General features: G+C 44.9%; 1 protein-coding gene across 1 annotated transcript; it reads right to left on the minus strand.

Annotated features, from left to right (window-relative positions):
• Nucleotides 1-38,833: 38,833 nt before the first annotated feature.
• LOC121532948 lies at nt 38,834-40,861 on the minus strand. Its single transcript, XM_045227036.1, has 6 exons — nt 40,841-40,861; nt 40,635-40,776; nt 40,448-40,536; nt 39,769-39,931; nt 39,402-39,466; nt 38,834-39,175 (listed from the first exon to the last, which is right to left on the minus strand). Exons 1-6 carry the CDS (start codon nt 40,859-40,861, stop codon nt 38,834-38,836), a joined length of 822 nt encoding a protein of 273 aa, XP_045082971.1.
• Between the last annotated feature and the right edge of the window lie 24,709 nt (nt 40,862-65,570).

Raw genomic sequence — 65,570 nt, forward strand, 5'->3', positions numbered from 1 at the left:
GGGTGGTTCCCAATCAGAGACAGCTGTAGCTCGTTGTCTCTGATTGGGGACCATACTTAGGCAGCCTTTTGGCATGTATGTTTTGTGGGATCTTGTTCCGGAAGGTTTGTGTTCAACTCAGGACTTCACGTATCGTTTGTTTTGTTGTTTTGGTTTGTGTTGTGTACTGAAATAAAAGAATGTACGCATATCACGCTGCGCCTTGGTCCGCTTCATCTAACGACGATCGTGACAGAAGATCCCACCATAAAAGGACCAAGCAGCATGCCCAGGAGGAGAAGCTGGCGATGGCTCAGGTGGGCGAATGGTGGTCATGGGAGGACATATTCGCGGGCAGAGGGCCCTGGGCAAAGGTACAGGCCCTGGCAAGAGAGGAGAAACGGCACCAACCGTGCCGACGACGGACACGCGAGAGGCAACTCCAATAAAAAAAAGTTGGGGGGGCACACGGCATGGACGACGGGGATGCTGGAGGCAGCTACAGGGCGCATCTGCGATTTAGGAGAGGAGGCCACCAGGTTTGGGGGGCTGGAAGGGTGGTTGGCGGAGCCTAGAGGTAGAGCAGAGCCAACTCACCGTACTCAGGCTAGGCAGCGTGAGACTGGGCAGGTTCCGAGTTATGCAGAGCTACGTACTGTGCCGCGAGTGTTCCGGCACAGTCCTGTACATCCTGTGCTAGCACGACGCACGTGTCGTGCTAAGGTGGGCATGCAGCCAGGATGGAGTGTGCGGGCTCAACGCTTGTGGCCTCCAGTACCCCTCCTCGGTCCCGGATATCCTGCGCCAGTGCCACGTGCTGTAGTGTCAGTACGAGTGCACAGCCCTGTACGTCCTGTGCTGATGCCTCACACAGAGTGTGTGGAAATAGGCATTCAGCCAGGACGGGTTGTGTCAGCTCTCCGTTCCAGACCTCCAGTCCGTCTCCACAGTCCAGCCCGGCCTGTTCCTGTCCCTTGCACAAAGCCTGTGGTGCGCGTCGTCAGCCCGGTCCGGCCCGTTCCTGCTCCCCGCACCAAGCCAGTGGTGCGCGTCGCCAACCCGGTCCGGCCTGTTCCTGCTCCCCGCACTAAGCCAGTGGTGCGCGTCGTCAGCCCGGTCTGGCCCGTTCCTGCTCCCCGCACCAAGCCAGTGGTGCGCGTCGTCAGCCCGGTCCGGCCCGTTCCTGTCCCCCGCACCAAGCCTGTGGTGCGCGTCGCCAGCCCGGTCCGGCCTGTTCCTGCTCCCCGCACCAAGCCAGTGGTGCGCGTCGTCAGCCCGGTCCGGCCTGTTCCTGCTCCCCGCACCAAGCCAGTGGTGCGCGTCGTCAGCCCGGTCTGGCCTGTTCCTGCTCCCCGCACCAAGCCAGTGGTGCGCGTCGTCAGCCCTGTCCGGCCCGTACCTGCTCCCCGCACCATGCCAGTGGTGCACGTCGTCAGTCCGGCACGGCCCGTGCCTGTTCCACCGGTGCCTGGTCCGGCACCGGTCAGCTGCTCCACTCCGGAGCCAGAGCATTCCGCTCCACCGGTGTCCAGTCCAGCTCCGCCCAGCGGGGCCAGACCAGACCAGGGGCACTACGGGGGGGTGGAAAGAGAGTGGTGGTTACGCCCGGAGCCGGATCCGCCGCCGAGACGGAATGCCCACCCGGCCCCTCCCCTGTTGTGTTTGGTTGACGCGGTCGCAGTCCGCGCCTTTGGGGGGGGTACTGTCACGCCCTGGCTCTGGGGACTCTTTAATGTTGAGCCAGGGTGTGTAGGTTTATTGTTTAGTTTTCTATGTGTTTCATTCTAGATCGTTTATTTCTATGTTGGTCAGAGTGGTTCCCAATCAGAGACAGCTGTAGCTCGTTGTCTCTGATTGGGGAACATACTTAGGCAGCCTTTTGGCATGTATGTTTTGTGGGATCTTGTTCCGGAAGGTTTGTGTTCAACCCAGGACTTCACATATCGTTTGTTTTGGTTCGTGTTGTGTACTGAAATAAAAGAATGTACGCATATCACGCTGCGCCTTGGTCCGCTTCATCTAACGACGATCGTGACAGGTAGGCTATACCTCAATAGCTGCATAATGTATTTTCAACTACAACTCAATGAGAAAATGCCAGGAGTGTGCAAAGCTGTCATCAAGGCAAAGGGTGGCTATTTGAAGAATCTCAAATATAAAATATATTTTGATTTGTTTAAGACTTTTTTGGTTACTACATGATTCCATATGTGTTATTTCGTAGTTTTGATGTCTTCACTATTATTCTACACTGTAGAAAATAGTAAAAATAAAGAAAAACCCTTCAATGAGTAGGTGTGTCCAAACCTTTGACTGGTACTGTATATGTAAATATATGTTGCATTCCCCCGTGGATACAGTGCCTTCAGAAACTATTCACACCCCTTGACATTTTCCACATTTTGTTGTGTTACAGCCTAAGTTTAAAATGAATTAAATTGAGATTTGTACACATTTATTATAAATGAAAAGCTGAAATGTCTTGAGTCAATAAGTATTCAACCCCTGTCAGGTGTCAGTGTGCAGCGGTAGGACGGAGTCAGGCGCAGGACACAGAACTGAGTAACAGACGAACTTTACTCAGAAAGAAACAAATACTAATTCCACGCAGGGAAAAACACCAGCTCACAGCAGTCATAAACACCAAACAAAGAACAATCACGCACAAAACCATGAGGGAACCAGAGGGTTAAATAGGGAAAATAATCATAACATGATGGGAACCAGGTGTGTACAATCAAGACAAAACAAATAGAAAACAGAAACGTAGATCGGTGGCAGCTAGAAGACCGGTGACGACGACTGCCGATAGCCGCCCGCACAAGGAGAGGCACCAACTTCAGCGGAAGTCGTGACAACCCCTTGTTATGACAAGCCTAAATAAGTTCAGGAGTAAAAAGTTGTTTGGTGGTATTAAACAAAATGTTTAATACCACCATACAACAATATCACAATGTGTGTGTCACGCCCTGACTTATGGGACTCTAGTATGTTGAGTCAGGGTGTGGAGTTCTATGTTGTTATTTCTATGTTCTTATTCTAGGTGTTGTATTTCTATGTTTGGCCGGGTGTGATTCCCAATCAGAGACAGCTGACGCTCGTTGTCTCTGATTGGGGATCATACTTAGGCAGCCTGTTTGCAATCATTAGTTGTGGGATCTTGTTCCGTGTAGAGGCTTGTATTGTGTTTAGCTTGAGGACTTCACGTTACGTTGTTTTGTTCGTGTGTTTATCGTTATAATAAACATGTATGCATTTCACGCTGCGCCTTGGTCTGTCACGCTCGTTGAAGGACGGGTCAGAGTGCATATGCATGTGTCTGCACCTTTGTGTGTGTCTCTTAAAAGTCCCCATTGTTCCATAAGGTGTATTTTTACCTGTTTTTTAAATCTGATTCTACTGCTTGCATCAGTTATGGGTAAAAATAAAAAAGCAGACGATGAAGTTATTAATTACACGTTGGATGATGTTTCAATAGAATACACCCAGTTACTACAAAGATGCAGGCGTACTTCCTAACTCAGTTGCCAGAGTGGAAGGAAACTGCTCAGGCAATTCACCATAAGGCCAGTTGGGACATTAAAACAGTTACAGAGTTTAATGGCTGTGATAGGAGACAACTGAGGATGGATCAACAACATTGTAGTTACTCCACAATGCTAATGTAATTGACAGGGTGAAAAGAAGGACGTTTGTACAGAATAAACAATATTCCAAAACATGCATCCTATTTGCAACAAGGCACTAAAGTAATACTGCAAAATATGTGGCAAAGTAATTACGTTTTTGCCCTGAATACAAAGTTTGGGGCAAATTGAATCCAATACATCACTTAGTAACTGCCTCCTTATTTTCAAGCATGGTGGTGGCTGCGTCATGGTATGGGTATGCTTGACATTGACAAAGACTGGGGAGTTTTTCAGGATAAAAATAAACGGGATGGAGCTAAGCACAGGAAGATCCTAGAGGAAAACCTGGTTCAGTTTGCTTTACACCAGACACTTGGAGAGGAATTCCCCATTTAGCAGGACAATAACCTACAAGACAACGCCAAATCTACATTGGAGTTGCTTACCAAGAAGACAGTGAATTTTCCTGAGTGGCCAAGTTACAGTTTTGACTTAAATCTGCTTGATAATCTATGGCAAGACTGTCATAGATTACACCCCAACACCTTAACAAAGCTTGAATAATCTTTTAATAATGGGCAAATATTGCACAGTCAAAATGTGCAAAGTTCTGAAGTCTTGTTAACACTGCAGGCAGGCCTTAATGCTCAAATCACTTTAGTTTTTCAAATCCGTTCTGGACTACTGACTGTCCAAACACCAAGTTACAAGTGACCACATCAGATTTGTATGTGTTCAGACAGCAGTCATTTGGTGACAAAGCTATGCTAGTTGTCATAGTAACGAGGGGTGTGTGTGCGGTGGTGTAGGCTGATTGGTGGTGGTGCTCGTGCTTCCTATCACTCAGGCTCTGTCGCAGCCGGCCGCGACCGGGAGACTCATGGGCGGCGCACAATTGGCCCAGTGTCGTCCAGGGTAGGGGAGGGAATGGCCGGCAGGGATGTAGCTCAGTTGATAGAGCATGGCGTTTGCAACGCCAGGGTTGTGGGTTCGATTCCCCTTGGGGGGCCAGTATAAAAAAATATGTATTCACTAACTGTAAGTCGCTCTGGATAAGAGCGTCTGCTAAATGACTAAAATGTAAATGTAAATGTAAGTTATGTAGCAAGCTAAGGTGACAACAATGCCTGCCATGGACATTTCCCAGTTTCTTTGAATGTTAAAAATCGTACAGTAAGAACACTTTTAAAGCCTCAAAGGATAAGATGATTCAACTTTCAAAATGAATCCTTCCTAGGTAGCTGTTTATCTTTCTAGCACATTCACTCATTTGATTGTAAACTATTAACAAGCTAGTTAACTACCACATGTTCTTGTCAAATTGTAAACAGAGTAGCTAGCAAGCAACAAGATGTGCCAAATAACAGTCTAAAAACCACTTGAGGGCAAATAAATCAGATTTGACCATTCAGACACAAGTCACATAGCCAGGTATGATATCTGTGTGTGACTTCAAACCACCTGCAAAGGTGGTTTGAAATGTGGCTTGAAATATCAGATTCCATGTGCTTTTTGGCTGTTCAGACTGCAAGAACTTCAACAGATTCATTTTACATTTTAGTCATTTAGCAGACACACTTATCCAAAGCGACTTACAGTTAGTGAGTGCATACATATCTTTTTTTTTTCATACTGGTCCCCCATGGGAATCGAACACACAACCCTGGCGTTGCAAGTGCCATGCTCTACCAACTGAGCTACACGGGACTAATATGCAAATTAATAGGATTTGAGTCACTTCAAATTGCCAATGTGAACACACCTTTAGAGACTTACCCAAGAAGACTCACAGCTGTAATCGCTGCCAAAGGTGTTTCTAACATGTATTGACTCAGGTGGGTGAACACTTATCTAATCAAGGTATATTAGTGTTTTATTTTTCATTCATCTTTAAAACATGTTATAATTTTTCTTCCACTTTGAATATTTTGTCTAGATCATTTACAAAAACTGGCAAGTGTGGTGCCAAGACAACAATTTATATCTCCTCTAGCTTGTCCAGCTTAATGAATACCTCCCACCATTCAAAGCTTTGTTTGGCGCTCCTCGCTAACCTGTCCCTCCTTAAGTGTATAAAAAAAAACAGGCTCCGCAACGTCTTTTCCCTTCTCATCCCGTATCCATCTTACCTATCTGGACGGACCCCCATCCATCACTACTCCTCAATTAAACCTGAGAATTAAATTTGCGTTTTGTCCCTGCACTCCAAAAAGGCCAATTCTATTGTCAATGAGACAGAGAACAAATGTGTCTCATTCAGGCTACAAGCAGATCATTTTCACTAATTTGAAGAGGACCTAAAGGCAAGGATGGCACAACCTGCTCCTTTTAGCTGTCAGTTTTGGCAGAGAAAGACAGACTCCTCTCCAGGGGAAAAGCGATTTCATTAAACTTGTGTTTATATGTTGGAAGCTGGTTTGCATTCAGCAAACACCAACCCAATGGGCACACCACGTCATTTTAATGGTGGATAATTGGGTAATATTTGGTTGAGACGTTGATCAATGAGATTACAACCTATATTCACCCACTCAAAAAGACAGCCAAAAGTTAGTTGAATTTCCAATTTGTTATCACTATGCTTTCAACTATCTAAAAGTACAACCAAATTCCAATGGAAACAAAATGTCTGATTTTTGGTTTAGTTGTCACTCAAAAGTATTTTACTGTGCTTTCAACCATTTAAAAGCACAGCAAAATTCAAATGGGAATACAATGACAGATATTTTGGTTATTTATACAACAGATTAATGTGTTATCACTATGCTTTATCTAATAGCAGAACCATATGACCTGCATTGCAGTTGAGATTACATTAAAGGAAATGGTGCAAGTTATCAATGCTGTTCGAGATTCTCCGAAGATTATTACAGTTGTGAAGGTCTCCACAGACATACGATGACCTATAAATGCTGTCTTGCACATACACGCTTTATATGATTACATAAGAAGACATTCATAGTTACAGTAACCTCAATGTGGCTATGAACGTGTTACTCATTTTAAGGTTGATTGTTACTTTACAGGTTTACTACAGCAGGAAAATAATCCTGCAGCAAATGGAAATGTGAATTATTATGTGGATTATAATTAATCTTTGTACATTTTTCATAAGGGAAAATAAAGTCTGAAACTTCAAAGTGGAAATAAGAAACTTAATTAGCCATTAAAAGCCTTCAATACACTGTACGTTTTCTCCTGCAACAGGGGGATCAAATGCTTGATAATGCACAGTTGAAGTCGGAAGTTTACATACACTTAGGTTGGAGTCATTAAAACTTGTTTTTCAACCACTCACAAATTTCTTGTTAACAAACTATAGTTTTGGCAAGTTGGTTAGGACATCTACTTTGTGCATGACACAAGTAATTTTTCCAACAATGGTTTATAGACAGATTATTTCACTTATAATTCACTGTCTCAAAATTCCAGTGGGTGAGAAGTTGACTGTGCCTTTAAACAGCTTGGAAAATTCCAGAAAATGATGTCATGGCTTTAGAAGCTTTTGATAGGCTAATTGACATCATTTGAGTCAATTGGAGGTGTACCTGTGAATGTATTTCAAGGCCTACCTTCAAACTCAGTGCCTCTTTGCTTGACATCATGGGAAAATCAAAAGAAATCAGCCAAGACCTCCACAAGTCTGGTTCATCCTTGGGAGCAATTTCCAAACGCCCAAAGGTACCACGTTCATCTGTACAAACAATAGTACGCAAGTATAAACACCAAGGGACCACGCGGCCGTCATACCACTCAGGAAGGAGATGCGTTCTGTCTCCTAGAGATGAACGTACTTTGGTGCAAAAAGTGTAAATCAATCCCAGAACAACAGCAAAGGACCTTGTGAAGATGCTGGAGGAAACAGGTACAAAAGTATCTATATCCACAGTAAAACTAGTCCAATATCGACATAACCTGAAAGGCCGCTCAGCAAGGAAGAAGCCACTGCTCCAAAACCACCATAAAAAAGCCAGACTACGGTTTGCAACTGCACATGGGGACAAATATCTTACTTTTTGGAGAAATGTCCTTTTGGTCTTGATGAAACAAAAATAGAACTGTTTGGCCATAATGACCATTGTTATGTTTGGAGGGAAAAGGGGGCGGCTTGCAAGCCGAAGAACACCATCCCAACCGTGGAGCACGGGGGTGGCAGCATCATGCTGTGGGAGTGCTTTGCTGCAGGAGGGATTGGTGCACTTCACAAAATAGATGGAATCATGAGGAAGGAAAATTATGTGGATATATTTTAGCAACATCTCAAGACATCAGTCAGGAAGTTAAAGCTTGGTCGCTAATGGGTATTCCAAATGGACAATGACCCCAAGCATACTTCCAAAGTTGTGCCAAAATGGCTTAAGGACAACAAAGTCAAGGTATTGGAGTGGCCATCACAAACCCCTGACCTCAATCCTATAGAAAATGTGTGGGCAGAACTGAAAAAGCATGTGCGAGCAAGGTGGCCTACAAACCTGACTCATATACACCAGCTCTGTCAGGAGGAATGGGCCAAAACTCACCCAACTTATTGTGGGAAGCTTGTGGAAGGCTACCCGAAATGTTTGACCCAAGTTAAACAATTTAAAGGCAATGTTACCAAATACTAATTGAGTATATGTAAACTTCTGTCCTACTGGGAATGTGATGAAAGAAATAAAAGCTGAAATAAATCATTCTCTCTACTATTATTCTGACATCTCATATTCTTAAAATAAAGTGGTGATCATAACTGACCTAAGACAGGGAATTTTTACTAGGATTAAATGTCAGGAATTGTGAAAGACTGAGTTGAAATGTATTTGGCTAAGGTGTATGTAAACTTCTGACTTCAACTGTATGTGATATCAACAAAGAGGTATTTTTTCTGGGTGATTTAAATATTGTCTGGCTTTCATCAGGCTACCCACTCAAGAGAAAGCTTCAAACTGTAACTAGTGCCTGCAACCTGGTTCAGGTTATCAGTCAACCTACCAGGGTAGTTACAAAGAGCACCGGAATTAAATCATCAACATGTATTGATCATATCTTTACTAATGCTGCAGAAATTTGCTTTAAAGCAGTATCCGAATCCATCGGATGTAGTGATCACAATATAGTAGCCATATCTAGGGAAACCAAAGTTCCAAAGGCTTGGCCTAATATAGTGTATACGAGGTCATACAATAAGTTTTGAAGTGATTCCTATGTTGTTAATGTAAACAATATGTGTTGGTTTGTGGTGTGTAATGGTGAGCAACCAGATGCTGAAAATGACTGTAAAAACTGTTAAATCCCCATGGATTGATGAGGAATTGAAACATTGTATGGTTGAGAGGGATGAGGCAAAAGGAATGGCAAATAAGTCTGGCTGCACAACTAATTGGCAAACATACTGCAAATTGAGAAATCACTATGGGAGGCGCTCAGTAATGCATAGAGCCATGACTTCATGGAACTCTATTCATGGAAACAGTAGAATCTGATTTTTTAAAAAACAGATAAAAATACACCTTATGGAACAGCGGGGACTGTGAAGAGACACACACACAGGTATATACACACGCATACATTCCAACACTCAGACATAATTTACAAACGAAGCATGTGTGTTTTGTGGGTCCGTCAGATCAGAGGCGGTAGGGATGCCCAGGGATGTTCTCTTGATAAGTGCGTGAATTGGACCATTTTCCTGTCCTGCTAAGCATTCTAAATGTATAATACTTTTGTGTGTCAGGGAAAATGTATGGAGTAAAAAATACATTATTTTCTGTAGGAATGTAGTGAAGTAAAAGTAAAAGTTGTCAAAAATATGAATAGCAAAGTAAAGTACAGATAACCAAAAAAACTACTTAAGTAGTACTAAAGTATTTTTACTTAAGTACTTTACATCCCTGATCCTCAATAAAGAAAGAAAGAAAGAAAGAAAGAAAGAAAGAAAGAAAGAAAGAAAGAAAGAAAGAAAGAAAGAAAGAAAGAAAGAAAGAAAGAAAGAAAGAAAGAAAGAAAGAAAGAAAGAAAGAAAGAAAGAAAAGGAGAGAATAGTTTACTCATTCATCTGTTCATTAATGTGTGGGACAGGATGACCACAGAAGGTTAGAGACCTCACTCAATATCCAGATATCCAAAAGTATGGCTAACCTACAGGCTGGTACCAGAAATCTTGTGCAGTGTCATTTTCTTCTACAAGTTTACCACTACTGGACAGCCACTCCTAAGCTATTTGGTTGTGGAATTCAAGGTATTTTAGCTTCAACCATGGTGAGGATGGGATACGTCAACACACCGACCTACCATTCTTTCTGCTCACCTCGCACCTTCCCCCAATTACTCCATTACACCCAGGCCTGAGCTGCAAATTCAATCAGGACAGTGAGGCATAGGGGGAAGTGTCTGGGGGTACGGAAATTGAAATAGTTTTTTCTCATTCTGCAGATGGGAGCTGAGAGGTACCCTCCTCGCCCCTACTAGTGAGCAAGTGCCTTTCAATTTGCCAGATTAGCGCCCCTAGCACGCCACCATGTTTTAGAACTGAATGACGGAGTGCCCTCCCTCCTCCCTCCCATCCCTCACTCCTCGACCACTCCATGTCTCCCAATCTTATTAAGTAATTAAATCTTTCTATCTCCAACAATTTTACGCCATCTCATTTCTCTACTTCCCTCTGTCCCGCCATGCACCCTCTAATCAGGTTTAAGGTTAGCCAAATGCCCTCCTCCTTCCCGCCATGTTGGGGACCACGGACAGAATGGAAGCAGAGATAAGTTTCCTATATTTCATGTTATGAGTGTATTTCAATGGTGTTCCTTACCCTGAATGAAAAACAACAAAAAATCAAAGCCAGGGCGAAAAGTGAAATATTCAGTTTCCTTGGAAATGTCGTATCTAAGTTGTGCCACTAAGCGGCATGCTATCCATAAGGAGGTGTTGTGTATTTCCAATAACATAAAGGTTTCCATCATAAAAAAAGTAATCGATGACATACCGCATTTGTGGGTCTGGGAGAATTATTATTTAGTAAATTAAGCTTACTGTCAAAAGCCTCTCCAAAAACAGCAGTACACCTTATCGGATGACAATGCAGTCAGTGTGTAAGAAAAACACAATCTGATCCACTGCTTGGCTAGGGAGGGACTGTTTTTGTTTTTGTAATGGACTAGACATCATACCTCAACAGTTACTGTATTGTTTATTTTTGGAAAATGGAACAGCCCTCATTATAGCAGCAAGGATAGGCCCAGGGTTGCATACAAGCCTGTCTAAACAGTTCATCTATCTATCATTCCACATACCGCAGATTACTATGTGAAATATGAAATAAGCAGACATACAACACCTTTAATCTCCCCGCTATCACTGTTTATATGGGCATTTTAAATATAGGGACAAGTGCAATCCACTTGAGGGCATTTCAGGGAAAATATTTTGTCAGGGAAGAGGACATACCTTTTCCCCTTCTGAGGGGGTGGCGGATGAACAGCGTGACGCAGGACATCAAATCAAATCAAATTGTATTTGTCACATGCGCCGAATACAACAGGTGTAGACCTTACCGTGAAATGCTTACTTACAAGCCCTTTGTCACATCTGCTCCTACAACGTCCTCTACTGCTCATCCTGTGTCTCCTTGACCTGCCGCCACTCCCCCAGTACTCTCTCCCTCTCCCTCTCTCTCTCTCTCTGTGTGTGTGTGATTGTGTGGGCAGAGACAGGTGTGCTGGAGTCAGAGCAGATCCCAACCAGCTGCAACCTGTTCCATAATCAAGACCTCTACAAATACTCAGTACTGCCACTTCCACACTGCCAGATCGTAATCTCTGCTCAGTCAGTCTACGGTTCTAGCCGTTTGTTACTATTCAGATCCTGTTATCCTGTTGTGCCTGTTTTCCTTGCCTGACGCTGTTTTCCTCTCCGCTATAGTTCTGCCTGCTCTGACTGTGGTCCCTGTCTCCAGTCCCACGTCTTGTCATCCTGCTACTCTGTCCTGGATTCCCCACTCTACTACTCCCTTGGATTCCCCTCCGGACCTGCTCACCCTATCTCAACCTCCATCGCTCCAGCCGTAGCCTCCGCACCTGGTTTCCATCTCTCCCCTGTGTTTCAATAAATACCTTGGTTACTTCATCCCAGTCTCCTCGTCTGAGTCTGCTCTTGGGTTCCCCTGTTCCAGTCCACGTAACAGTACGATCTGGCCCAAAGAGATGAACCCAGCAGACACTGCTACTCTCCACCAAACCCTCTTCGGCCAAGGCGCCCTGCTCGGGCAACATGACCAAGCCCTGAAGACCCTTCTGGAGCACATCAAGGAGTTTTCACAGAGCCTGTCTGACCTACAGGGCCGACCCTTCGCCCAGCGCTCACAACCAGTTCCAAGTCCTTCTCCTCCGCTCCGGGAGCCGTTGGTTCCGACTCCCGACCGTTACGATGGCAACCTCGGAGCCTGCAGAGCTTTTTTGGTACAATGTTCACTAGTATTTTTTTAATTTATTTTTTATTATATTTATGGGGGTAGATCAGCTTAATATTGCAGATAGATTGTAACTTCCATCAATGTAATTGTCTGCATCACTTCCAATCCCCCATGTTTTTAAAATATATATACATATATACATACATACACACACACACATACACATACATATCCTTTTTTAAAATATATATATTCCCCTTAATTACATTTCAACCCCACCACCCTTTCCCCACTTGGAGTAAACTAGTGAACAACAACGCCTAGGCCTCTACTTCCAGCCCCTACCCACTATCAAAATGTTATGGACACAGTCAATTTTACAGTAATTATATTTTGTTTGTTCTTTCTCCTGAATTTCTTCTACTCTCAACCTCTCCGATCATTTTCATGATGTCCATCCGGTTTGCTTCTATATGCCATATCTTTCTAACTGTGCTCCTTCACAAAAGCTGTTATTAGTCCCATCCTTCAATTCCATTCAACACCTCCCATCTATCTTTCAACACCATCCATATTTTAAAGTTTTGGTGCCAACGAGAATGAGATAAGAAAGAATCAAGATGACTAGCTTGATTGTTCACTAGTATGCTAGAGAACGGGCCAAGATTTCCTTTCTGATTGGCTGCCTCCGTGGAGCAGCGCTTTCCTTGGCCACAGCAATTTGGGAAAGACAGTCCTCCATCTGCTTCTCCTACTCCAGATTCACGAAGGAGATTAAGAAAGTCTTCGACCACCCGTTCTGCGGTAAGGATGCCGCTAAACGACTCCTGTCCCTCCGTCAAGGCCCCCATAATGTTGCTGAGATGGCATGTGAGTTCCACACCCTCGCCACTGAGAGCGGCTGGAATGAGGAGGCCCTTCAGGGAGCATTCCAGAACGCGCTCACTGAGACCCTCAAGGACGATTTGGTGTCCAGGGATGAGTCTGATGGACTTGATGAACTCATCTCTCTCGCTATCCGCATCGACAACCGTCATCCTGCATCTCCCTGGAAATCACCAGGAAAATATCAGTTTCCACATAATCGACTGTCCTTACTCTCCCCTGGTTCTTGGCCATCTATGGTTAAAGCTACACAACCCACAGATTGACTGGACCGCTGGAAAGGTAATCACTTGGAGTTCATTTTGTCACTCTAATTGTTACATTCTGCCCTTCCCCCTGCCTTGTCTGTGCCCCAGTTCATTCCAGATCCTCTGGAACTGTCATCAGTTCCTCCCGAGTATTACGATCTAGCTTCTGTGTTCAGCAAGCACCACGCCCTGTCGCTGCCTCCTCATCGGCCGTACGACTGCGCCATTGACCTCCAGCCTGGAGCTCCTCTACCCAGTAGCTGGTTGTTTAACCTCTGTCGTCCCGAGCAAGAGGCTATGGAGAGGTACATCCAGGATTCTCTGGCTGCAGGACTTATCAAGCCATCTTCCTCCCGGTGGGTGCTGGGTTTTTCTTTGTGAAGAAGAAGGATGGGTCACTGAGGCCGTGCATAGACTTCCGTTGGCTGAATAATATCACTGTTAAGAACAAGTACCCCTTGCCACTCATCAGCTTTGCTTTTGCCCCCCTCCATGGTGCCACGGTGTTTACCAAACTCGACCTTCGGAATGCCTACCACCTTGTCTGCATAAGAGAGGGGGACGAGTGGAAGACTGCGTTCAACACAGCACTTGGTCACTTTGAGTATTTGGTCATGCCTTTTGGTATTACTAACGCCCCTGCTGTTTTCCAGAACCTAGTCAATGACGTGCTGAGGGATGTGATTGGACGCTTCGTTTTTGTCTACTGAGATGACATCCTGATTTTTTCCAAGGACCCTGAGGCTCACCAGCAACACATTTGCCAAGTTCTTCAATGGCTGTTGGAGAATAAGCTTTTTGTTAAAGCTGAAAAATGTGAGTTTCATGCTGCCACAGTGTATTTCCTGGGTTATATTATTGCACAGGGACAGTTATGTATGGACCCCCGCCAAGGTCATGGCAGTCACAGAGTGGCCTGCGCCCTCCAACCTGAAGCAGCTACAGCGTTTCCTGGGGTTTGCAAATTTTTACAGACGTTCAATCCGCCACTACAGCCGTCTGGCAACACCTCTCACCACTCTCACCTCCACCTCCACTCCGTTTGATGTGTATTTTTTAATGAATTAGGAGATAGAACTGGGTTAATCACGAACATTGAGTTAGAATTATTTGTTACTGGGCCAGGAATTTAATTGGGGCATTTCACTGTGTGTGTGGGGAAGTAGAGAGGAAATCTGCCCTAGGGTCAAATTGCTTGCTCTTACTTCAATCCATAGCTGTCTTATCTGATGAGAGACTGAAACTAGCTTGTGGCCTTTTGTCTCTCTCTTCAAACACCATGAAGGGAGCGGCACCAGGGTTGAATGGAGTTTGGGCGCCTCTGACACCGGGGTAGGTGCTGTCCTGTCTCAATGTTCCCCCTCTGATCAGAAGGTCCACCCATGTGCATTCTTTTCCCGTAAGCTCTCACCTGCAGACAGGAATTTTGACATCGGAAACCGGGAACTCCTGGCAGTTAAGCTGGCTCTGGTGGAATGGCGTCACTGGCTGAAGGGCTCTGTAACCCCCTTCATTGTGTGGACTGATCATAAAAACCTGTCCTACATCCAGACCGCCAAACTTCTAAACTCCCGGCAAGCCAGGTGGGCCTTGTTCTTTGGTAGATTCAATTTCACACTCACTTATCGCCCCGGTTCAAAGAATACCAAGCCTGATGCCCTCTCTCGCCAGTTCACCGCCGACAACACGGGTACCGAACCAGAAGCCATCCACCTGCATCGTTGCCGCCATCACCTGGGAGATCGAGTCCCGTATCCGCCAGGCTCAGCAGAACCAGCCTGATCCGGGTAACGGTCCTAGTAATGATCTGTTTGTTCCAGATTGTGTTCGCTCTGATATTCTTCAGTGGGGCCATTCTACCCACCTCACCGGTCACCCTGGTATGAACCGGACCATCGCCTTCCTGCGTCAGCGCTTTTGGTGGCCCACCATGGATGGAGATGTCCGGGAGTTTGTCTCAGCCTGTTCGGTTTGTGCCCGGAACAAAGCCTCCACTAAACCCACTTCCGGTCTGCTCCACCCTCTTCCCATACCCAGTCGCCCCTGGTCACACATAGCTCTGGACTTCGTCACTGGCCTTCCCCCATCTAACGGTAACTCCATCATCCTCACCATTATTGACAGGTTTTCCAAAATGGCTCACTTCATTCCCCTCTCCAACCTCCCGTCCTCCAGGGAGACTGCAGACCTGTTAGTATCCCATGTATTTCGTCTGCATGGCATCCCCACTGACATCGTTTCCGACAGAGGACCCCAGTTTACCTCCCAGGTATGGAGATCCTTCTGTTCAGCTCTTGGTATCAATGTCAGTCTTTCTTCTGGCTATCACCCACAGACCAACGGCCAGACCAAACGGGCCAACCAAGAGATGGAGACTGCCCTACGCTGCGTGACCTCTCCCAACCCTTCCTCCTGGAGCGCTCAGCTACCCTGGGTGAATATGCCCACAACACCCTCACCAACGCCTCGTCAGGTATGTCACCCTTCAAGTGTGCTCTGGGTTACCAACCGCCCTTGTTCCCCGCCCAAGACGTTCAGGTTGCGGTTCCCTCTGTCCAGGCCCATCTGCGCCATTGTCACCGTACCTGGAGGAAGGCACGGGCTGCCCTTCTTCATGCCTCTGACAGGACCCAGTCCCAAGCCAACTGTCGCTGGGCCTCAGCCCCAGTCTACACACCGGGTCAAAAAGTATGGCTCTCATCGAAGGACCTGCCATTGAAGGTGGCATCGAAGAAACCTTCCCCCCGATTCATTTGTCCCTTTGAAATTGACTGTGTCATTAACCCCTCTGCGGTGGGCCTGAAACTCCCAGCCTCTCTCAGGATCCATCCTACCTTCCACGTATCCCTGATTAAACCTGTCTGCTCCAGTGCCATGTCTCCTCCTGCAGCTGCTCCTCCACACCCCCGGCTCATCGATGACCACCCTGCCTATACCGTCCGGCAGCTTCTGGACGTGCGCCGTTGGGGTCGTGGCTGGCAGTACCTGGTGGACTGGGAGGGATACGGGCCTGAGGAGCGCTGCTGGGTGCCCCACTGTCACATTCTGGACCCCTCCCTCTTACGGGATTTCTATACCTCACACCCAGATAAGCCTGGGGGGTATTGTCACATCTGCTCCTGCAACGCCCTCTACTGCTCATCCTGTGTCTCCTTGACCTGCCGCCACTCCCCCAGTACTCTCTCCCTCTCCCTCTCTGTGTGTGTGTGTGTGTGTGTGTGTGTGTGTGTGTGATTGTGTGGGCGGAGACAGGTGTGCTGGAGTCAGAGCAGATCCCAACCAGCTGCAACCTGTTCCATAATCAAGACCTCTACAAATACTCAGTCCTGCCACTTCCACACTGCCAGATCGTAATCTCTGCTGAGTCAGTCTACGGTTCTAGTTTGTTACTATTCAGATCCTGTTGTGCCTGTTTTCCTTGCCTGACACTGTTTTCCTCTCTGCTACAGTTCTGCCCGCTCTGACTCTTGTCCCTGTCTCCAGTCCCAGGTCTTGTCATCATGCTACTCTGTCCTGGAATCCCACTCTACTACTCCCTTGGATTCCCCTCTGGACCTGCTCACCCTGTCTCAACCTCCTTCGCTCCAGCCACAGCCTCCACACCTGGTTTCCAGCAGTTTCCACTGACCTGCACTCCATCTCCCCCCTGTGTTTCAATAAATACCTTGGTTACATCATCCCAGTCTCCTCATCTGAGTCTGCTCTTGGGTTCCCCTGTTCCACTCCGCATAACACCCTTAACCAACAATGCAGTTAAGAAAATATTTACTGAATAAACTAAAGTTACAAAATAACACAATAAAATAACAATAACGAGGCTATATACAGGGGGTACAGGTACCGAGTCAATGTGCGGGGGTACAGGTTAGTCGAGGTAATTTGTACATGTAGGTTGGGGTAAAATGACTATGCATAGATAATAAACAGCGAGTAGCAGCAGTGTAAATGCAAATAGTCCGGGTGGCCATTTGATTAATTGTTCAGCAGTCTTATGGCTTGGGGGTAGAAGCTGTTAAGGAGCCTTTTGGACCTTGACTTGGCGCTCCGGTACCACTTGCCGTGCGGTAGCAGAGAGAACAGTCTATGACTTGGTTGACTGGAGTCTTTGACAATTTTTTGGGCCATATGCACTACCCTCTGTAGTGCCTTGCGGTCGGAGACCAAGCAGTTGCCATACCAGGCGGTGATGCAGCCTGTCAGGATGCTCTCGATGGTGCAGCTGTAGAACTATTTGAGGATCTGAGGACCCATGCCAAATCTTTTCAGTCTCCTGAGGGGAATAGGCTTTGTCATGCCCTCTTCACGACTGTCTTGGTGTGTTTGGACCATGATAGTTTGTTGGTGACGTGGACACCAAGGGACAGGAAGCTCTCAACATGTTCCACTACAGCCCCGTCGATGAGAATGGGGGCGTGCTCAGTCCTCTTTTTTTCCTGTAGTCCACAATCATCTCCTTTGTCTTGATCATGTTGAGGGAGAGGTTGAGGGAGAGGTTGTTATGTCTATGTCATGGAAAAAGCAGGTGTTCCTAATATTTTGTACACTCAGTGTATATTGTTTCTTTTAAGCCCCCAACAAGAGACATTGGTTGCCAGTGTGAACCGGCACCTGTCACAAACAACGTGGGTTGCCAGACTGACCCCCCTCCACTGACGTTATGGAGAACTGTTGGCATGCAGCTGTCCATAGGAACCGTGGACCACGTCCATGTAATGATCCAAGATATGTAGCTAGCTAGCTTGATAACTATCTCAGATTTTTTGCCATTTATCTAATCGTATAACAATGTTCTAGAATTAATGCTATTTTTTCTTCTGTGTATACATACACTGCAGTTTATACGTTTTTTCTGAAATCTCAGACCTAGGGCAACAGTTTCCTGGAACATTATTTTCATTGTGGGAGGCAACCAGTCTGCCTAGGAAGACTAGTTCATTAGCTACTACTGCATAAAAGTCTAATGGAGGACTACCCCAACTTTCTTGGAGAGCCAAACCTTGTAGACTTTCACTCCTATGGAGCAAACATTCCGGTAGGCTAGTAAGGTGTTTCTTAGCAACTAAGTAGTACTATCATGTGTGCTAATGTAACGCAGTAAGTTACATGAGAGTATATCCACCAGTCTTATTATCAGATAATTTACATAGGTTCCAAAGTAAGTGTTACCACTGAGAGTGTTGGTGTTGGCAGTGCCACTGTCAACCGGTTAACTGAACCCCCATCTCTCTCCTCAACACCTCCACCCTCCAAACGGCCCCATCTGGAGTTTGATGACAACTGTTTTGAGGTCCCTGACTCGGATGACTCAACCTACCATCCTGGTGACACTACCATCTCTGATTCATAAACTCTATCATAAGTTCTTTATTATGTAAGACAGGTATACTAAATAGTGGCAACATGCTGGGACCCGTCTTTTCCAGTCTTTCTAATGTTTACATTTGGGTTCCTGATAACTGTTTTAATGTCACCACATTCAATAAGTCAAATGGTGTTGTGTAAGAAGGCACAAAATATTCAGTGTAAATAATTTGAATTGTGTCTAGCAAATGATGGTATGGATATGAATGTGATTTAGATGTATTGCATCTCATATTTTGTTTGTCTGTCCATTTTGTTCTGCAGACACGCCCCAAAACCTATCCAGGATGTTTCAAAGTACATTATGTATGAGGACTGTCTTCTGGAGCTATTTGAGAAGTGCCCAATGTGTGGATGGGGTGTGTGAGGTACTGACCAGTGTGAGGGGGACGTTCCTGGTCATTGACCAGCAGTGTTGTCCGTTGCCTGTACAGCCGGAAGTGGAGGAGCCAACCCCTCATAAGCAGTACTCCATCAGGGAACCTCCAGCTTTCAGCCGCCATCTACTTCACTGGATCATCCTTCATACCAACTAAGAATGTAATTGAATAGTTGATAGTATTTTCTACATTTTGAATATGTGTGTATTTGTATGTAATCAATGGCTTTTTCTAATACATGTGTTTTTACATCTTAGTGTCACGGATTCTGCCGAGGCTGCTCCTCCTCCTTGCTCGGGCAGGCTTCGGCGTTCATCGTCCCCGGAGTACTAGCTGCTGCCGATCGATGTTTCGGTGTTTGTCTTGTTTAGTGTTGAGTGTTTACACCTGTTCGCTATTATGTTTGATTGTAGTCCCTATATTTACCCCTGTCTCTCATTTGGTAAATTATGTGTTATTGTTTTGTTTCCCGGAAGGTCGGCATTGCTGTGTCGTATGCGTGTCTTTGTTTCCTCCCTGTTAGGAGGTTTTGTTTTGTATGTTCTTTTACTGGTTAGTAAATTACGTCTGCCAGTAGCTCTGTGTCCTGCGCTTGACTTCGCTCACCGCATACACGTCGCCTTTGACAGAATAACACACCACACATGGAGTCAGCAGGATCGGCGGTGCCAACGGGATCACTGGAGGAGCGCGTTATCCAACAAGCGGCCATGATCCAGAATCTTGGCACCGCCATGGAAGGGGTGATGGACACCTTGAGGCGATGGGAAAGAGGAGGTTTGCCCACACCTCCTCCAACGATACCACCACCATCAGCCATTCCCGTCGTTTCACCTCCGGAGTCCAGTGGGATTCGGCTCTCGCTCCCGAGGGCTTATGATGGCACCGCGGCCGGGTGTCAGGGTTTCCTGCTCCAAGTGGAACTCTACCTGGCAACCATCCACCCGGCGCCCTCGGGATACGAGAGCGTTTCCGCCCTCATCTCCTGTCTGTCCGGCAAGGCACTGGAGTGGGCCAACGCCGAGTGGAGGGGAATAGACGCCGCTACAGTCAGCTATGCGGAGTTCTCTCGCCGCTTCAGGGCGGTTTTCGGTCATCCCCCAGAGGGGAAAGCGGCGGGTGAGCTTCTGTTCTACCTCAGACAGGGGAAGAGGAGCGCGCAGGAGTTCGCACTGGACTTCCGGACTCTGGCTGCCAATGCGGGATGGAATGAGAGGGCCCTCATCGACCACTACAGGTGCAGCCTAAGGGAGGATGTTCGCCGAGAGTTGGCCAGCAGGGACACCAACCTAAGTTTCGATCAGCTGGTGGACATGTCGATTCGTCTAGATACCCTGTTGGCTACCCGCGGACGTCCGGAGTTGGGGCCGTCCATTCCATTCCCCAGCACCTCCGAGCCGAGCCCTATGGAGCTCGGGGGTGCTGGTGCTAGAGAGAAGAAGAGAGAGACCAGGAGAGAGGCCGTTCCCTGCACCAACTGTGGCCGCAGAGGACACACTGCGGTTCGGTGCTGGGTAGGGTCTCCTAGGGATCGAGGCGGTAGGCCACGCACTGATGAGTCATTCCAGGTGAGTAATCACCCAACTCACCCAGAGCTCTCTGTTGTACATATGTGTATTAAAGTTGTGTTTCCCGAGGTGTCTTCTCACTCCCAGCATAAGGCGCTAGTCGATTCAGGCGCAGCTGGGAATTTTATCGATCTCTGTTTCTCGTATAAGTTAGGGATTCCTCTTATACCAGTTGATGTGCCCTTTCCCATCCATGCCCTAGACAGCCGCCTTTTGGGGTCGGGATTGATTAGGGAGGTCACAGCGCCACTTAAGATGAAGACGCAGGGGGGTCATTAGGAGATTATACAGTTGTATTTGATTGACTCTCCTGCGTTTCCTGTGGTGTTGGGGCTTCCCTGGTTAATATCTCATGATCCCAACGTTTCATGGCAACAGAGGGCTCTCAAGGGATGGTCTGACCAGTGTGTCGGGCGGTGTATAGGTGTTTCCGTAGGGGCAACGACAGTGGAAAGTCCGAACCAAATGCCAGCAATGCACATTCCTCCTGAGTATGCAGACTTGGCACTCGCCTTCTGTAAGAAGAAGGCGACTCAATTACCACCTCATAGACAGGGGGATTGTGCGATAGACCTCCAGGTAGGCGCTGCACTTCCTCGTAGTCATGTGTATCCTCTGTCTCAGGAGGAGACGGCAGCTATGGAGACATACGTCACCGAATCTCTGAGACAGGGATACATACGGCCGTCCACTTCCCCTGCGTCCTCGAGTTTCTTTTTTGTGAAGAAGAAGGATGGGGTTTTACGCCCGTGTATTGATTACCGTGGTCTCAATCAGATTACCATTAAATACAGCTATCCTCTCCCTCTGATTGCTAGTATGACGGAGTCATTACACAGGGCGCGATTCTTCACAAAATTGGATCTCAGGAGCGCTTTCAACCTGGTGCGCATTAGGGAAGGAGATGAATGGAAGACAGCATTCAGTACCACCTCAGGTCACTATGAGTATCTCGTCATGCCATACGGTTTAATGAATGCTCCTTCAGTCTTCCAATCATTTGTGAACGAGATTTTCCAGGATTTGCATGGACAGGGTGTAGTGGTGTATATTGATGACATTCTAATATACTCCGCTACACGAGCCGAGCATGTGTCCCTGGTGCGTCGGGTGCTGGGTAGACTGTTGGAGCATGACCTGTATGTGAAGGCGGAGAAATGCCTGTTTTTCCAGGAGTCCATCTCCTTCCTGGGACATCGGTTGTCCGCGTCAGGGGTGGAGATGGAGATTGACCGAGTTTCAGCCGTGCGTAACTGGCAGACTCCCACGACGGTTAAGGAGGTGCAGCGGTTTTTGGGTTTTGCCAATTACTACCGGAGGTTTATCCGGGGTTTTGGACAGGTAGCAGCTCCCATCACCTCCCTGCTAAAGGGGGGCCCGGTGCGTTTGCAGTGGTCGGCTGAGGCGGACAGGGCGTTTAGACATCTGAAGGACCTGTTCACCTCGGTTCCGGTGCTGGCACATCCGGACCCCTCTTTGGCGTTCCAAGTTGAGGTGGATGCGTCCGAGGCGGGGATCGGTGCTGTACTGTCTCAACGCTCGGGCACGCCTCCAAAACTCCGCCCCTGTTCTTTTTATTCCAAGAAGCTCAGTCCGGCGGAACGCAATTATGACGTGGGGGACAGGGAGCTGCTAGCGGTGGTTCAAGCACTGAAGGTGTGGAGGCATTGGCTTGAGGAGGCTAAACACCCTTTCCTCATTCTGACTGACCATCGTAACCTGGAGTACATCCGGGCAGCGAGGAGACTGAACCCTCGTCAGGCTAGGTGGGCCATGTTTCTTGCCCGGTTTGTATTTAAGCTCACGTATATACCAGGGTCACAGAACGCTAAGGCAGACGCCCTGTCCCGGCGATATGACACAGAGGAGAGGTCCATTGAGCCCACTCCCATACTTTCGGAGTGTTGTCTTGTGGCACCGGTGGTGTGGGAGGTCGATGCGGAAATCGAGCGTGCGTTACGTACCGACCCTACTCCCCCAGAGTGTCCAGAGAGGCGAAGGTACGTGCCGCTCGAGGTCCGTGATCGACTGATATATTGGGCTCACACGTCACCCTCCTCTGGTCATCCGGGTATTGGTCGAATGGTGCACTGCCTTAGCGGGAAGTACTGGTGGCCCACCTTGGCTAAGGACGTGAGGGTTTACGTTTCTTCCTGCTTGGTGTGCGCTCAGTGTAAGGCGCCTAGACACCTGCCCAGAGGAAAGTTACAACCTCTACCCATTCCACAACGGCCGTGGTCTCACCTATCGGTGGATTTTGTCACGGACCTTCCCCCCTCCCAGTGGAATACCACGATCTTGGTCGTTGTGGATCGGTTTTCTATGCCTGCCGTCTCATTCTGATGCCAGGTCTCCCTACAGCCCTACAAACGGCCGACGCCCTGTTTACTCACGTCTTCCGGCACTACGGGGTGCCTGAGGATATAGTGTCTGTTCGGGGTCCCCAGTTCACCTCTAGAGTCTGGAGGGCGTTTATGGAACGTTTGGGGGTCTCGATTAGCCTTACCTCAGGTTTTCACCCTGAGAGTAATGGGCAGGTGGAGAGAGTAAACCAGGATGTGGGTAGGTTTCTGAGGTCCTATTGCCAGGACCGGCAGGAGGAGTGGTCGGGTTATATCCCCTGGGAAGAGATAGCCCAAAACTAACTTTGCCACTCTTCCACTAATCTTACACCTTTTCAGTGTGTGTTGGGTTATCAACCGGTCCTGGCACCCTGGCATCAGAGCCAGATCGAGGCTCCTGCAGTGGATGAGTGGTTTCGGCGCTCGGAGGAAACATGGAACGTTGCGCATGTCCATCTGCAGCGGGCTATCAGAAGGCAAAAGGCGAGCGCTGATCGCCACCGCAGTGAGGGTCCGGATTATGCACCGGGAGATCGGGTCTGGCTCTCGACCCGAAACCTGCCCCTTCGCCTGCCCTGCCGGAAGCTGGGTCGGCGGTTTTTGGGGCCATTTAAAGTCCTGAGGAGATAGAACGAGGTATGTTATAGGTTACAACTGCCCATAAATTACCACATTAACCCCTCGTTCCATGTGTCTCTCCTCAGGCCGGTGGTAGCTGGTCCACTCCAGGAGAATGAGATACGAGAGGCTCCTCCGCCCCCACTAGACATTGAAGGGGCTCTGGCGTACTCAGTCCGTTCCATCGTGGATTCGAGGCGTCGGATGGGGGGTCTGCAGTATCTCGTGGAGTGGGAGGGGTACGGTCCGGAGGAACGGTGCTGGGTCCCTAGGAGGGACATCCTAGATCCCTCCCTGTTGAGGGATTTCCACCGGAGTCATCCGACTCGCCCTGCTCCGCGTCCGGGGAGCAGGCCGGGGTCGGCGCACGGCTGGGACCGCGCGTCAAGGGGGGGTACTGTCACGGATTCTGCCGAGGCTGCTCCTCCTCCTTGCTCGGGCAGGCTTCGGCGTTCGTCGTCCCCGGAGTACTAGCTGCTGCCAATCGATGTTTCGGTGTTTGTCTTGTTTAGTGTTGAGTGTTTACACCTGTTCGCTATTATGTTTGATTGTAGTCCCTATATTTACCCCTGTCTCTCGTTTGGTAAATTGTGTGTTATTGTTTTGTTTCCCGTAAGGTCGGCATTGCTGTGTCGTATGCGTGTCTTTGTTTCCTCCCTGTTAGGAGGTTTTGTTTTGTATGTTCTTTTACTGGTTAGTAAATTACGTCTGCCAGTAGCTCTGTGTCCTGCGCTTGACTTCGCTCACTACATACACGTCACCTTTGACACTTAGGCTCTTACTGCATTGTGGGTCCACACCATCTCCATCTCCAGCTCCAACTACCATAACCATGTCCGGTCTTAAGAGGGAGAGCTCGGTTTGTTGTTTTGGAGAGTTTGTTGTTTTGAAAGAGTATTGGAAAGTTTCTTAGTAGCTAGCTAACTTTTGAGTTTGGTTCCCTTGACGCAGTTGGCATAAGTTGCTGGGACTGCTACTCTATGTCCAGTGATCCTGCCGACCAAGGCCGGGCCTAACTGCTAGCTAGCTGCCTATCAAGCTAGTGGTGTTTTCTTGAGGGCTTTTACGCAGGCCGCGATGCGGTTAGCCATTGTGGTTGGGGCTGTGGATTGTCCCGTGTTTGTAACTATCTAGATCCCTGCTGTTTGTTGTTGTTTTCAATCTTACCTGTGACCTGCCCTGTCTGGAACTGCGAGGAGTAACAGCGTAACCACCGTTGCTAGCTACCATGACAAAGACCAAAGCCGGCGGGGGTACTGTTGAGGACAGTGGTGTCTCTCTATCACAGGTGAAGGATATTTTAAATGAACAAGCAGTTGTTACAACAACAAGAAAATAGCTTCAAGTGTTTTGTCCAAATACTGGTGGATTCAACTAATAAAATAAAGGACGACCTGACCAGAGAGGTCAAGGACCTGAAGAACAGTTTGCAGTTCTCCCAGGGTCAGCTCCATGAGTTGAAACAGGTGAACGGCAAGATGACATTGAGAGAGGACATCAGTTCTGTGTGTGAATCCATGATAACAATGATGGAGGAATATCGCGGGACAATCAAAGCGGAACAACATGGTTGAGAACGGAATTGCAGAATATCCACATGAGACCTGGACGGAGTCTGACGACAAAGTGACGGAAATTATCTCTGAGAAGTTGAAGATGGACCACAGGAGGTTTGAGGTGGAGTGCGCCCACAGGACTGTAAAACCCACCACCGGCCCAGGTGACAGGCCCTGGCCGATAGTGGTCAAGTACCTGAGGTTCAAGGGAAAGGTAGCTGTTTTGGAAAGAGCCAATAACTTGAGAGTAACGTATATCTTCCTCAACGAGGACTATCCTGAAGCTGTGCGCCAGAAGAGGAAATAACTTATCCCCGCCATGAAAGCTGCCAGAGTGCGTGGGGACATTACTTGCATCCGCTATGACAGGTTCATTGTCCACCCTCCCTCGCAGAACCCTGGAAGGGATGAGAGAGCCAAGCCCATGGGTTCGTAGCTTCAACCCCGCAGCACACACACACACACACACACCAATTGATTAATGGACTGCTGAATGTATATTTTTTAATATTTAATATATTATTTTTATTTTTATTTTTTATTTTTACACATACACATACACACATACATACACATATACATATACATATACACACATACACACACATGCACACCCACATACATACATATCCTTTAAAAAAATATATATATTCCCCTTTATTACTTTCCAACCCCGCCACCCTTTCCCCACTTGCTTTGTTTGCTCTTTTCCATATTATGTCTATCGCTGATAAGCTACCCAGGAAAGGGCTGAAAATAGCCCATATTAATATATGTAGCCTTAGAAATAAGGCTCATGAAATCAATAACTTGCTAACATCAGATAACATTAATATATTAGCCATTTCTGAGACTCACTTAGATAATTCATTTGATGATACAGCAGTAGCAATACAATGATATAACATCTATAGAAGAGACACACATGCTTTTGGGGGAGGTATTGCTGTATATATTCAGAGCCATATCCCTGTAACGCTTAGAGAATATCTTATGTCAAGTCTTATTGAAGTGTTGTGGTTGCTGGTTCACTTGGCACATCTAAAGCCTTTTCTTTTGGGGTGTTGCTATAGGCCACCAATTGCGAACAGTCAGTATCTAAATCATATGTGTGAAATGCTTGATAGTATATGTGATGTAAACAGAGAGGTCTACTTTCTTGGGGACCTGAATATTGACTGTTTTTCATTAAGCTTTCCGCTCAAGTGCCTGTAATCTGGTTCAGGTTATTAATCAACCTACCAGGGTGTTTACAAACACTACAGGAACAAGATCATCCACATGTATCAATCACATTTTTACTAATACTATAGAACTTTGTTCTAAAGCTGTATCCGTACCCATTGGATGAAGTGATCATAATATAGTGGCTATATCCAGGAAAGCCAAAGTTCCAAAAGATGGGCCTAAAATAGTGTACAAGAGATCATACAAAATATTTTGCTGTGACTCTTATGCGGATGATGTTAAAAATATTTGTTGGTCTGATGTGATTAATAAGGACCATCCAGACGCTGCACTTGATAAATTAATGAATTTCTTCTTCCAATTATTGATAAACATGCACCTGTTAAGAAACTGACTGTTAGAACTGTTAAGGCTCCATGGATTGATGAGGAATTGAAAAACTGTATGGTTGAAAGAGATGGGGCAAAAGGAGTGGCTAATAAGTCTGGCTGCACATCTGACTGGCTGACTTACTGCAAATTGAGAAATTGTGTGACTAAACTCAACAAAAAGAAGAAGAAACTGTATTATGAAGCCAATATCTATGATATAAAGAATGAAGGGAAAAAACGCAATCTTTCATTCAATCAAATGGCTTATTCATCACAAAACCATTTAATGTTGCCAATTATTTTAATGATTACTTCATTGACAAAGTGGGCAAACTTAGGCAGGAAATGCCTAAATTGAATTTTGTAAAGTTAGTGTGGGAGAGGTGGAAAAAGTATTGTTATTGATCAATAATGCCTCCTGGCATTGACAACTTAGATGGAAAGCTACTGAGGATGGTAGCTTACTCTATAGCCACTCCTATATGTCATATCTTTAATCTGAGCCTAGAGGAAAGTATTTGTCCTCAGTCCTGGAGGGAAGCCAAAGTAATTCCGCTACCCAAGAGTGGTAAAGCGGCCTTTACTTGTTCCAACAGCAGACCTATAAGCTTGCTGCCAGCTCTTAGCAAACTGTTGGAAAAAATGGTGTTTGACCAAATACAATGCTATTTCTTTGTAAACAAATTAACAACAGACTTTCAGAATGCTTATAGAGAAGGGCACTCAACATGTACTGCACTGACACAAATTACTGATGATTTGTTGAAAGAAATTGATAATAAGAAGATTGTGGGAGCTGTAATGTTAGATTTCAGTGCAGCCTTTGATATTATTGACCATAACCTGTTGTTGAAAAAAACTGATTTGCTATGGCTTTTCAACCTCTGCCATATTGTGGATTCAGAGCTATCTATCTAATATAACTCAAAGGGTTTTCTTTAATGGAAGCTTCTCTAATGTCAAACATGTAAAGTGTGGTGTACTGCAGGGCAGCTCTCTAGGCCTTCTACTCTTTTCATTTTTACCAATGACCTGCCACCTGCTTTAAACAGCATGTGTTTCCATGAATGCTGATGATTCAACCATATACTCATCAGCAACCACAGCTAATGAAGTCACTGAAACGCTTAACAAAGAGTTGCAGTCTGTTTTGGAATGGGTGGCCAGTAATAAACTGGTCCTGAACAACATTCCATAAGTCAAAACTTTTGAAGTATTTATGAAAAAATTGCAAGTATTTTTTACATGTTCATGCTCTGTGATCTATCCAATCCTGATTGATACTATCACAAAATATCTCTATATTTATCTGGCCATGCATGTAAAAACTAAAAGTGCATAGCAATGTAATAAGGGGCATTATTTAGATTGTATAGGTTACATAACATATAAAGTGCAACATTTCAAATATAAAAAAGTTCATATGTCGTTTGTATAACATCTATCAAGTCAAACTAGGCTATGTTGATGGGCTGATGGATCTGCTCTTCAACAAGGTGATCCAGTGCCATACGTTGGGGAGGCGAATAAGATCCCCTTCCCAGAAGACCTCTGTGCCCAGTTTGACAGGCCTGAGATGGAGGATGCCATAGTATATGTAAGATAAATGTGGACTGTACACCAATGACAGAACCGTTTCATGTATTACATTCAGAAGATGTTGTTTATGGCCATAAATCTTATGTATCCCGCTTCAGTCGAGGTGAGGCCTGAAGCCAGTATATACACCCTGGGCATCTGGGAACTCCTGGTGGATGCGAAGTACTACGCATGCTGGCAGCACCAATCTGTTCCTACGGCCCAGATAGCTCCAGCACCAGCTGACAAAGCTCATACTGACGAGTAGCCCCGATTCATTGATAATACCTACTAAGTCTGTCATAGGGCATGGTTTAGACTCAACCATCCTCCTGGAGATCTACTCTCCTGTAGACTTTCACTCCAACCATTACATATCACAACAAATTCCGCCAAACAAGTTATTGGTGCGAAGTTAAGTATAATTTTGTGGGTGCAAAAAGTGTGCAATACTGCTACAACACCCTTCTTACTTTCACCATGATCTGTTTTCCTCTCATAGGAACATATTCCAGAGCTTTAAAAGATACATTAACTTGAAAGGTTACTTGTATGCCATGATTGTGACTTTCATTATAACCATGTTTACGATCTGTTTATTCTATTATGTAAATGACTGATGAGAATTTATGAAGAATGACAACTACAGTGGGGAGAACAAGTATTTGATACACTGCCGATTTTGCAGGTTTTCCTACTTACAAAGCATGTAGAGGTCTGTAATTTTTATCATAGGTACACTTCAACTGTGAGAGACGGAATCTAAAACAAAAATCCAGAAAATCACATTGTATGATTTTTAAGTAATTAATTTGCATTTTATTGCATATTAATGTTACTGTATCATTTTGGTAAGGTAGAGAACAGTGGAGGCCGCTGAGGGGAGGACGGCTCATAATAATGGCTGGAAAGGAGTCAATGGAATGGTATCAAACATGTGGTTTCCATGTGGTTGATACCATTCCATTGACTCCATTCCAGGCATTAGTCTGAGCCGTCCTCCCCTCAGCAGCCTCCACTGGTAGAGAAATTCAGATATGGGCAGATAGCTTGCTGATCAGTAAGTACAGACTGGTCATTCTTTTAACAATAATTTACTGGATGGGTTCTCTAGTGGAGGTAGCTAACGTTAGTTTAGTTCAGCGGCAGAAATGGATTAGAACAGTTACACAGCAAGGAGCTGTGTAGAACACGGAATGATGAGGAATAGACTTAATTGGAAGAGCAGCTGACAGAAGCTGCATTGTCAATAGGGTGGGAAATCCCTGCCTGCCTGGACCTCCGTCTGGTCTAGTAGCGGGAGACACGTCAGACTGTCTGCCCACAGTATGTGTTTCTTGGGGGTTCCCATTCATGCATCATACCATGGGAGCTGAGGTTTATCTGTGGGCGCCGGTGCCCAACCGATCTGCCACGCCCCGCCAGCCACTACTGATGCTCTCATAGGTTAACGGAGCGCTAAGCTAATGTGGTTTGTCGCAGCACTGTGGCCCAGTGGTTAAGGAGATGGCTTAGTGGCAATGAAACAGATGGTGAGATCGTCTAAGGGACACAGACAGCTGTAGAGAAAGGCATGTCTCCAAAATTTTAAATATACAGCTGTATGAATGCAGGGTGTGTGCAATTGTGATAACTGTGTTGGTTAAGTAATTGTAATACCTAAGTTATCATTTGATGTGGTTGAAGTGCAACCACTTAAAAGTACTTTCATGAAGCAGATTAACGATTTTCATGTCTCCTTCAATACACAGCTAAACTTCAGAACCAAAAATCTCACTCAAGTAAGTAACCACAGCACATATTAATTTTTAGCAGGAAATATGTTAAACTAACTCCCAGCCTTGAAAATAGCTGTGGACTTGACCTGTTAAAACCTTACCTCAAGTGAGCCTACTTTTTCAGCTTATTTTGGGCTGGGGTCGCCTCGCCCTATCTCGAACTCCATGACACATTTTGCAATAACAGTTAATTAATCAGTTTGCATATTACATCGTTCAGAGGTGGGACAGTATCTTGCCTGGAGCTGGCCATCTCGTCTCAGGCGAATAGACACCTGTGCGCCAGCGAATGTGTTTGTTTCATCGAGTGTAGAATTCAATTTGCTGATTTACTTTAATCTAGAGCACCTTTGCCCCTAGCGCTGGGGAGGAGGCTGCTGAGGTTCCAATTTGGTTGAGGATTTTTTATGAAAAGAATTAGAGAAAAACGGGCAAGAGGAGAGAGAGAGAGAGAGGTGGGTTGATAGAGGAGGGAGGGAGGGAGCAGAGGTTGTGTGTGACCTTGGTAACTCACTGCAGTGCTCTGCCAGGTTTTGCAGTCAGCACCCTTGGGAAACGAGAACACGTTCACACGTGCACGCAGCATTTATGTTCAAAACAAATGGCAGAAAAAAGATAGAAAGTACAGACAAGCAAAAAATATATAGCTGTACTGTTGTTGTCATAAAAAAAACAGAATGACGGACGGCAGGTAGCTTAGTGGTTAAGAGCGTTGTGCCAGTAACCGAAAGGTAGCTGGTTCTAATCCCTGAGCTGACTAGGTGAAAAATCTGTCAATGTGCCCTTGAGCAAGGCACTTAACCCTAATTGCTCCTGTAAGTCGCTCTGGATAAGAGCGTCTGCTAAATGACGTAAATGTAAAAAATGTTATCAGCATTTCTCTACTTGGCAACTCATGGTTTTGTAGTCTTTTCTGTTCGAGTGCTTCTCACGCTTGTCTTTTGAGTTGTTTTTGTTCCCTATTGGGTTCAAGCTGTCCAGCATATTGGGATTCACTACATAGATTCCATTACTATCCTTGTGGGTACCGGAAATCCCCAAAAGTCCCCACAAGAATAGTAAAACAAGGAACATTCTCCCTTGTGGGGACAGGGTTAAGGTTATGGTAATGGTTAGGGTTAGGGTTAGGGTTAGGGGTTAGGGAAAATAAATTGGTGTGTGTGCATGGCATCAGTATGCGTGTGTGTGTATTATGTGTGTTTCCCTTACACTGTGCTTTTGTTATTTTGAGGAAGGTTACAGAGACTACCTTGTATTCTTGTATATCTCCTTAATAAAACTATTTGAACCGATCTGTGTAATCCGACCAACTTGTTTTGTACTGTATTTACACCAGGGTAGTCCATCCGTCTTTCTGGATATCTACCCACCTGTGGGGAAGTGTAAAGCATCAAGAGCATAGCTATCCAGGAAAAGAGAACAGTTTAGTAAATCATTATAAAACCATTCCAAAAGTACAATAATGATGACTATATGCTAGATATGAAATGCGCAAGTATTGTTTCTCACACAAGTTTATTGTTGCCCACACAAACTTTATTTATTCATGTCACGTCCGTTGTGTAAAGGATTGGACCAAGGTGCAGTGTGGTATGCATACATGTTTAATGTTAATAATAAGCACTCGACAAAATAACAAAGCAACTGAACATGAAGTTCTAAAGGCTATACATCAAACAAGCCAAACACACAAAAACAAGATCCCACAACTAAAGGTAGGCAAAATGGCTACCTAAGTATGTTCCCCAATCAGAGACAACGATCGACAGCTGCCTCTGATTGGGAACCACACCCGGCCAACATAGAAATACATAACATAGAATTCACACCCTGACCAAACCAACTAGAGAAAACCGGGCTCTCAAGGTCAGGGCATGACAATTTATATGATTTATACAGTATGTTTGGTTGTAGGCCCACCTCTTTCAACAACAATTCTGAGTGCGCCAGTTTTCATGCAAAGTTGGAATTGATAAAAACTGAACTTGACCTGAGAATGTGCTTATCCTCCATGCGTACGCACAGTTTCTAGTGGTTGTAGTATTGCATTGCAAGAAAGCAAAAGTAGCCTAGTAGTAGCATAGCTTTGTGCAGGAATATATGATTACACTCTTATTCATAACAAAACAACAGGTAGCTAAATATAATAACAAAATGCAATAATTGACTGTTAGTGAATTAATCACCTTTTCTGGCCATGATGAGTTCATATTCCCGAAGTAGCCATACAACAACTTTCCATGTGCTCTCTCATTGTGCCTATTAGATATTATAATTTCAAGTTTTTGCAGTTGAAAGCTAATACGGATTATAACATACAGTCAAATTTAACAGGTGAAAAGGCAGTTGATCTTTTGCATTAAAGTGTGTAAGCTACCACTTTAAGTAGGCCTACTGTAGGCTATTTAAAAACAAATTTGAGTAGACAATGTTTCAGAATTCGCGGGCAGTGCAGCATATTTAGATTCGGGAAAAAAAATGCAAAACATTGTTGAATTCAAACAATCTGTTTACAGGTCCACAACAATGTGCAATTGTTTTTGTCTGTCAGACAAGGTCAGATACAGCAAATGTCACTGCAAAACAAAACATTCTGCCAACCCCTCCAAAGACATTTGATCAAGTTCGTCATGCGTTGCTATTTCCTTAGATACCGTCTTGGCCTAATTTCAATATTCCCAAAGTATACAGCAAATAAGGGTGTTGTTGTCACCATAAAAGGTGAATGATGGACGTTTTTCAGGTGGAGATATAATGCTCGTTCACGCGCACACAGTTTCACGATAGGTCTGATTTATTACGGGAAACATGCGTATGTACACTACATGACCAAGAGTATGTGGACACTTCCTTGTTGACCATCTCATTCCATAATCATGCGCATTAATATGGAGTTGGTCCCCCCTTTGCTGCTATAACAGCCTCCACTCTTCTGGGAAAGCTTTCCACTAGATGTTGGAACATTGCTGAGGGGACTTGCTTCCAATCAGCCACAAGAGCATTAGTGAGGTCAGGCACTAACATTGGGCGATTAGGCCTTGCTCACAGTCGGCGTTACAATTAATCCCAATGATGTATCAATGGGGTTGAGGTCAGGGCTCTGTGCAGGCAAAGTCAAGCTCTTCCACACCGATCTTGACAAACCATTTCTGTATGGACCTCGCTTTGTGCACAGGGCATTGTCATGATGAAACAGGAAAGGGCCTTCCCCAAACTGTTGCCACAAAGTTGGAAGCACAGAATTGTCTAGAATATCATTGTTTTCTGTAGCGTTAAAATTTCCCTTCACTGGAACTAAGGGGCCTAGCCCGAACCATGAAAAACAGCCCCAGACCATTATTCCTCATCCACCAAACTTTACAGTTGGCACTATGCATTGGGGCAGGTAAAATTTGTGAAGCATCATTCATCACTCCAGAGAATGCATTTCCACTTCTCCAGAGTCCAATGGCGGCAAACTTTACACCACTCCAGCCAACGCTTGGCATTGAGCATGGTGATCTTAGGCTTGTGTGTGGCTGCTCGACCATGGAAAGCCATTTCATGAAGCTCCCGACAAGAAGGTCTTGTGTTGTCGTTGCTTCCAGAGGCAGTTTGGAACTTGGTAGTGAGTGTTGCATCAGAGGACAGACGATTTTTACGCGCTTCAGCGGTCCCGTTCTGTGGCCTACCACTTCTCGGCAGAGCCGTTGTTGCTCCTAGACATTTCCACTTCACAATAACAGCACTTACAGTTGACCGGGGCAGCTTTAGCAGGGCAGAAATCTGACAAACTGACTTGTTGGAAAGGTGGCATCCTATGACAGTGCCATGTTGAAACATTTACATTTTAGTCATTTAGCAGACGCTCTTATCCAGAGCATTTAGGGTTAAGTGCCTTGCTTAAGGGCACATCGACAGATTTTTCACCTAGTCGGCCCGGGGATTAGAACCAGCGACCTTTCGGTTACTGGCACAACGCTCTTAACCACTAAGCTACCTGCCACCCTTGAAAGTCACTGAGCTCTTCAGTAAGGCCATTCTACTGCCAATGTTTGTCCATAGAGATTGCATGGCTGTGTGCTCGATGTTCTATACCTGTCAGAAACAGGTGTGGCTGAAATAGCCGAATCCACTAATTTAAAGGGGTGTCCACATACTTTTGTATATATAGTGGATGGCGTGTGCTAAGTTTATACATCTCAATGTTTTTGTGCGTGTGCAGTCTTTTCCGATATGACACACCCAGATATTTAGTGTAAATTTACGCAACGGTTATAAATGAGGCCCCTCGTCCTTCCCAGCTCAAAGGTGTGCTTACTGCACACTGTGTTGCGTGGTGACGTCTCCTTCTAGAAGCTCTGCCGTTGTTGATCTCAGGATCATTCTCCTTGGTAGCCCCAATTGAGACCCCAGTCTTCTCAACACTGCTCTCTGAAGTTCTGGGATGTTCGTGTAGTCCGTTGACGTTTTCAATGCGTATAAACTTCACCTTCGAGACTTGTTATTGTAGAGACTCCTTTAGCTGAAAGATATAATAATATTTGGTGAGTATTTTATTTATACACAGCAAAAAGTCCAGTGTTGAATTAACTCCCACAGAGTTGATTTCAACACTTTTTGAGGGTCTACATAGGTCCACACTCTACAGAGTTAAATTAACACTTTCAAAATAGTTAAACATTTAACACTCTGCCAGAGTTCCTTTTTTAACTCGCAAAACAGAGTTAAAGTAACACTAAGGGATTAGACAACTAACACTGCTCCGAGTTAATTTTTTAAAACTATTTGTGTAGTGTTAATTTCACTCCCTAAAGTGTCAATTATCTACACTGAATTTTTTTTTAAATTAATTGTTAATTTATTCAATATTATTTATTAATTAATTTAATATATACTTATATTAATAAGAATTCATCACAATAAACAATCATTGTCAAAAACATTTATTTGTGCCTTTTCTCCCTTGCAGTCAGTTGAATTATAACATTGTGAATGAAGGTATACTGTACATACTTTCAACTGAAACATTGTATGAGCTTTGAATATCAAACGGTTTATGAAATTTAAGCTCAGACATTTTTAGTAGACATCTTTCCGCACTTCGTAATACTCTGAATGCATGATGATGGTCATCAAAATTCTCTGTAAATAGCTAGTTTGTCAAAAAACTAGTACATCACTTATTTGACAAAAGACTGGCATGTCTTCTTCCATTGCACTGCAAATAACTTGTCCAGCTTTATACTCTACACCATCAACTTTAACCCAACTAGTTGAGAAAACATATTTTGACAAGATCGTTTCAAGCATTTCATTGTTGACGATATTTAATTGGCCCATACTCATTTTGTGGGAGGGTGAAGGTTTCCCAGTGATAAGCAATGGCCATATGATGCTTTTTAGCCAGCGATTTGGTTATGTTTTTGAAAAATTTAAAACAATCTTTAAACAGCTTGTGTTTGGCCTCAAACCTCATACACCACGTATATAATAAGGGGCCAATTTTCCTTATAGAATATGGGTAATGGATCATAAAATGATGCTTAGGTATCAAGTTTCTATGTGGATAAAAGTGCTAAAAATAGTTTGTGGTGGTCAACAATCAAATGCTTTAAATATATTGTCATACCTAGAGTGAGAGAAGGTGAAAAAACTATGTTAATTTTTTGAAGTAACAACAGTAACAAATTCCAGTTTTTGTTTCCTGCAGGAATAATGTCACCAAACAACAGTGGGATGTTTTTCACAAGACACAATGTCTGAATAGAATTCAAACCAATGCCATTGCCAACACTCTCCAAAATCATCTTTGTAGGACGATTTTTTCGTTCTAAAAATCCATAATCAAAACCATAAATCTTGGAAAGCAAGTCCTGTTCTGACATAAAGTGTTGTGTGAGATATCCAAAAAGCAATTTGATCTCATACTGAACCACACCCTCAAGAAGATCATGCATGATATCAAATGAATAGTTATTACAAACATGGAAATACTTCAATGAATTAAGTGTAGATCTTTTTTTCAAACCATAAAGCGACTTCAATTGTGGGTTTTCCTGGAGAGACTGGCAATGCATTTCAAACATATCTTTTCCACGAAGGATCACCTTAGGATCATCCTCACTGTATACCGTTTGACAATCATTCTTCTCAATCAAACAAAGGCGACAGAAATGACGGTTACTGAATGACTCATTAAAACCAAGAATTGTGTGCATCCCTAGATTATCTCCAGTGATCTGACAGATTGTACCATATACAGTGGGGGGAAAAAGTATTTAGTCAGCCACCAATTGTGCATGTTCTCCCACTTAAAAAGATGAGAGAGGCCTGTAATTTTCATCATAGGTACACGTCAACTATGACAGACAAAATTAGAAAAAAAAATCCATAAAATCACATTGTAGGATTTTTTATGAATTTATTTGCAAATTATGGTGGAAAATAAGTATTTGGTCAATAACAAAAGTTTCTCAATACTTTGTTATATACCCTTTGTTGGCAAGGACACAGGTCAAACTTTTTCTGTAAGTCTTCACAAGGTTTTCACACACTGTTGCTGGTATTTTGGCCCATTCCTCCATGCAGATCTCTTCTAGAGCAGTGATGTTTTGGGGCTGTCGCTGGGCAACACGGACTTTCAACTCCCTCCAAAGATTTTCTATGGGGTTGAGATCTGGAGACTGGCTAGGCCACTCCAGGACCTTGAAATGCTTCTTACGGAGCCACTCCTTCGTTGCCCGGGTGGTGTGTTTGGGATCATTGTCATGCTGAAAGACCCAGCCACGTTTCATCTTCAATGCCCTTGCTGATGGAAGGAGGTTTTCACTCAAAATCTCACGATACATGGCCCCATTCATTCTTTCCTTTACACGGATCAGTCATCCTGATCCCTTTGCAGAAAAACAGCCCCAAAGCATGATGTTTCCACCCCCATGCTTCACAGTAGGTATGGTGTTCTTTGGATGCAACTCAGCATTCTTTGTCCTCCAAACACGACGAGTTGAGTTTTTACCAAAAGTTCTATTTTGGTTTCATCTGACCATATGACATTCTCCCAATCCTCTTCTGGATCATCCAAATGCACTCTAGCAAACTTCAGACGGGCCTGGACATGTACTGGCTTAAGCAGGGGGACACGTCTGGCACTGCAGGATTTGAGTCCCTGGCGGCGTAGTGTGTTACTGATGGTAGGCTTTGTTACTTTGGTCCCAGCTCTCTGCAGGTCATTCACTAGGTCCCCCGTGTGGTTCTGGGATTTTTGCTCACCGTTCTTGTGATCATTTTGACCCCACGGGGTGAGATCTTGCGTGGAGCCCCAGATCGAGGGAGATTATCAGTGGTCTTGTATGTCTTCCATTTCCTAATAATTGCTCCCACAGTTGATTTCTTCAAACCAAGCTGCTTACCTATTGCAGATTTAGTCTTCCCAGCCTGGTGCAGGTCTACAATTTTGTTTCTGGTGTCCTTTGACAGCTCTTTGGTCTTGGCCATAGTGGAGTTTGGAGAGTGACTGTTTGAGGTTGTGGACAGGTGTCTTTTATACTGATAACAAGTTCAAACAGGTGCCATTAATACAGGTAATGAGTGGAGGACAGAGGAGCCTCTTAAAGAAGAAGTTACAGGTCTGTGAGAGCCAGAAATATTGCTTGTTTGTAGGTGACCAAATACTTATTCCCACCATAATTTGCAAATAAATTCATTAAAAATCCTACAATGTGATTTTCTGGAATTTCTTTTCTCATTTTGTCTGTCATAGTTGACGTGTACCTATGATGAAAATTACAGGCCTCTCTCATCTTTTTAAGTGGGAGAACTTGCACAATTGGTGGCTGACTAAATACTTTTTTCCCGACTGTACCTACTCATCTGAAAATGGAAGTCTTAGCCCTTGGCTTTCTAGTTTTTGAAAATCATTTATCAACGGTTCTAGTATAACATCAAAACCATACTTGTGCAGATCTTGTGTGTGAAAAAGTGTTACCAAATGAATGTTCATCAAAACCGAATTAAAATTTTTGGGAAAGTTTCTTACAACAAAATAAAGAGAGACAATTTGGTGAATTCCACGTTTGGAGCCAAGGGGATTGGCTGTTTCAAAATCATCATAGTATAGTTGGATTTGTAATGCATGTCTATTAGCTGTAAACAAAGGGTGGGTTTTAAAATAACTTCCATCAAAAAAGTCAGTATAAGTGTCAGGATCTGATCTACACTCTTTCTTTAGCAAAACATAAATGTCTGGATTTCTGCACATATATAAAAGTATCCTTCACAGGTACTTGACCATAAGTACCGGATTTCTGATTTCGCCTGTTGTCATATCTCACTCCCAGTTTTATTTCTACTGGCTCGACAACTCCCCATTTTTGGTAGAAGTATTTATTTATTTTCCATTTTGTATTTAGATTTGTGAACGGGTTTTCATAATCTTCAAAAGACTCATTTATCACAGATATGTTGGGGTCAGTTATAGGTAAAGCAGAAATAGCTGTATGCTTTGCTTGTGAGCGAATCTCACTTCTTAGTTCTTCCAAATCTCCTACAATTGAGGATACCAAACTGTTGGAAATCCCACTCCCCTGTAATTTGGCCACGATAGATGCACACATTTCTTTAGTTGGATCTTTAGTAAGTCCTGAATCATTGCTCTCAGAATAAACACTGGAAGAGCTACATTGATTTTGTGGATTAAATGTGTCCTCCAAAGCATGTGCCTGAGATGAAGTTGCAACTGGCTCACTAGATGAACATGCAACAGTTGAAGTTTGAGCAATTTGCTGAACATTACTATGAACACTATTAAGGTGTTTCCGAAAACCTGTATATGTTAGGAACTGATGCCTACAGCCTTGCTGAGAACAAAACAATTTGAACTTGGGTCCAGGATAGTAACCATGTTCAACTCTTAAATGTGAAATCAACTGTTGACTGCTGAGATAATATTTCTGACACATGAAACAGGTCAACATTGTTATAGCTTCTTACTCACAGGGTGAGAGTGCTACTGGCTGGTTAAGCAGTCTCGCTCTCAAGTCTTTAACTCTGGGTGACTCATTCATTTTCCCCACATCAATGTTATACACTGTTGTCTGCAGGAATGTGTAAAAATTCACAAGTGCCACATCGTAAGACAAATTAAACACAAAATGTGCTTTGAAAAGTTCATCACATGCCCCGAGGGAGCGGTTTGCCTTGCATGGGATGAGACGCTTATCCATTGTGATGTAGAAGCTCTCAATCTTGCTCTTCAGACGCCCAACAGCGAGGAGGTACGGCTGCCGACCCTGCTGGTTGCGGAGATGCTCCTCCAAACTGCAGCATGACTAGGGTTGAGATCAGAAAACTGAAAATAAGACACAAGAATTATGTGCAGCCACAGAGAAAACTACATTATAGAAGTGATTATTCAAACATCTTTTCATTGGCTAGTGCAAGATGTGAATGAAGACTTAATTACAATTCCATCCACTTTTTAACAACCCTCATTTACATATGTGGCTAAGAAGGTGACGTGACAAATTATTATAATCACCTTAATAATATAATTACCTTATGAAAGACAAAAAGTCTCTCAACTGCATCACATGCACTAATTGTTGGAGACTTCAGTCCCCCTGGAGGTGGTGGAAGGAGATGTAACAGCAACAACAGGGAAGCCATTTCTGTCACAAGAATTAATTGAAAACTCTTCAAATGTAATACTTTTCAAGTTTGAATGAGAACAGGGAAGCATTATGAGAACGTTTTAAACCGTCATCCATCTATTAGTCACATTTATCGCAAAAATTAGATCAACGTTCAGAGATACACAGAATACATTTTTTAAATTATTGCAGTTATAGTTTAACTGCAATTATTGCAAATTTATTAAAATAAAAAAATAAAAACAACTCACTTGTTGCCTCATCAAGATCACTTCCTGGGGGACTTTCTGCTGACTGCACCAAGCGACGCAACTCTGGTGTTGAGGTGAGCCGCTTAGCCTCTTTTATGACATTTGGCTTGAAGAACAAATCCCATTTCTGAAGAAGCCTGGAGGATGTGTCGTCATCAAATAGGAGAGTGAAGTCTTGGTCCACCTTTAAGAAAGAAGATATTAATCTACTACTACTACTACTACTACTACTACTACTTCAGGAAATACTTTCAAATTTCAAGCCATTCTAAACATCTCATCCCAAACTTACCAATCCTTTTGTATCCAGGAATCTTGGGAAGCTGGAGAGGATCTCAACACTTCTGCCTGGGTCATTAACGAGCTTCTGACGGTGCTGAAAGGTCTCTCTCATCTTCTGGAAAATCAGGGAATTGTCTGTGGTATGGTTGAGCAAAAACATGGCCTCTTGGCAAGCATCACCATCAAGCTGCCTTTCAACATTAACAGTCCTTTGGAAATTTGGGCCCCCTGGAGAAAAGTCAATTGGGCTATTTGGTGGCAGTGCAGATCCTCGTGTTCCTGAAATGAAAAAGAGAAAAGAAATGCGTTGTCATACCAGGCTCATGAGAAATCTCACGGAATTCAAATATCAATGTCGTCCACACAGTTTTGTGTCACAACATGACATGAAAGAGTTAACAATAATAATGCAGATTACATAGCCCTTCTTGGAGTATGGATCCTTGAGGGAAGGGAACAACATCACTATCCCACGTGCATAATCTTCTTTAGTGGGGCGGTGCCTGAGAGGAGATATTAAATTAGTACATTCATGCAATGGCCATGCAGTTATTTGGCACAAATAAAAACAATGTGAAACAAATGTGAATGTGAAACAAATCATGCATGGCCATGATTGTCAGTCATGTGAGCCACCAGGATGTTAACCATTTTTCTTCTTGCAGCATCTGTTAGGGTTTCTGTTGTTTGGTACTCCTGTAGTACTTCTTCACCCCCAGACTTGCCTCTTAGCACAGCTTCAATCAACTAATAAAAAACAAAAACATTAGAATACAAAACATGGTGATAAATAGCTTTTCTAGAGACTCACAGTGAAAACATTTGAAAGCATTAAGAAACCTGTTCAGCAGACACAGCATCACGTGTATCCTCAATTCTTTGTCTCTTGCTAGGGACATCATCTAGGATTATAGTTGATGCACTTGAGCTGAAGCTTGAGTCAGACGTCTCAGAAGCAGAAGACAAGGAGAAATCAGAGAATTCTAAAGGAATAGAAAAAATGCAAATAATTATATTATGTAAGGTGTAAAGTGCTTTATTATACCTGCCTTGATATCTCACCCTGATCTGAGAATACTGTCAGCACCACATTCCCTTGTCCAACGAGGTCGCTGAATATTTCTGCATCAACTTCTGTCCCTGTTGCATCCTTGTATATAACTTTTGCATCAGGTGGCAGGCAAAATCTCTCGATGACTGGAAAAGATAGTAAGGTCAAACTGAATGTGCCTTTGAAGTCAGCACTGTTTCTTGCCTCACAGCCAATAACTGTTCACATTAAATACATACATCCACCACTGAATAATCCTTAAATAGACCTAGAGCATTTTCCCTCACATAACCCATTCCCTCTTAAGTCCAAATTTAAAAAATTATGATTGGCTTTTTTTATTGACTGTTTTGGTGTATTTTAATACTTTACACTCTATGAAGCACACATTACAGAACTGAAAATGATTAGCAATTTAACCCCATTTACCGTATAAAAGAGTCTGATAAAGGCATGTAAAGAAATCAGAATCGACAACATTAAGGAGCTTGCACAATGAGCTTTTAAAAGAACATGGGTGTGGTTTAAAACCTTTTTCCTAAGCCATGCTAACCGTTTTCATGGAATTGCATAAAGTCAAACCGTCCTTCATCCTCATCCAGCTTCACATATTTCTGCTGTTGGCTGTACTTCACCTGGACCAGCATTTTGACTGAGACATGCAAGGAAGTTTGACAAAGTAAATAAACATTTAAAGGAAGAACGGTAAAGATTAAAGCTAAGTCGACAGTGTTACACCATTTTTGGTGACCCATCAGATTCTGTGACCTGCACTGTTGGAAAAAGTACTAATTTTCAGAAAATCACGCTGTGACTGAGATATTAAAATGCTGCTTATGCATTGACTCATCAGTATTTAATGATACACTTAAATGTTTAATAAATGTTTAATATATCAGTCACAGCCCGATTTTCTGCTAATTTTGTACTTTAGCTTTAACTTAGTAATTTCAGTACAATTAACTGGTAATACTTATATACTTTTACTTAAGTAAATGATCTGAGTACTTTTTCCAACACTGCAGGTCATAGAATCTGATGGGTCACCAAATACAGTGGTACGCTAGTCACACAGACAACTAAACACGTGAAACACCTGCATGTTGGGACATGTTTTTTGCGGCCCCTTTGATGTTCAAAGTGAAGGAGGGAAAAAAGACGTTAGCTCCAGCCTCAAACAAGATTTTATACAGTAAAAAAACATAACGCTTTGTTTTTCCTTTATTAAATCATCATTGATAAAGTTGGAGATGGTTTAAGTAACAAACTGTTAGCTAGCTTACCATACACTTCTAGCTAGCTAATCACCAGGACAAATTTGCTGCTCAGTCCTGGCAACAAACACGGTTTTGTTAGGCATATATTCTCTGTAGATGTTTCATTGTTCATACTGAAATGCTCAGCATCAATTTATAATTGTTTCAGTAAGTTTGAGTTAATTGCACTTACGGTGTAGTACTGCATGGGAGGGAGAAAATGGCGCCGACTTGTCTCCTCTGTCTCCAACCGAAGAAGTGAAATGCATGGGCGGAGCTTAATTACATCTCTGCGGAGTTGGGTTAACACTGACCGGATCAACTCTGTCAAATAACTCCAACACTGAACACCATTTAAATCAGAATGTGTTAAAATTACACTCTGGGAGTGAAAATCAACTCGGAAATGTTTAACCCTGAAATTTCAACACTCCAATTTTTGCTGTGTAGAATTAACTATCACACCTGATTATCACACCTGATTAAACTAATTGCATTATAAACTGAATACCATGATTAGTTGATTATTGGAGTCATGTGTTAGCTGGTGCTCTGGCAAAAGTGTTACCAATCAAGCCCCCAAGGTCTGTTGGCTACACTAGTTCATTTAGCAGACAATATTTGATTAGAATTCCGTGGCATTTTATTTTATATAATTTTATAGTATGAAGAATACAATTGAACATAGCTGAATAAAATAGAAAGGATGTTTTCGCCAAATGATTTCTGAGGCAGTGCACACATGCAGCATTCTGTGTTGAGCAGTTAACAAAGAAACAGTTCCTCCTATATGCTTAATTTAGAGTTATTTATACAACTTTAGTTGTGATACAAACGTTGGGCTATACGTTTAGATTTGTAATACATTCTAAGGCTGCAACTCTAATGATGATTTGAAAAAAGTATCATGAAAGGCATGAGCTCTGCTTTGTTTCTTGCACAGGCTGTACACACTTCATCAGTCTCACATTCACAATTTGACAAGCACTTGATAATGCCTCAAATTTCCCGGCGGCATCCCCCTAATGCTGGCGTAATGCCCCCTAAAGAAATATATGCCTTTTGCGGCCAGTGGCTGTTGTGCCCTTGGGCTGAATATAATAATAATAATTCCATTCTCCCGTCTGCGTTCTCCGAAGCACCTCTCACTTCTTATTAGCCAATGGCCGTCAAGTGATTGGGGTCTTCTCACAGGCATCTATCTCAGCTCCGAAGTAGGCTACAAGTGAAGCCAGACACATCTGGGATGCAACTGCGCATGTCCTTCTTATGGAATTGCGAGGTGCATATTGAAGATGTTAGAAGAACTGTCCACATTTACTTTTTGTCAGCCAACAATGATGAATGCACTAACTGCAAGTCGCTCTGTATACGAGCGTCTGCTAAATGACTAAAATGTAATATAAATGTAAACAAGATGAGTAGGCCTAAAGAACAGCAAAAGCATTAGCCTATGTCAATCTACTGTCCCCCATAGTACAAAAGTTGACCTATTCTATTGGTCAACTTGTCCTTCTGTGCGAGAAAGAAATATTCCAAACATAGACTGGGACAGTTGTGGGATGCGATAGATCCCATATTAATAAAACCACTCGCATCAAATAACCTTTTAAAAGCAATGAGGCTGATGCAACAGATCAGAATATGTAGCTTAAAATGTTGATAAGCTATTAGGCTATTTCTTCATATTATAAGCGCAGCAATGCTCACACGGCAGTAGTTTATAAGCGTGAATGTTCCAAAATTCAATCAATTAGCGGGAAAACACCATTATCAATAGTGACCAAAAATACGATTATGCATGTAATGCTTTATTATAAAGGTGCATTTTTATGGTGAAAATTATCTTCCCCAAACTCACGCGCCGCCTATTAGGCTCTACACCGGTTGTAAAGCGGATTAATTTACTTTTTATTTTATTTTATATATATTTGTATTTTATTTCCCTAAAAAGAAAGTAATGCGCTGTTTCTTGCCTCATGCTCGGCATCATCAAGTGATAATATGTCACCAATCAGAGTATTCTTGATTTAATCTTGTCTTTACTAAATAATATAATTTATTTGTGAAATTAGTTTTGATTTAGAATGGACCATTATCATGCAACTGTCTCGGAACAGGGACAGGGAAAAAATACATGTCATCTAGCGAATGGAGGACGCTTTTCCCGTGGTTAATTTTCATGCCAGCCAGGTAGGCTATACTCCTGTTTTAAAGCGAAGCCTATAGAAAGCTGATGGGATCCTCCTCTTTTTAATAGAGGCCATCAAAACTGTTTTCTCACGTAATTGCATAGCCTATAGAAATGTTGCCCAACATGAGTTCATGAAGTGTTTGATTTGATTTCCGATTACATTTGCATTGATGTCAGTGATTAGAGGGACAATAGAGTGCTGAGTACCAGGCAGTCAGCAAGTTTGGTAGGCTACTAATGACCATCAGCAGCATCAGAGCTTGGAGAAGCCTAGTTACGTGACTAAACAGTCACATGGAATTTGACTGCGGTCATGACTTGTGACTGCCAGTGTGGCGGCAATATGGTCAACATAACAGCCCTAGTCGCGGGTTGCAGGTTTTTGGGATACTTCTAAATTGCACTTCGGCCGCCATGGCATTTCTCTTTCTTTCAAAAAAACATATTTCACTTTGACCTGCTGCTGCTGACTATCAGGCAGTGAGCAGACTGTTACTGAGTGAGTGAGAGAGTGAGTGGTGGGGAGGGGGCGAGCCGCGGTGTGTTTGTGTTGAGAGAGCACTGCAGCAGGCAGCTGAGTCAAGGAGACAGAGCAGCACTTTTGCACATCTGTAGGTAGGCTATTTAGATTGGTCATTATGGAGACACCTATTTCCAACCCTTTTTCCATAAAACATATTAATGGGCTAGAACTGATATAAAAGCGACAAAGCACTGGAAAATGACTTTAGGCACATTAGAGCACTTTAGATAAATTAGCTCAGAGGTGGTTTAGTCAACTGCATTCTAATGTTGACTTTTCTTATGGAAAACCGTATCAAGCGAAGGGTTTTAGCATGCTCAGTTCTTGGGTCTCGAGCGCTGCGCAAGTGGAAATTTGAAAGGGAAGTTATGGAACTCCCTCACATGTTTGTTATTGGGAAAAGTCCACAATGAATCTGACATTAAATGTGGAAAATGATACATTTGCATCTGTTGGCCATCAAGTAGGCTGTTAATTTCGATGCCATTGTAGGCTACTGTAGCCTACCATTTTATACAATAAATATGTTGAAATTACGATATCACTGGAGTCATTGCAAATCAATTTGTAGACTTTTCCCTGAAATTAGATGTTGGCCTATCAGGTGCTTTAGGCTACCTGCATCTAGCTCAGCAAACCATGGCAAAGTTTAATTGCAATTATAAACCCAGATTTGAGTCAGTAGCCTATTCCTATTGAGTCAATCTCGCAAATAGGCCATTTATAACGGTTTGTAGTCTTAACATCTGGCACATAATAACGGCACAATTGCCAGAAAATAGCCTATAATTTGTTTTTTTGAAGTGTGTCCAAGTGTTTCTTGCACTTTCGAGATCCTCTGGCCAACTTTCATCACTCAAACTCACCTGTCGAATTTATCTATAGTTATGCACATGCACAAATGGGATTTATTAACAATTATAAACTGTATGGTTTGAGCCCTGAATGCTGATTGGTTGAGAGCCGTTGTACAGTGCCTTGCAAAAGTATTCATCCCCCTTGGCGTTTTTTCTATTTTGTTGAATTACAACCTGTAATTTCAATGGATTTTTATTTGGATTTCATGTAATGGACATACACAAAATAGTCCAAATTGGTGAAGTGAAATGAAAAAAATAACTTTTCCATAACGGAAAAGTGGTGCGTGCATATGTATTCACCCCCTTGGCTATGAAGCCCCTAAATAAGATCTGGTGCAACCAATTACCTTCAGAAGTCACATAATTAGTTCAATAAAGTCCACCTGTGTGCAATCTAAGTGTCACATGATCTGTCACATGATCTCAGTAAATATACACCTGTTCTGAAAGGCCCCATAGTCTGCAACACCACTAAGCAAGGGGCACCACCAAGCAAGCAGCACCATGAAGACCAAGGAGCTCTCCAAACAGGTCAGGGACAAAGTTGTGGAGAAGTACAGATCAGGGTTGGGTTATAAAAAAATATTAAAACTTTGAACATCCCCCCACGGAGCACCATTAAATCCATTTTTTAAAAATGGAAAGAATATAGCACCACAACAAACCTGCCAAGAGAGGGCCCCGCACCAAAACTCACAGACTAGGTAAGGAGGGCATTAATTAGAGAGGCAACAAAGAGACCAAAGATAACCCTGAAGGAGCTGCAAAGCTCCACAGCGGAGATTGGAGTATCCATCCATAGGACCACTTGAAGCCGTACACTCCACAGAGCTGAGCTTTACGGAAGAGTGGCCAGAAAAAAGCCATTGCTTAAAGAAAACAATAAGCAAACACGTTTGGTGTTCGCCAAAAGGCATGTGGGATACTCCCCAAACATGGAAGAAGGTACTCTGGTCAGATGAGACTAAAATTGAGCTTTTTGGCCTTCAAGGAAAACGCTATGTCTGGCGCAAACCCAACACCTCTAATCACCCCGAGAACACTATCCCTACAGTGAAGCATGGTGGTGGTAGCATCATGCTGTGGGGATGTTTTTCATCGGCAGGGACTGGGAAACTGGTCAAAATTGAAGGAATGATGGATGGCACTAAATACAGGGAAATTCTTGAGGGAAACCTGTTTCCGTCTTCCAGAGATTTGAGACTGGGACGGAGGTTCACCTTCCAGCAGGACAATGACTCTAAGCATACTGCTAAAGCAACACTTGAGTGGTTTAAGGGAAACATTTTAATGTCTTGGAATGGCCTAGTCAAAGCCCAGACCTCAATTCAATTGAAAATATGTGGTATGACTTAAAGATTGCTGTACACCAGTGGAACCCATCCAACTTGAAGGAGCTTGAGCAGTTTTGCCTTGAAGAATGGGCAAAAATCCTAGTGGCTAGATGTGCCAAGCTTATAGAGACTTGCAGCTGTAATTGCTGCAAAAGGTGGCTCTACAAAGTATTGACTTTAGGGGGTGTGAATAGTTATGCACTCTCAAGTTTTCTGTTTTTTTTTGTGTTATTTCTTGTTTGTTTCACAATAAAACATATTTTGCATCTTCAAAGTGGTAGGCATGTTGTGTAAATCAAATGATACAAATCAATTTTAATTCCAGGTTGTAAGGCAACAAAATAGGAAAAATGCCAAGGGGGGTGAATACTTTCGCATACCACAGGTATGACTATTACTTTTTACTCTTGTAATTACGTTGGTAACCAGTTAATCATAGCAATACGGCACCTCAGGGGTTTGTGGTACACATTTACATTTTAGTCATTTAGCAGACATTCTTATCCAGAGCGACTTACAGTTAATGAGTGCATACATTTTTCATACTGGCCCCCCGTGGGAATCGAACCCACAACCCTGGCGTTGCAAGTGCCATGCTCTACCAACTGAGCTACAGGAGGCCTATATTCCATGGCTAAGGGCTGGGTCCTAAGAACAGTCCTTAGTTGTGGTATATTGGCCATATACCACACCTCCTCGGGCCTTATTGCTTAAGGCGCTCGTCGGCCCCGTTCGTGCGGGGTCTCCGGCGGGTCGCCTCGGCCGGCGCCTAGCAGCTGACTTAGAACTGGTGCGGACCAGGGGAATCCGACTGTTTAATTAAAACAAAGCATCGCGATGGCCCGAGGTGGGTGTTGACGCGATGTGATTTCTGCCCAGTGCTCTGAATGTCAAAGTGAAGAAATTCAATGAAGCGCGGGGAGAAAGCGCAAGTCGTAGAGTGGAATAGATGGGAACATATATTAAGAAATAGCCTACTACACGGACAAGGCTAGAGGCCTAACAAGGCAGCAATTCCAGCAAGGGGTTAGTAAGTGGGAAGGGGCCCAATAGAAGAAGTAAACCACAATGGGGAAAATACATAAAGGCAGAAACAACAAACGCACTTATAAAGGAGAACACTTAGACAGCCACATAGGCTAGATGGAAAACGCGAGCGTACCACCTTTGCCTGGGATGTGCCCGACCGGCGCCTTCCCCCCTCTCCCTAAAAGACACGGCCACAGGGGGCACCTGTGGGCAGGTGACCAGGCAGTGTCTCGAAAGGATTGGGGGAAGCCGGTGAACCGGGTCTTCCCAACACGGTCTCACAAATCAAGCGAGTGGTCGTGCCCACGACTCATTCGCGGCGCCAGGTACCTTGCAAACCACTCTGCGCCCCGGCGTAGGTGGAGGTATAATGTCTCCCCTCCCGTTGCATTGGCGGCGGTGGTGGCGGAGCGCCCGGTTGATTCAACTTATATAAAACCTTTCTGCGAGCAAATGACCAACACCTTGGGGAAGGGCTGACAGGGGGAAGAAGGGCTGCCTTCCAAACCCTGCGCAACCCCCAGCCTCGGTGGAAACTAGTGAATGTCTACTGACAGGATCAACCAGGTAATGGATAATAATCCATTACCGTGTCAGGGCGACCAACCCGGGTTATCAAAACTGGCACCAACGGCGGGCTTTTCCGGACGCCTTGAGGTCACGCGACCAGGAACTTCCACAGTCCTATACTCTGGGGACTCGTGGAGAAAAAGCTACGGAGCTTCCACAGTCCTATGTACCGGGGGCTCGGGGAGAAAAAGCTACGGTCCTTCCACAGTCCTATATTCCGGGGACTCTGGGAGAAAAAGATACGGAAACTCGAACGAACCCCGGCTTAGCCAGCCGAGTAAACGTCGTTGTCTTACGAACTCTCAGACCGCAAGCCAGGATCCCCCCAGACAGCCGGAAGCGGGGGGGGGACTTTGTCATTGCGGCGCCTCAGGGGGAGAGCGAACCAGCCACTCCGTCCAAAACACCAAACATCGGAGGAAAGAAGGCTGCGTTGCCTCCCCAGTCAGCTTGGTTCGAACCATGCCCGGCTCCCTTCACTCCTAGAATCAAGTCCCCAACCGCGGATACCATGACCATCTCAATCCCGGTACACGACCTGAGCTGCGGGTTATGTGGGGAAAAACTCAAAAAGGTGGGCAGCGTCATCAGGCACTTTAAGATCTGCCATAACCTGATAAAAGTTGTCTACAAATGCAACTCGTGCGGGCTTTCCGACCCCAATAGCCACGCAATCTCCTGCCATGTCCCCAAGTGCAAGGGCATGACAGAGACCCGGGTTGCGTCAGCGGCAGCATTTGAGTGCGAACACTGCAAAAAAGGCTTTGGATCTGGGGTCGGCCTCTCCCAGCATAAGAGGCACGTCAACCTAGCCCTTTATTGCCAGGAAAAGTCAGAGGCGGCGAGAACAACCAGGGAGAAGCGGAAAGGAAAAGATAATAAAAATGACGGCTGGTCGGTGTGGGAGGAACAGGAGATGGAAAACCGGTACAAACAGTTCGAGGGCCACAACTACATCCATAGTATGGTCGCCAGGGGCTTACCGGGGAGGAACCGCGAGCAGGTGAGAGACAAACGAAGATGCCTGAGAAAGGCAGCGACCAAGAATAAAGGACCTGAGGAGACCCCCGCGGCGTACAAAGAGATTAGGGGGCTGTCCCACCCAGGCATACCACCATCCCCAATACACGGCGTGTGCGACAAACTTAGAGTGGCGATCAAGAACTCCCGGGGTTGGGAGGGTGAGCACCAAATCGGGTCCACCACAATTTCCTTGAGGGGTGCAGATCAGGATAGTACACTGATCGAATCTTCGGCACTCGAACTACGAAAGTTGTTGGGCAAAGGGGCCGGAATTGACAGTGGCAGCAATAGGAATGGAAAGAAGCCTATGAGCGGCATCAAAAGAGGGAAGGTCAAGAGCGCGGTCTATCGACAACAGCAGATGTTGGTCGACAAAGACCAGTCCAAACTGGCGGCTCTAATCCTTGACGGTGAAATGAACGGCTCGTGCGCCATCCCCATACCAGAACTCACTCTGGCTTTTGCCAACAGGTGGCGGGCCACGGAGCTGTTTAACGGGCTGGGCCAATTTAGAACAGAAAGAGGTGCTGACAATGACGAATTCGGTCACCTGATCTCAACAACGGAGGTATGCGAAAACCTCAAGGGAATGAAAAAGGGAACGGCAGCGGGACCAGACGGAGTGACCAGAGAAAGTCTGGTCAGTTGGGACCCGAAGGGAGAGAAGTTGTCCAGCTTGTTTTCGATGTGGCTGGTGGAAGGGGCCCTACCCTCAACCTTCAAAGAGTGCCGCACTACTTTAATACCAAAGACGGCCGACCGAATGGAGCGGATGCAAATCGGAGGATGGAGGCCTATCACTATCGGGTCAGTAGTGGCAAGGCTCTTCTCTAGGATTATTACAGCAAGGCTAGCAAGAGCCTGCCCGATAAATCCGCGACAACGCGGCTTCATATCCACCCCAGGGTGCTCTGAAAACTTGATGTTACTACAGGGGCTCATCAAGCAGAGCAAGAAACAGCGAACTCCCCTAGCAGTGGTATTTGTGGACTTTGCGAAGGCTTTCGACTCAGTCTCACACGAGCACATCCGTCAAGCTCTGGGGCAAAGGGGCCTCGACCACCACATCATGGAGCTGATCGGAAGCACCTATGAAAAAAGCTCAACTAGGGTCATCATCGGCGGAGCAAAATCCCCGAAGATTGACATGTCGGTCGGTGTTAAGCAAGGTGATCCGATGTCACCGTTGCTGTTTAATCTGGCACTGGATCCGCTGATCCAGACTCTCGAACGCTACGGCTCTGGGGTTGGGTCAGAAGGCAGCCAGACCACAACGCTAGCGTTTGCCGATGACTTGGTGTTGTTGAGCAACTCGGTGAAGGGCATGGGGAAAAACATCGAAATTCTGGAACAATTCTGCCTACTAACGGGGCTAACGGTGCAACCTTCCAAGTGCCACAGTTTTTTGATTGAAAAGGGGGGCAACGGTAAGGGCGAGTCCTCGTTCAAGGTGAATGACTGTTCAGCCTGGAAACTGAACGGAGAGGACGTGCACATGATTGGGCCGGAGGAATCAGAAAGATACCTCGGCATGCAAATAAACCCCTGGGCAGGTATTGTCAAGCCAGAACTGATCGGGCTACTCCGTGAGTGGATATGCAAGATTGGGCGGGCGGCGCTAAAACCTCCACAAAAGGTGAAGATGTTGAACTCCTTCACTGTACCGAAGCTGATCTACAAAGCTGACCACGGCAACCTAAAGTTGGCTGACCTAACAAAACTCGATGGAACGATAAGAAGGGCAATAAAGGAATGGCTACACCTCCCCCGAGCACCTGTAATGGGCTGCTGTACTCAAAACACCGAGATGGGGGGCTGGATATCGTGAAATTGGCACGCCAGATTCCATCGATCCAGGCCAGAAGGATCCACTGGCTGTGGCACTCTGCGGACGAGTGCACGCGGAGGATAACTCGCAGTACAGTGGAAGAGTCAGAGTTTAAGGGACTATGGTTGAGAGCCGGAGGAATCGAGAAAGAGATGCCAACCCTCGAAAATAAACCAACCGGCTCTGTGACGCCGCGGTGCCCAATCCCAAGTGATTGGAGGCAGGAGGAAATGCGGAAATGGATTAGCCTGGAATGCCAAGGCATAGGGACGTTGGCATTTGGCAATGACAAGACCAGCAATACGTGGTTGGCAAATCCCTCAACAGTGGGATTCAAGCAAGGCCAGTACATCGATGGTCTTAAGTTGAGAGCAAACGTTTATCCCACGCGTGAGATGCTCGCGAGAGGAAGGCCGGAGATGGACTCCTCTTGCAGACGCTGCCCAGCTCCGTACGAATCTTGCTCCCACATCCTGGGCCAATGCCAATCGATCCAAGGAGCGCGCATAAATAGGCACAACAAGGTGTGTGACCTATTGGTATCGGAAGCCGAAAGCTGCGGATGGAACGTTATCAAGGAGATGCGCATCTTTTCCAAAAAAGGGAAACTGAGGAAACCAGACTTGATATTCGTGAAAAAAGATACAGCTTTGGTGGTGGATGTTACCGTGCGATACGAGGCCGCCTTTGACACCCTCGAGGTGGCCAGATCTCAAAAGATCGCGCACTATCTCCCGACCGCTCCAATGATTCTTAAAATGCTGCCTGAGGTAAAGAAGATCACCTTTCACGGATTCCCTATGGGGGCCAGGGGCAAGTGGCCAACACGGAATAACGAGGTGCTGCGAGCAATGGGAGTATCACAGTCACGAATAACAACATTCGCTAAGCTGATGAGCCGGAGAGTCCTGCTCTACTCAATAGACCTGCTGAGAGAATTCTTCCGTGCTGACCGGCTAGAGGAAGAGGCCCCGAGTGATGAGGGTGAAAACGCCACCCGGGACCGCATCGGGTAAGATGGGCCCGATATTCCTGGATACTCCTAACAACGAAAACCCCAACCATTACTGGGAGACCATCACGGCCGTCGCCGAACTAAAAGGGAGGACGGCGACGGTGCAGGCCGAAGGGAGGAGACAAGGGAGGACACGGTAATGAAGGTGCCCTTCAAAAACAAAATCAAAAGGTCAGCCATACTGGCAGTTACACACGTACATGGTGAGGCGCGAGGGGCAGGAACGGTAACATGTATCACATACGCGCAAACCAACAGAAAATCATAATAACATCTTCATACAAACGGCCGAGGGCGTTGCCTTTGACGAACGGTGAAATAATCCCTCATGTTATATTCCCCTCAGGTTTCCCGCAGTGGCAGACGGAGTCAAGCAGTTGGAAACGAACGCCCTTCCTAGCTGAAGGACGCCAGATACAGTAGCGCTAGTCCTTGGCGATCTCAATCCGGTAAGTAGTGCGCAGCACATAGATGATCGCCCCCGAAGACTGACGGCCAGTACGTAAGCCGGAAAAGGGTCAATTCCCGCCAAGCGGATCGACCGAATGTCAAATGGCTGATGTTCAAAGGAGACGAGCCCTGCTTGACAGAGGCTCTTCATGTCAAAGTGAAGAAATTCGACGGACCATGGGTAAATGGCGGGAGTAACTATGACTCTCCTAAGGTAGCCAAATGCCTCGTCATCTAATTAGTGACGCGCATGAATGGATTAATCATAGCAGTCAAAACAAGTTAAATCAAAATCCATTGATGGAAAATGATCTGGCGAGTTTAATATGGGCAAATTATATGTTCTCTCGCGACATATTCTTAATCTCGCAATAATTATTTTTTTGATGGAAAACCACATTTTGCTTCTTAGCCTCGTTACAAATTACGGCGATATTCCTTCTTAATCCGCTCAATAACGTTATGAATTTTTTTAAATTATTGGATAAATGTGGCAACTCTTGGGCTAGTTTTCAGGCCTTGTGGGCAGGTTTTAAGAGGTCATTGGGATAGACATTTTTGCTAGACCTGGCAACTGGACATTCTAAAACTAGACCGTTCAGGTCAAACAAACCATCACGTCGTGTCTCATCTTATGTATCTGAAATGGGCTTTGTGGCTATTCCCTGCCAGTACACTTGTGTATATAGCTAGCCAATATCAGTGTGGTTTTCAGACCACAGACATAAGAAATGTAACACAAGGTCAAGTAACGTTATACACATAAGTTGGCTAGTTATGACTAACTAGTGAAGTGACATTTTATATTTAAATGATACAAACCAATGCCGCAGTCTGCTAACAAGCTACTAGCTAACGTTAGCTAGCTAGCTAATACGAACTATTGGACACGTGGCTTGAAAACAATCAATCCAAAATATTACTTGCATACAAATTTACTGCTAAACATTTCACTTTATATCTAGCAAGATATATTATCTAGCTAGCTATGTCTTAGCTTTTCAGCAGAAAAAAATACAAATTCTGGGTCCATTTTGAATCCCTTCAACTCCCTTATTTCTGTCCACTGTGTGAACGTAAATCCAAGGTTTATTCTCATCTTGGCCTGGGTTCTATCGCTTTCCGTTTTTGCCTGTCTATTCTCCAAATTTCTCTGTTTTTTTGGCTTAGATGGAGGAGTAGTTGCTGCTGGGTCAGGTCGTTTGCCCCTCGCGTCTGCCATGACTGTAAGATAGCCATATCCGCTAGCCATTAGCTAAGTGTTGGCCATGGGCTCAGCTAGCTAGCTATCATACCGCCTCCTCACTGACGGAAAACACATCACTCATTGTGCACGCCACAAAATCTGGCAGGAAAATCCGACCGACTGGGAAAATGACTACCAGTCAATACAGCGATTCTCAGGCAGGCTAGGGGCGCACTATTGCTACTGTTGCATTGAATTGGATGACCACTGGCAACTTATTGGAGGTTTTGAACATAAAATAAAAATACAAAAAGTTACGTATTGCAGCTTTAATTTGGCAGGAACAGATGCACAACAATACATGTTCTGTGTTTGCTTTGAGACTGAACACATGCTGAAATGATTGACAAATCAATTTCCCCTCTGGGAAATTATCATATCTTAACCTGATGCAGTCCCTGGGCAGGCTTAAACAGGTATACATCAACACAGCATTAACAATGACATCCGTTTTCATTCAACCACACAACAAATGGTTGAGGGCACATACTCTCTGTAGACTTACCATGGTCTCAACATGTTCTCTGTAGACTTCCTATGGTCTCTGTAGACTCACAATGGTCTCAGCATGGTCTCTGTAGACTCACCATGCTCTCTAGACTTACCATGGTCTCTGTAGACTCATCATGACCTCAGCATTGTCTCTGTAGACACAGCACGGTCTCTGTAGACTCAGCATGGTCTCAGAATGGTATCTGTAGACTCACCATGGTCTCTGTAGACTCATCATGGTCTCTGTAGACTCGCCATGCTATCTGTAGACTCACCATGGTTGCTGTAGACTCATCATGGTCTGTAGACTGACCATGGTATCTGCAGACTCACCATGGTCACTGTAGATTCACAATGGTCTCTGTAGACTCACCATAGTATCTGTAGACTCACCATGGTCTCTGTAGACTCATCATGGTCTCTGTAGACTCACCATGCTATGTGTAGACTCACCATGGTCGCTGTAGACTCACCATGTTCACTGTAGACTCAGCATGCTCTTAGCAGACACACAAGCTCTCTGTATAGACTCACCATGGTATTTGTAGACTCACCATGGTCTCTGTAGACTCACCATGATAATAACAATGTAAAACAATGTGACAGAGGGTCCCCTGACAAACACCACAACCTTATCCAAGCCCTGAGTAATCCTCCAGCATATACAATTACAGAGGATGCCAGACTAAACATTAGGCCAGGTGAGAAAGATAAACAGGAGGGGGAGTTAGAGAATACATAATGCCAGAAAAATGCAGTCCAGCTCATCCCCCTCCAGTCTTGAAAAAAATGTCAGAGCCACTTTGAAATACCAGGTGCTCATTTGGCAAATCCAGGTGACCAGGCGACAAGCGACTAAGAGGGGAGAAAGTCCAGATGCCCTTTGAGGCATCAGTCACGTCGCCCCGGGTGCCAGCACCAGGGGGGATTGTGTGTGTGTGTGTGTGTGTGTGTGTGTGTGTGTGTGTGTGTGTGTGTGTGTGTGTGTGTGTGTGTGTGTGTGTGTGTGTGTGTGTGTGTGCGCATGCGTGCATGCGTGTGTGTGTCAGGGATTGGGGATGGGCCATTGTAAGGGACAGAGAAGGACAAAACCCTAAAAGCGCCCAGCAACGTCTTATTTAAAACAATGCTCAAATTGACCGCACATGTTTATTTTCTCTCTCTCTCTCTCTCTCTCCCTCTCTTTCTCTCTCTCTCGCTCTCTCACTACCAACCACTCAATAACTGAATAATAGTCTACTGTCTCCTCTCTTGCTCTGCGGGCCTTTTACTTATGTTTCCAATCAATTTGCTCCCCATAAATCTACACTGTCTTCATAAAACATTGCCTGTCAATTTTTTCCCCAGCACCTGCTCATAACAAATCACAGAGCCATTCTTCTGACTGATTGCTTCTTGGCAGCGAGAGTTTTAGTGTTGTCTGTTTATCTCAGTATGGTACAAGGCTGTGTGTGTGTGTGTGTGTGTGTGTGTGTGTGTGTGTGTGTGTATTGTGACTGGATTACCTCCTCCACCACGAGTCTTGCCCTGGTTTCCATGTCGTAACACACATCAGTGTGATATACAGGCCACACATTGTAACATTAAAATTAACTCCATCTTCACTCTCACCTACTGGGACCACACAAGGGGCTTTTTAACCCATTTACTCTATGTTCTATGTTTGTGTAAAAAAAAAAAAAAACTTTACTTTTTTACTTTTTTTGTTGAAAATGCACATTAATCATAATTTTTGTCAATGTGTCAGATTTAACTAGCCAACTAATTTTTAGGTATTAAGACGGTATTTTAAGTTATAACAAAGTTATTACTATCATAGTTAACTGATATGATAACACATGATATGATATTGATTATGGTTGCTCTCTTTTCTGATACCAGAGGTTATGTTGTACTACATGTCTGTATTCATAGCAACAGATACATGTTGTCGTAAATCATGGATGTTGACGATGTTGGTGAGAGATTGTGTGTATAGCCTCCAGCAGCACTAGTTTCCCTCCCACACCCAAATATTGATGATATCATCAATGATGACACTGTAGGTGTAGGTTCATTTTGGATCTTTTAAACAAAGCACAACTTTGTCTGAAAACAACATGAGTCTTTCTTTCAAACGCTCCAGATTTATCCTGATGTATTTCGGCTGTGCACTTGCACCATTATATTAAGAGGTACTATCTTTAATAGGTACTATTAGGGAAAAATCTGGTAACTTTCCCACAATTCCCAGAAGATTCCCGGAATCAGGAGGAAATAAACCAGGATTTATGTAAAATTTTGCAACGCTAGGTACTATTCATTCATCATATACTATTCACCCGTTCAGGCTCACTTCCCGTCCAATGGTATAACACAAACATAGTGAATGGGCTTCCCTTGTACTTATGACTGGCTTTACCTGTAGCTGTGTGTCGGTGCTAAACCTGATGACTACTCCTTAGGGAGTTCTGTATATCCTGTCTGGTGGGCTAAGGTGATTAGGACACACCCTCATGCAAACACACATCTTTCCCGATATTTCCAGGTGTCCGAACAGTTTCACTGCTGACCACATAACACATGATTGATGACATCCAGCCAACTGAAGGCTGAAGCCTAAAGCAAAGCTCTATTACATTGCAGGTCCTGTTTGGCTTGCAGATCAGTTAACAGAACCCTCTCCAGTAAAAGAGAGCCATAATAAATACTTGCGTTACCCAGGAAAGTGGTAATGTTCTTTTCCTATACCCTTTTCACACTGCCGTGCAGACCCGGACCAAACTCCACCAAACTTTTAAAAAAAACTTTTCACATTGTCTTTCTCAGCACGATTCCAGCAACTATGGTGGATGCGTAACCAAGCCAGCTCAGAACAGAATGTTTTAGGTTTGGTCAGTTCGGCTCATTAGTGTAAAAAGCCCTATATGGTGTCCAGAGAAGGTCGAGGTCTGGGTTTCCCATTATGTGTAACACTGGGTCAGGGTATGGGTGGTTTGATCATATACAGAGGGCAACAGCAGGGAAGCCATGTTGAGAAAGTAGCTCAGCTCAAATTCAAACCATGTACTTTTGTGGTTTGGTGCGTCGTTGTGACTACTGTAGGGGTTCTACAGTATTGAGGTAATTCTGAAAAACCTTTGATGACTCCCATCACCCCTTGACCTAGCTAATAACACCCAGACATAGAAAATCACACAACACACCTCAATTCAATGCACTCAATGCCCTTTAACTGCCGATACACTTATCGACCACAATGACTTCACTTTCACTTTGCGGTAATGCAGTAATAATGGAGTGATAACCATACCATCACAATTCCTTTGATGCGTTTCGAAATGGAATAGAATTCCCTCCGGCCTCCTTAAGAAGCTATTTCCCCAGTGGGATGAGAGCGTTGTTGACATTGACCTCCCGTCACCTACAGTAGAGAGAGCATTGTCACCGTGCCGCGGCTACCACGTTCACTCGGGGGTAAAAGACCGCTGTGAGATTGTGTCTGCAGCTGGACATATGGCGGTCAAGGGAGGTCACATGTGGAGGTCAAAGGTCAGCCGAGGAGTCTGGGTAAAGTGAAGTGGAGAGGATTGTGAGGGAGAGATGCTCTGTTTACATTTTGTTGGGACACTTTGGAGCTGCTGCCAAACCTGCCCAGCAACCAGTTGGAATTTCATCTCAGAAATCTTCGACAGTGTTACAGTATTTTCCAAGAAACAGTGGTTATGGTTATTAAGTTGAGATGAGATGAGACGTTTTTCTCAGGTGTTTGATTTTGTGTGAAGTAATAGACTTGCGAATGATGGAAACATTGAAGGATATTTATATATCAAGAAACGATTGTGTTGGGACCGGGCAAAGGTTAGATATTTCAAACGCAGTCAAGGATGTTAATCCGGAATATAAATCTGAAAGTAAAGGCAGGCAGGCAGGCAGGCATACCTCGGGAGCAGGGAGTAGATCATACTTTGAGAGACCATGCATTTACAATGCCAACTTCACAGAAGCACCCCATCAGTTTAAAGGGGCAGTGCAGTCAAAAACATAATTTTCCCTGTTTTTATCAATGATATTTCCACACTATGAGGTCAAAATAACACTCTGAAATTGTGAAAATTATGATTATGCCCTTTTAGTGTAAGAGCTTTTTCGAAAATAATACGCTCTGAAAGAGATGGAGGAAGAGAGAAAGAGAGAGAGGGAGAGATTAAGCAGTACGAGTTTGAGAGTGTCTGAGAAAGTGAGAGAGGGTATGGATGCCTGTCAGGGAAGTGACTGCTCTTGTGTGTGTGTCTATGTCTGTGTGTGTGTGTGTGTACTTGTCTGCCTGAAAATAAGTGTCAGATTGGGAGACACTTAGAGATTGTGTACCAGAGAGATTGAATGTGAAAGTGAATGATAGCATGTGTGGTGTATATGTGTCTTGGGAAGAGAGTTAGAGAGGCTACCACCAAACATTTTGCTCCCTGCTTTTACATGACCATCCATTCTGGTCTGGATTTTAGCGATTTTATTACCGTTCTGGTTAGCGAGTGTATCACCTTTATGGTTTTGTTTTCACCCTACGGTTATTTTATAAACTATTGTCGCCCCCTGGATGTCTGCCTAGTTGAGCGCCTCTCTTCGGCCTCCTCCTGTTACCTGCTGCACTGCTCCCCGCCTGCCCTGGTAAGTCTCTCCCAGTCTGGTACAGGTGCCCCCGCCACTCTGTCTCTCTCTCTCTCTACCTCTCCCCAGAGCTTTGCTCACCTACATCATGCACATACACCGCAGACTTTTTTACTGATCTGCTGTTGAATTATTTGATTAGTAATTCTTGCTATGTTTGTATTATTATTTAGGAACACTTTTATTTGAAGTCGTAGCTCAATTAATATGAGGGTTTAGTGTTGTGTTGGCTACATATCTTAGATTGTTCTGTTAACTTTGTATGTGCTTAGTGCTGTGTTTTCTCTCATGTTAATTGATAGAGCAATAAACGAACATGCTGCTGTTGCTCATTTTGTTGTTGTCTACCCTTGGCTTCTATAATTTTGGCAATACTTTTAGAGCCCGTTGCTCTGTGAATGAGGAAATATATGACTGTTTCTCCCTCGTGCCTTGGGAGAAACCACACGCTTGCTCTGTAAATGCACGCGAGAATTCTGCACATTTCTCCCAAACAACATGGGAGAAATCGGACTCTTGCGCTTACATGTCAGGACTGTTTTCTTGGTACTTAACCATGTCTCTGGACTTTACACATCTCCTGAAATATGTGGCGTTAAAGACTCTGGTAACTGTGGATTGTCGTTCAAGTGCTGTCTGTAAATCCAAATGTTGTAACCCTCGATCTAGACTTGCCATTATCTTGCTGCTTCTACTGTCTGGAAATGTGCAATCTAACCCATGTCCTGACATGTTTACCCCTGCCGAATTAAGTAGTCAGAGTGGCCGGATGTTTCTGCATATGAATGTAAGACGTCTTCTGCCGAAGCTTGATTTTGTGAATATATGGATAAAAACTGCCGACCCTGACATATTTATGCTTTCTGAAACCTGGCTCAGAAAATCTATTACAGACAAAAATATTGGCATAAATGGTTACAATGTTTTTCGTGCAGATCGTAAATCTAAGGGTGGTGGTGTTGCTGTATACGAAAAAGACAAGTTCTCGGCGGTCGTTCTGACTTCTATTACTAAACCTAAGCAATTTGAATATCTGTCTTTGAACCTAAAACTCGGCTCATCTTTAAATATTGTTGTATCTTGTTGTTATAGACCTCCATCTGCTACTGCTGACTTTTGGATTGTATTTTCAAATTGTTATCACAGTATGTCAACTCTGAGTTTGTCTTGATGGGTGATCTGAATCAGGATTGGTTAACATCTAGCTCTGATCAACTCATAATTCTGTGCAATACCTATAATCTCACTCAGATTGTCAACAGTGTAACTAGGTTGAATATAAAGTATCCTCTGAAATCCTATTTGATTGATTTGATCTTAACCAATACTCCTCATCGTTTTAATGCTTCTGGTATTTTTGCTAATTACATTAGTGATCACTGTGCTATTGCCTGTGTGAGAGAAGTTACAATTCCTAAGCGATCTCCACGTGTCATTGCGAAAAGAAACTGGAAGCAGTTTGATTTTCAAGGTTTTTTACATGATGTATTTAGCATTGAATGGAATAGAATATAATTAATCCCTGATGTTGAAATATAATTTCCTTACTTCCACAACGCATTCCAGGATTTATGCAATAGGCATGCCCCTTTCAAAAAATGCAGGATTAAGGGCAGAGAGAACCCTTGGTTTACTGATGAACTTACTAAAATCATAAGGGAACAAAATGCTAGGTGGGCTAAAGCAAGAGGGTCTGGTTCGGCAGATGATTGCATGGCTTTTAAACGTCTTCTAAATCTGAATGTGGCTATGACCCGAAAACTGAAAGCAGACCACTACAATAAATCTACTAAGGATAATTTAAATAATCCCTCCAAATGTTGGCAAGTAGTGAAAGGTTGTTGGTAGACACAAAGATTTTAACTGAGAGAACCTCTATTCTGAAAGCCTTAAATCTGCATTTTCTAGATGTAGGCAGTTTATTTGAAAAGGTTAAAGGTCTAAATGAGCCCCCTGTGAATTTACCTGACACCCCTGTGCACTCCTTCGCCAGGTTCTCCTTCTCATCCTTTTCTGTTTCAGAAGTGCGTAAAGCCCTGAAAGAAATTGATAGAAAGAAATCCCCTGGCCCTGATGATTTAGACCCCCACCTCCTATACCTAGCTGCAGACATCATTGCTCCCCCTTAACATGTATTTTTAACCTCACGCTTGACGTTAAGGAAATCCAGAATTTATGGAAATCTGCTTTCGTACTGCCTCTCCTGAAAGGTGGAGATCCTTCGCTACTTGACAACTATCAACCCATATCAAAATTGTCCTTAGTTAGTAGGCAGCTGAAGGCCTACCTCCAAGAAAACAACATCTTAAATAGAATGCAATCAGGTTTTAGGTCTGGCCACAGCACTGTTTCAGCAACATTGAAGGTTTTAAATGACATTCACTGTGCTCTTGACAAGAAATTACATTGTGTGTCTGTCTTTATTGATTTGTCGAAGGCGTTTGACACCGTGGACCATGCTGTGTTGGTGCAAAGGTACAAATGTTGTGGAATTACTGGTCATGCTCTAGATGGGTTTATAAATTACCTATCAAATTGTACACAATGTGTAATGTCGGATGGTTGTAAATCTGAGTCCATAGAGTTGTGCTCAGGTGTTCCGCAAGGTTCTATTTTGGGCCCAATGTGGTTAATTTTGTATATCAACAACATTGGGGATCATATTGAAACAGCGGATGTTCATTTTTATGCAGATGATACTGCTCTTTATTCAAGTGGTATTAGTTTATCTTTAGCTTTTGAAAATGCCCTCCCTGCGGTGGCGGCCTCTCAACCCGGTGTTACCGGTTGGTAACCCAAAACACATTGGAAGGGTGTTAGGTTAGTAGAGGAGTGGTGGAGAGAGTTCTGAGCATATTCTGCCAATGGCAGGAACACCGACCACTCCCCCGGCCGGTTCTGACAGTAGGTCTGCAGGAACCTACCCACATCTTGATTCACCCTCTCCACCTGCCCATTACTCTCGGGGTGAAATTCAGAGGTCAGGCTGAACGAGACCCCCAGACGTTCCATGAATGCCTTCCAGACTCTAGACGTGAACTGGGGACCTCGGTCGGACACTAGATCCTCTGGTACCCCGTAGTGCCGGAAGACGTGAGTAAACAGAGCCTCCGCAGTTTGTAGGGCCGTGGGGAGACCGGGCAGAGGAAGGAGGCGGCAGGACTTTGAAAAGCAGTCCACAACAACCAGGATAGTGGTGTTACCTTGGGAGGGGGGAAGATCAGTGAGAAAATATATACTCAGGTGAGACCATGGATGTTCTGGAACTGGTAAAGGTTGTAGCTTACCCGCTGGGAGGTGCCTAGGTGCCTTACTCTGGGCGCACACTGAGTAGGAGGAAACATACATCCTCACGTCCTTAGCCAAGGCAGGCCACCAGTACTTCTCAGTCAGGCAGCGCATTGTACGACCGATACCTGGATGACCAGAGGAGGGTGACGTGTGTGCCCAGTAGATTAGACGATCACGGCTAAGCGCAGGCATGTACTGCAGCCCAGCTGGACACTGCGGTGGAGATGGATCTGTGCGTAATACCTGCGCTATATCTGCGTCCATCGCCCATACTACCGGTGCCACAATGCATGAGGCCGGGAGTATGGGGGTGTTGTCTCTGCGCCTCTCCTCTGTGTCATACAGCCGAGACAGTGCGTCTGCCTTCACGTTCTTCGTACCCGGACTGTATGAGAGTGTGAAATCAAAGCAGGTGAAGAAGAGGGCCCACCTGGCCTGGCGAGGATTCAGCCTCATTGCTGCCCGAATGTACTCCAGGTTACGGTGGTCTGTCCAGACGAAAGGGTGTTTCGCCCCTTCGAGCCAATGTCTCCACACCGTCAAAGCTCGGACAACAGCCAACAGCTCCCAATCAGCAACGCCGTAGTTCTGCTCCGCCGAGCTGAGCTTCTTAGAAAAGAAGGCACAGGGGCGGAGCTTTGGTGGCGTGCCCGAGCGTTGGGATAAGACAGCTCCTATCCCTACCTCGGACGCATCCACCTCCACTACAAACGGTAGTGATGGATCGGGGTGAGCCAGTACCGGGGCTGAGGTGAACAGACCCCGCAATCTACTGAATGCCAAATCAGCCTCAGCAGACCAGCGGAGCCGGGACGGCCCACACTTCAACAAGGAGGTAATGCGAGCCGCGACCTTGCCAAATCCCCAAATAAACCTTCGATAGTAGTTGGCAAAGCCAAGGAAGCGCTGCATCTCCTTTACCGTGGTTGGAGTGAGCCAATTACGCACGGCTGCAACGCGGTCTCCCTCCATCTCCACACCTGTGGTGGTAATGCGATATCCGAGGAAGGAGATTGACTGCTGGAAAAACTCAAACTTCTCTGCCTTGGCATAAAGATAATTTTCCAGCAGTCGGACCAGTACTTTGCAAACCAGGGACACATGCTTGGCGCACGTAGCAGAATACACCAGGATGTCATCAATGTAGACCACCACACCATGACCAAGCATGTCCCGAAACACCTCGTTCACAAAGGACTGGAAAACGGATGGAGCATTCATCAAACCGTAGGGCATCACCAGCTATTCATAATGCCCAGAGGTTGTGCTGAATGCTGTTTTCCACTCATCCCCTTCCCGAATACGCACCAGGTTGTAGGCACTCCTGAGGTCTAATTTGGTGAAAAAACGGGTCCCATGCATTGACTCAATCACTGAAGGAATGAGGGGAAGAGGATAACTCAATCGTACCGTCACATTATTCAGTGGTCGATAATCAATGCACGGGCGTAAACTGCCATCTTTCTTCTTCACAAAGAAGAAACTCGAGGAGGCAGGTGAAGTGGAGGGACGTATATATAACCCTGGCGCAGGGACTCGGTGATGTATATTTCCATAGCCTCCGTTTCAGCCTGCGACAGGGGATACACATGACTCCTGGGAGGTACATCGTCTCCCCGAAGGGTTCTTACGGGGTGGTCACGTGAGTGTCCGGGTAGGTGTCTAGGTGTTTCCGTTGGTGCGATCACGGTGGAAAGTCCAGACGGTAACCCCACCGTGCGCAATCCCCCTCCCGATGAGGTGGTAATTTGCTTGCATCTTGGAAAACGTGAGCGCCAGATTATGGTATTCGGGGGGAATGCGCACGGTGGGGTTACCGTCTGGACTTTCCACCCTTTTCGCACCAACAGAAACACCTAGACACCTACCCGGACACTCACGCGACCACCCCGTAAGAACCCTCTGCGGCCATGAGAAATTGGGGTTGTGAAGGGCTAACCAAGGGATACCCAAGACTACAGGGTAAGCAGGAGACTCAATAATCATAAAGGTGATCAGCTCAACTTGTGTCTCCTGCGTAATCATGGTGACTGGTACAGTAACTTCCTTCACCAACCCGGACCCTAATGGTCGACTATCTAGTGATCTGATGGGGAGTGGAATGGTTAGGGGAACCATTGAAATGCCTTGACAGTGTGCAAATGCCCTGTCCATAAAATTCCCAGCTGCGCCTGAATCGACTAGTGCCTTACACTGGGATAGATAAAGTACAGTGCGCCGCAAATGGCTCTGAACACGTTTGGGTGTTCGTTACCTGGGGTGATACGTGAGTACCCTGCCTACCGCCTCCAGACCCAAAAGAACGTTGACTGCGACGTGAGGTGGATTGTCCCTTCGTGCCACCACAGTGGCACTGTCGCTGTCCTCCTGCGCTCTCTCGACCGGCGGCTCCTCACAGATCCATCTGCTCGGGGTCAGAGTCGTCCGGAGCGGGAATGGGCAGACCCCTACCAGGACGTCCTCTGGCTGCTAGCAGATTGTCCAGCCGGATGGCCATGTCCACCAGTTGGGAGAACGATAGCATGGCATCCCGGCAGGCTAGCTCCCGTCGGACGTCCTCCCTTAGGTGGCACCGGCAATGGTTGATCAGGGCCCGCTCGTTCCACCCGGACCCCACTGCCAGCGTCCGGAACTCCAGCGCGTAGTCCTGAGCGGTCCTCGTCCCCTGCCTCAGATGAACCAGTCTTTCGCCTGCCTCTCGACCCTCAGGCGGGTGATCAAAAACTGTCCGA

This window comes from Coregonus clupeaformis, chromosome 18 (genome assembly GCF_020615455.1).
Source record: "Coregonus clupeaformis isolate EN_2021a chromosome 18, ASM2061545v1, whole genome shotgun sequence".
NCBI lineage: Eukaryota > Metazoa > Chordata > Actinopteri > Salmoniformes > Salmonidae > Coregonus > Coregonus clupeaformis.

Bases quoted from the DNA above. Each gene is read 5' to 3' on its own strand.
- LOC121532948 (XM_045227036.1), bottom strand. From the start codon at position 40,861: ATGCTTTCAAATGTTTTCACT. The intron at 40,537-40,634 runs CATGATTTGTTT...TAATATCTCCTC, and splicing joins GACTGACAATCATGGCCATG to TCAGGCACCGCCCCACTAAA. The intron at 39,932-40,447 runs GTAATCTGCATT...TCTTTCTTAAAG, and splicing joins CATACTCCAAGAAGGGCTAT to GTGGACCAAGACTTCACTCT.